General features: G+C 42.8%; 1 protein-coding gene across 2 annotated transcripts; it reads right to left on the reverse strand.

Moving 5' to 3' along the window:
- Positions 1-5,889: 5,889 nt before the first annotated feature.
- On the reverse strand, positions 5,890-34,945 carry CNOT6 (CCR4-NOT transcription complex subunit 6). Of its 2 annotated transcripts, none has more exons than XM_026047426.1 (12): positions 34,932-34,945; positions 22,607-22,720; positions 19,684-19,870; positions 16,984-17,069; positions 15,949-16,053; positions 15,789-15,857; positions 14,664-14,821; positions 14,024-14,178; positions 12,961-13,115; positions 11,754-11,984; positions 10,305-10,507; positions 5,890-9,667 (listed from the first exon to the last, which is right to left on the reverse strand). In XM_026047426.1, exons 2-12 carry the CDS (start codon positions 22,716-22,718, stop codon positions 9,455-9,457), a joined length of 1,674 nt encoding a protein of 557 aa, XP_025903211.1. In that variant the 5' UTR covers positions 22,719-22,720; positions 34,932-34,945; the 3' UTR covers positions 5,890-9,454. The 2 variants fall into 2 exon arrangements, with proteins under 2 accessions (XP_025903211.1, XP_025903209.1); XM_026047424.1 differs by lacking the exon at positions 34,932-34,945 and adding an exon at positions 34,510-34,862.
- Positions 34,946-72,089: the final 37,144 nt, after the last annotated feature.

Genomic DNA, 72,089 nt, shown 5'->3' on the forward strand with positions numbered 1-72,089 from the left:
AATGAAAAGGACTCTGACCAAAACTGTCAAAGAAACAGACCCTCCTCTCCAGATTCTGTTGCACAAAAGGGTCATTTAGGCAATTGCAGCAATTTCATTCCAAAATGAAACCTGTATTTTGCAAAACTGTCCTGTGTTTTCCTTTCTCCTGATTGCCTGGTAATCCAGGAATAAAATCCAGAAGATCTTACTTTACTGTGATCTGTAACAAGCTGAGACACTGCGAAACAGCGAGGCTACAAGGCACCTGGCTGTCAGACAGCAAATTCACATTTGTAGGATATATCAGAGTGATTTTCCTTCCATTCTGCTGAAAGCATTAAAGGCTGCATTTACATGGCCATTTTTGACACACCATTTTCTCCCCTAGAGAAGAGTGTTTCTTGTTTGTATTGTAATAAAACCGTGAGACTGCAAGGCTTTTACCTTTAAAATCAGGGCCTTTGCAGACATATTTCAGGAGCCGCTGTGCTCGGTCCCTCACACAGCAGGTTCCCCGTCACCACAAGGATATTTTAAAAACCCTTCTGAAAACCAAACACTCCGCTGCACACATTTCTCCCCCTGGGGAGAGGGAAGAGAACAAACAGCACATGACAGATTTAAGACGTATTGCTTAATGCACTGTGCAAAGGTACTCAGAATAGAACATGACTGTGTTTCTATACTCGCCTAATACCATCTGATCTAATTAAAAGCAGAGCAATTGCACCCTCATTATGCTCTCTCCAAGCGCTCTTTTTCGTGACATCTTAAGTTTCTGCTATTTGCCTACAGAAAAAAAGAGCAGAAAATGATACAGGAGTCTGAGCTGAGGAGCATGGGCGCAATCTGCCACCCCTGACCGTCTGCAAGTGACTGTCTTTCTGAATTAGTTTTGTTTTCTGCACAATGGAAATAATTTTTACTTCAGGGAAGAATTAGGATATGCAAGATTGGCAAATAAAAAAATATTTGCATAGGAACAGATTACAGGCAACGTCTGTAATTTTGCAGCTGGTAAAGAGGGGGGCTAGGAAAACAGGAGCACTAGGTAGGTCTTTCTCTTAACTCATTTTAATAATTCCTTTCACAGATGAATAATACAGCAACAAACGTAATGACAAGGCTGCCTTTCCCCTGGAGATGATGCAACTAGATGTAACCACAGTTTTCACACTGTCAGATGTGAAAGATTCAGGTCTAGTTCTCCAAAGTGGTGTAAACTCCAGAAGTGGCATTTCACTGGGATCTGAACTCCTGATTTTACACACAGGCTTCTCCTCACCAATCTTGCCTTGGGACCCACGTAAACTCTGAGCATTTTTTCTTAGAGCACTTCAGAAATGCACTGACTGGATTAAGATACCAATGCATGAAGTGGGTGGCTGCTATTTTATCCTCAGGATAAAGCATAAAAACAATGAAAATGCTCCCAGTTATACAACAGGTGGGTGTTATCAGTGAGTCCAAGAAATGGGAATCCACTGAACTTGCCCAGAACATCCTCAGTATGATCCACCGAGATTTTAACTCGTCTGCATACAGATCATCTCTCTTCTTTCTCAGATCAGGCCTCCAAAATAAAATAAATAAATAAATAAGGCTGTAATTTGTTTCAGGCAGCAGAAAGACAAGAAATTGTTAGTCTTCTCTGGAAAAACACCTGTCTCCAGGCCATACACATGGAAACCTCACTTTTTTTAGGCTCCTGGAATACCCCTTTTCCCAGTGCTCGCTGGATTTAATGGATTTAATGCTCACTGTTGATTGCCTTTGACCAGGACCCAAATTTTTAGCTTTTCGTCTCTTTCTTCCCTTACTGGTCTCCGGATGACGATTCCACCTAAGGACGAAATGATTAATATCAACCCTACCTGGATTTTGTTACCTAAACTGACACCAGAAATACTTACAGATTAATACTTACAGATGTTTGCAGGAATACTCCACACGGATACAGAGATACAGAGAGAATGGCCAAGCAAGTATCAGCTTTTGGTTGTTTCACACGCTGTGAAAGGGAATGAACACACACAAATTTCTGAACTGAGAAATGGGAGATGAAAATGCAGTTTGAAAGCCCAGCATGTTTGACTAACTTTTCTCTCCCTGGGCACTGCACGTAGACTTCTCGTTAAAACAGCTGATATTATTTATGGGAAAGCTCGTGACCATGTTGTGACACGGGAAACTCACAGGTGTTAACCGAGACTGGTGCTAAAATGAAGATGATTTCCTCTACCAAAAAATGAAACTCTAAAAAACCTCCACTCACGGCCAAAATCTCTGGTCATCATCTTGGCATAGTAAAATGTAACTTGTATTTCTGAGATTTTTCTGTCTTACTGTCTGTGAGTACTTTACAACACTATGACTTGCCCTTAATTATAAACCAGTATTTTGGTGATCTGAGGCCTTGTTTTGTCATTATAGCTAAGATTTCCACACCTAACCCCATTTTCCCTTATTAGCACACCTCTCCGGGATATTTGCTTTTATCTTTGGAAAAGCTTATCACTTCTTTATATCTACAACGTATGGCCTGTGGCATTGCTGTTTACCTAATTTAGAACAGTGCTCAGAAAGCAAAATCAATTTACATCTTTGGGAAAGTTCTTTCTTTTTCCACAAGTGCTATCTTTTTCTTTAAAGAAGCTTCACAACTGGGGGCAACCAGGAATTTATCCAAAGACCTGAATTTGGAAAACACTTATTAAGTATCTGTGACTATCACCTAATTACACTTGGATTTAAAAACATACGCTTAAACTCTTTCCTTACGTAATTACTGCTTGAAATGCAACATTTTCCATGGTAATATCTTAAAACTTTTCCCATGATGGGGAGGGTTGCAGGGCTTGTTCTAAGGACCCTTTGCAGAACCATCCTTACCATTTTCTGAGGAAAAGCACTGGAGAGCAGGCACTGTGCAGAAGGGGAAAGACACAGCTCTGGGGAACGCTGCAAAAAAATTGAGTGCAACTTTGATGCAATTCCAAACACGTTTCTTCCTCATGCAGCTGTGTATGTAAGAGGTGGGAGGGAAAGCAAACATCATTAAAAGATTTTTATCTTCAGGTATTGGCCCATCAACCTGCATCTTCATAAGGCCCTGCTGTCAGGGTGAGCCAAACCAGCGCATAGGCTGGCTCAGGGCTTTCCAGGGCGAAGTCTTTGTGGCCAAAAAGTGGAGAACTAATTGTTTTCTGCTTTTATTTACTTATTTATTTTTCTTATAAAGAAAGAGAGTAAAACCAATAGAAACAGCCTTTGAAGAGCTATCGAATCGTTAGCCACCTAAGAGAACAAAGCTATCAGAGCGCCCGTTAATTCATTATTGTGACCCAAAGAGAGCACCCTGCACCCTTGGCATCCTTCATCTCGAAACAGGAGGAAAAAAATAGTAGTTCACGCTATGAATGATTAGTTGAGGTTCAAATCTTTGTGGGTATTAAAAAACAGGAGGAGCCCTAATACATTTTTGTTTTCTCTAATATATGTGTGGGGATTTTTTTGCAATAAACATTAAATATTTTTAGAAGATGCTATCCACTCGTACACTGGGAAGATCTAAACTAGAATGTATCTATCTTTTTAAAACATAATTTGGGAGAATACTAGGCGTACTTTGGAATAAGAAAATATCCAAATACACCAAAGGTCTCCATAGCTTAATCACCTCCACTGCTTCCACTGCAAACAGAGCTTGCAAATGTTCAGAGAAAGCTCCATTAGTGCCTCCGGGTTAGGAGGGTAAAAGATGAGAAGACACTAACCAGAACATCTGCCCTCTAATGAAATTAGTCTTTTCCCCAAAGGTCACTCGAGGTACTTCATGTATTCTTGTCCTTTCCAAGGACCTCTGGGTCGGCTGCTTCTCCTCCCTGCTCCCTGGTCATGCTAGATTCCAGGCATCCCAAGGGCTCTCTGCTCTACCTGCGTCAGTACAAAAGAAATATCCAGCAGTTATCTGCACCCATTCAGGAAATTCCCACCCCAGAAGGCGCAAAACCAACTCTGAACCGTTGCTGAAGAGCCAGCGGACACAGAGTGTAACAGAACAGCTAGATCGGCCAGGATGAGCAGGTACTTAACTACATGTTAAAAAGCTCTAATTATGCTCCTGCAAGTTGAGACAAATTCTCTCCCGCCTGGCTTAGGACAGCAAGAGAAGCTCAGGTTTATCAGATTGGGAGATGCCTTTTTCTATGTACTCTAACATCAGGCTCTCTACTGTGTTTTGCAAAGAAATAACCTATTTCCCTACAGATGGATTCCCCACACTTATATCTCAACTTAGCAGATACTGCTTAACAGCTCAGAAACTGCAGTTGGCTATTAACAACTGTATGCACTTGAAAACATAAAGATTAAATACAACAAAGATCCTAGAGTGAACTTAACACTGATCAAGCCTTCGGCATGTTGTCATCACAGCTGGATTTATGAATCCAAAATGGATCTTACCAAACCAGCTGCTGTCAGAGCAAAGTTTAGATCCTGAGCCTGAACTCCAGCAAATACAAGGACAATTCCATGGGTCTCACTCATGTCCCTCTAAAACACACCATTCCCAACTCCCCAGGCACAGAAAGCCTGTGTTTCACACCCCACCTAGTGGCAATATTGCAAATCTGTTGCCAGAATTAAAATTTCACATAAAACTACAGAGAAATTAATTGCTGAAGCCTGTAATGAATCTCGTAACTCCAGTGGGGATTTATAACTGTTTCAAGATAGCAAATTTTAAAAACCACATGCAAACTAAATGTGCTGGTCCATGTGGTATTCATTAAAATGCAAAACTAGATCAGTTATTTCAAAAGAAAAAGAGTGTCAGTATATTGCAAACTCGTTCTGAAAAGGCACAGAAGAGGCAGGAAGGTTTGGCTTCCTTTTATGCCTCAATCCCTTGCACAGCAAGGATACTCAAGTATTTGATGTTTTCTGTTTTTGGCAATGAGAATATTATATAAGATGAAAATCTCGAATGCTATGCATACACTAATACAGAGTAAAAAAGCTTAATTTGTAATGTCATATTTTTCCTAAGAAGGGTTAGCTGAATCTTATTCCTAAAAATAAATAAAAATAATTTAAAAAGGCAAGATATCTTCATTTTGTTCCCCCCTCCCCTATAGTAAATTAATGGAAGAGGAATCTTCAAAGAAAACTATTCCCATCCCCTGCCCTTGCCAGACCCCACATGTCCTTTGGGCTCTGCAGACTGGGGATGAGGGAAAAAGGAAGGAGAGGGAAGCAGCCAAAACCTGACGGTCATGTGTGGAGTAACTCACTGTGCTCATTTACAAAAGCCAGAAGTTTGAGAAACACAAAGCTCAGGAGTCCAGGTCTTTAGTTCAGCAACAGGGAGGGTTGGATTTGGGCTTTCCTCAAATTCTGGGCACACTACTAGACCTTGCTCGGTTCTGCAATCCAAACTCGAGTGATTCAGGTATTTTTCTCAACTGCAGATCCAGAAAATGACAGAGTTCAGGATTACCTGGCACGGCAAAGTTTCTTACATACTTCCATTTTCCCTTAGCATGCGCCATCCACTTCTTGGAGTTGCTCTTCTCTACGAGCAACCTGAGAAGAGCTTTAGAAGGAGTTAAAATATGAATTAGACTTCAAGAAGGTTTGAAACAGATATTGGATTTATTGGTCAGCTATGAGTAGGAAAATACATTGGTAAAGAAAAAGAAGACCCTGTATATAAATATAATACTAACTAGTTAAAATTTGACCAAGAAGAAAATTCCACTGAAGAGAACAGTAAAAGCCCTTGTTTACCATCAGACCATATTCAATTTCCCATTTATCTTATTGAAGAGCTGCCTATAGACAATTGCAACATTCTTTGAGCTTAGTGCAGATAATGTGCTGGTTTTTGTTACATGAATGGTAAACAAGAGTTAGTCCAGTGCATTACACATTATACAGAAGTACTGTGAATAAAGACTAAGATATTCTATTTTAGACACTACTTAAACATACCAAGACACTTAAGTGTTACAAATTTATGCAACCAAAAGAATAGCAGTTACACACTAAAAAAAAAAAAAAAAAAGAAAGAAAATACTGTGTCCGGCTGGATGAAAAAGGCTTGCTACTTAAGCAGTTAACTGAAATTTTAAGTTTTACGGTGTAATTAGTTTCTGACAATAATGTTGTAATTATTTTGCCTTTAGTATAGGTTTTATTGTGTGGCTGAAAAGCAAACCAGAAGCTATTTTCTAAATCAGCACACTAAAACTTGAGATTTGCCTAAAGTTTTATCAAAGGTTCATAGGGACAATATTCCAAGCTAAGTCAGTTCTGTCAAAACACTTGCCAGATTGACCTTTTTTGAAGCTGCTAAAAAGACAAAATAATTACAAAACACACTGCCTTGTATTTTTCCCCCCTACTTGTGTTATGTTAAAAGTAGCAACTTGTGTATTAACATTTGTACTCTAATCAATTCTTTTACTTGACGGTATATTTCAATTTACATTTTGATATCCAGAATTTCTTGTTAATGTAAATAAAGCCAAACAAGAGATGACCGACTGCACTTGAAGTGGAAAATAGCCTGGTCTAACCTAACTAAAACCTTCCAACCTCACTGATTTTCTGTGACTTTTGCTGTATGTGCTTTTATAACAAGAACACTGAAGGTACATTATGGCAACACCCCAAACCACCTCAAATAAAAATATGGAAAAATAATCCTTTTATGTTAAAGACTCTATAAAGCAAACACTTCGATTTTGTGAAGACATGGTTTATTGCCTTATTCTATATTATAGCTGGAAATGGAGACTTTTGAGTTAGACTTGTTTGACACAAGAATCTTTCAGAGAGTATTTGACAAAGTTTTATCTCAGCTCTGTTTTGGCAGATCTCGTCTTTCCCTATATTTGAAGTATTTCTCCTTCCTTCAGCCCCAGAGTCCTGGCTCCAGTCTAGTTCAAACCCAGTGAAGTCAAAGGAGTGTTTTCAATGCACTCAGTGGGTTTCTAGTCAGGACCCAACAGCCTCATATTAAAGCCGGAGGAAACAGTAATTTAAAATGGACCCTTAGACTGTAACCTAACTAAACAAGAACAGTTGTGTCTCCCAAAGCACAAACGGGCCATATTTTAATATGCTGTCATAAATTCAAATATATTTAAGACTAAGAAATACAGGAGAAGATATTGGATAAAGCTCAAACCTTTAGAATCTAACAAGTGCACTCAAGCTCCAGCATCTATTAAAGTAAATTATCCCCCTCTAAGAAATACAAAATGAGTAAGTGCTTCCCTTCCCCTTCTGTAAAGCTTTCTGGACTCCTTACACAATCCAGATAATCGGAAAAGAAAAATAGTTTGCACAGTTTGACAAGCTAGATTGGCTCATCATCACTGGAAATTGTCATGATGTACATTACCAAGACATCATTAAGGAAACATGAGTAAAACACCTTTTATTCACACTTTACAAAAAACAAAAGAAAAAACAAACAAAAAAAATAACACTACGCATTAAGTCTACTACAGCAATACTACCAGCATTTCAATGTACTGATTATAAACTGGACATGTTTGGTGTTTTCACAACTAAAACCAAAACAAAATAACCCCAAGAAATCAGGTCCCAGACAAGGATTCAAGATCAAGATTTCTCCTGTTGAAAATTAAAATATATATCTTACATATCCGATCTGTTTGTCAGTTTTATTTTTAGCTTAAAACAGACCAGCTTGAGCACATTTACGTGCCGACTACTTTTTCATAAAATTTTGAATCATTATTACCAATCCATTCTCTTATATATAAAAAAATTTCACAATATTTAGAAAGTTTTTCTTAATGCTCAGTGTCCTTTTGCTTCTCTGCCTGCAGCCGAAACAAAAGCTGTTTTAAGACCAAGCTCTATCTCAATTCTTTACATTGATTATTGAAATTGCATTAGTTTCAGGAGACCAATTCTCCCCTTTGGATAGGAATACACAAGTTACATTTGTAAGCTGTTAAGTACTTGGCTTCATGACACAAATGGCACTGAGGGTACACTATAACTTTCTTGCTTGACACTTTAAAAATAAGACTTGGTCACTTTAAAAATGATCTGAAGAATTGTCTGTGGGACCTGTATTGAAAAATGCATTTATTTTACACTGCTTCATCAATAGAAAAATGCAGGGTTGTTTTTTTCTTCAAGGAATGATACTTTCTGAAACTGAGGAACACACTTAAACTAAAGAGAATTCACATGATAGTAATTCTTAGTGGGAAAAACAGCACTGTGCAATGACACCGAAAGAAGCAGTGCGTGGGTATTAGAAGCTAGAAACTGTGTACCCCAAACCTGAACATGTTCAAAAAGTGTGATATTCAATGCTTCACAAAGGAAAAAAGGATGCCACAGCTTATACAAAAGTATCTTCATAAAATTTTCACAAGTGTTAACATTATTTAAAAAAATAAAAGAGGATGCACAGGATCTCTCTGCATGCACAGGCAGTGCTAGTTGAGAACAAATTTAAGCAGGCACAGCGGAGATAGGACAAGTATTTAAAACAGAAATGAAGAAGCTATACACAAGTATCCCTAATTTTACGTCCAAAATTAGAGATGAAAATAGTATCTGAGTGTATAAACATCAGCAATAACTTTCAATCCATGCAGGTCTACTTATATTCACTGCTTAGCTTATCTGCTCTGCGAGAACCCTATGCTTGACTTTAACTGGAAAAAGATAGGATGTATTTAGTTACCTTTGTAAGATTGCTTACTAGGATTGTAACCGATTTGGATTTAAAAAGCGATGTTCTCAGTTGAACATAAGAAGTAGTACAAAAGGGCTAACAAAACCCTAACAGTGCAAATCGTTAGCAGAGAAAACCTGTGACAACCTCTTTTATAAGCTGGCCTTTATAACACATGAAAACAGATAAAAATTTAGCCTTAGTTTACAATACAATCATTTTCCAAATCTGATTTTTTTTTTTTAAGTACAAAATCTCATAAATCAGTTTTTCTGTTGTTCATATACAATCAATAAAGGCTAAATTCAAATTCTATATTTTACAAACAAGTCTGAAAAAGGAGGGAGTGAAGTACGGAAGAATGTTCTCCGGATGTTCCTACTGGCCTCAAAAAAGTAGTGCTACAGATAACTGTGCAAAGAGAATATACTGTATATAACAATTCCGTATTTCAAGGCATGAAAATGTCACGTTGGATAGAAGGAACAGGAAGTTTAATTGTAACATATTAAAGAAAGGCGCAAATGCACCAATCACTGTCTATCAGTATACAAATATATTGGGCTCAGAATTGTGTCTGTTGATAGCACCTGGCTTTTACTATGTCTTTAGCAAATAATTAGATTTAAGATTAAGATCATTAAGAAAAGAATCCCTGTTGGCCATACCTCACTCCTCTATATTCAGATTTTACAATTGTACAAGTTAGATTGAGGTTGCCCTCCAAAATGTACTTGACTACCTCCTGCCAGGGAGATGGATTCCATTTACAGGAGGCAGGAAAGGCAGCAAAAGCTCCAGTTGTGCAAAAAGTGAGAAGTGGTCAGAAGGGATGAGTGGATGTGGACAACCACTTATATTGTTCTCTATTAACCAATGATGATCCAAAGGTCCAAGAATACCAAGTATGTTTAGCTGAGGTTTAGAGTAGAAGATGTAGTCTATAATACCCTGAAAAAAAAAGAGGAAATAAACACTGATTATGAGTATACAATTCTTTATCCATATTATCTGTGAAACAACAGGTATGCTCAACATGAGAAATAACTTTAATGCTACCATCCCTTCTCCAGGACAAAAGGATTTAGGAGACTTGTACTTCCCATCCCAAGGGTTGTCAATATAGATTTGGAAAACAAAACCCTGTACCACTTCTGTCCTGCTTTGGCAGGGTGCAACTTCAAACCTCCTGCCAAGATTCAACTCACATTTCTCTAATCTTGAAAAACAAGTATCTTCTGTCTTCCCTAGGCAAGGAAGCACCAATAGCTTTCCAGAAGTAACATGGATTACAATTCCCTTAGAGCTTAGTTAACACTGTCCTACTTCCTTTAGCTTGCAGTCTTCCTATTTACAAGGAGTAACAACACCCCAAATCTTTCGAGTCTAGTACAAGATACAAAAGATTGAAGCTTGACTCCTAGGAAAATAAATCAAGCTTTAGATATTCCTATTTGCTACGTTTAAAATACAAATTACTATTATCTACCCGAAGAGATCAACTTCTTTAGCACTTCAGTACAGCAAATCATTTTAGCTCTAGCTTTAAGTGGGGAAAACTTTTTCAAAATAATGGCCAACTCTTTACCTTGAAGTCAAATGTATAATTGGTATAAGGCATTAGGCCATTCTCATAGGCACTCTTCAACTTGAAGCCATGTGTAATTCTCCCATTTGTTGTTCCATTTTTTCCATTACAGCTGAAGTTGGTAAGACTTTCATTGTATCTCAGTTCCTTAAAATCTTTGTGGTTTGTTTCCACTCCGCCAGTGCTCAAGTACTCAACAACACCTGATAGGAGAGAAGTGAACACACAAGATGGTACTAAAACATTTGGCAAGTAACTGTGTTTGCTTTAAGTTATGTATGCAATCTTGTGCTTTACAAGGACAAAACCTTAACAGATACACAACATTCAGCAGTAATTCTTAAACACTCCAAGACAGTACAGATGAATGTAAAAAAATGCCACCTAGACTAAAAAGACCTTTTTGAATTAAAAAACCACCCAGACACTTAGTTGGGTACAAGCTCTTGAGTGGGAAGGGGATAAAATAATCAGAAATAAAATTCTTTAGATGCTTGGTAGCAGCTTCCTTTGTCTCATCTCCATGTCCAAGTCCTGGGTTTCAAAATTCCTATGTTACAAACTTGCAAGAAAGTCAAGTTCTGTAACAATACTTCACATAAGGTTAGTGTCAAAGAGACCATAAAGCCAAGTTCACAGACTTATGACTTGGAAAACCACAGTCATGTCTCAATTTCAGAACAATTTTGCTATGGATTCTGAAAGTAAAGTTGCTACAAAGATAAAAATCATTAAAAATCATTAAAAACATTTGCTTTCTCAGCATCACAGTGAATCAGATTTCCAGCAGTACTAAGAAAAACCACTCCAATCAAATCCCACAAACAGTAAGGGCTGACCAGAACAGGTCAAAAAACGTAGGGACAGATGGGAAACATTATTATATCGACAAAGTAATGATAGGATAAAAAGACAGTTCTGTTTCAGTTCTGTACTTAAGGACTCAAAAAGTGGCTTGTGCAATCTGTTCTTTTCTATCACTTATAAAACTCAAAGGAAGTCCTACATTAGGAAAGCACTCTGAAGAATCCCTTTCTGAGAGCATGTAACATGTATCAAATTTTATGAGCCCTAGAATATCTTAAGCTACAGAAAATGATTGCAACTTGAGAAGAACTCATATTTTCACATTTAAAAATAAAAACAAAAGCCACCACGTATCAGTAACATTAGTACTTCCAGGTATTTTGGAAGGTATTTTCTTCCTTTCCATTCCTTCACAGGCAAATAACAAACAAGATTCCTGCAAAACAAGTTAAATCTATAGATATAGCTTAGATATATAGATAAGGTCACTCATGAAAGAAGCTCTTCTACTTTCTTAGTACCTTTAAAGGTTATTACAACAAATCATTATGCTTTATGTTGAAAGAACCCTTTAAAAGAAACCTTACAATTTAAATTATTACACACTTTAAACATCATAAATAAAATAAACAGAACTCTTACCAGAGTCTGGCAGAGAATTGAGATCTGCACACAGTACAAGTGGAATGCTCCCAAGTTCTCCCGAAACACCAGGTTTGAGACTACGAGAAGCTTTATCAATAATGTTCTTGACCTCAGACAGGAACATCATAGTCTGAACCAGCTTCACATCAGAATAATCTGGGTCCCAATGCATATGTGCATTAGCTACAAGAACTAGCTGCTTTTCCATCCCAAGATGTGGCTTTCCAGCTAAAATGCAAAATTCATTTACATGGTCAACAACAGAGAACACTCATGTTTTATACTGTTGAATTTTGAACAAGATGTTTCAGTGGAGAACAAATACCCACTTGATTAGAGAAGCTTAAGCTAAATGATGCACAGGATGTTTTACATGAAGATGGCATATAATTCCTAATACAATGTCCATATAATGTCTAGCAAGCATTTTAATTGATATTAAAAAAGATGCTGAAGGAGCAACGTTTCACCCTGAAAATCATTAAGAAGCAAGATCAGCCCGACACAAGTAACACCTATGTATTTAAGAATACCATTAATTACCGTAAATACTTGATAAATGAAACAAACTGCCTATTTTAATAAATTACAACCATTCTCCACAAGTTATTTGTGATGGTAAATAAACCCTGCCCATATCCTCTTAGGAAACAAGTACCCTCTCTTGCTAAAAGAGCTTTTAAAAGGCTTGCTTGTTAGAATCTGAATTAATAAAGTCTTACTTGGATAAGCACAACAAAGGTTGAATAGGAGCCCAGTGAGGTACTTATAAAGCCAACTTACATTTCTTAAACTAATAGTGACAAGGCAGAACAAGCAGGCTTTATAAGCAAGGTGGTTAAGAAAATAAAGTCATGAAGATATGATTCCAAAGCATGAAACCAATACTCACTGATTCTCCCATACCTGTGCATACCTCCAAGCAGAGTAAGCCAACCTGTTTCTTCCCTCTCCCCCAAAACTGTTGCTCTTTGTATTTTTTTTAAACAAAAATGTACAAGTGGAAAAATTAAAAAAAAGTCCTCATTTTAATAATATGACTTTTTCCAAATTCTCTTTGGATATAAAATTCCTTTAGCATACCATGTCCAAAGTTATATTCACCTGTAGAATCTAGCTGGCTTACTGCAACAAAAATCCATCTTGTTTTTTTTCAATTAAGGGATACAGAAAACCTCCTCAAATTGAACGAGGTGGTACTTACATGACATTTCTATCAATTCCTTCCGCAGTTCTAGTAAAACAGCAACTCCAATGTTATCTTTTGTCATAACTCTGTTGAGCATAGCTTCTGAACCTTCTGAGTTTGCCATAGCTAGTTGATTGAACTCAACAGTATGTTTTTGAACCAAAGTAAATCTGGAAGAGAAACATCATACAGCTTCATTAAGAGACAGATGCCAAAGGACATGTTACAGATAATTCCCCTCCTAATTAAAGTTCAAATACATTTACAATGTTAAAAAAAATCAAGGGGGTCATATAATTTCATAAAAGTCTTGATCTGAAAGGGTATAATTTTGCTAGCACTTTCCAAATATTTTATGTTAAGCTGATTTCAATTAACAGATTTTCTTTAATAAAAGAAAATGGAGACTATAGAAAATGAATCCTTGTTTCTAATATTGCACCACATTCCAGCTGAAACTTGCAAGTTCAATAGAGTGACTAAATCATGCGTTTCTAAGCCCAAACGTATCAAACTGGGCACCTGCATTTACTTGTGGACACAGAGGCTAGGAAGCAAGCGGAAGGGAAATTATTGCCCTCACACACAGCAAGAATACACAGACAATACGAGAAAATAGTAAGTGTTGCAACCCTTAAGTGAGGTACAATGATCAGAAGCGTTCAGTGATTTTAAGCGTCTTTGCTTTGGCTTCTTTAGAAGGCTAATTATCAAAAAGAAACATCATCTCAGGTCTCATTTCAGCATTCCTTTCCTTATTTCCCCCCCCCCCCCCCCATTATTGACATACAGTAACATGTTTAACTAATTAAAAGTACATCTTGGTGAACTCCCAACCTGTTTTGCTGCAGAAGATCTATATTTAGACAAAAACTCAGGGTAGAATTCCCTATTGCTAGTCAGACAGAGAATAATTACTATTGTACAGACTATTCTTAGACAGGAATGCTCTATTAGAAGCTGAATGACTACCAAAAAGGGTGACTAATGCCAAGTTGTCCAGGCTGCAGACTGACACAAGAAATTGTGGGGAAGAGAACAAGACACAATAGTAGCCTTCATAAAATACAGCACTTACTTTTCTGTTTTGAAAAATATTGCACAACCATCAACATGTTTCCTTTCCTGTTCCGACATTGTCCTAGCTCTAGATTTTGGACTGAAGAATCCATTATAGCCACGTTCTTTCAGTTCTACCAGGAAAAAACTGTAGTACTGTTCGGTTTCAACCTCCTATAAAGTTGTAAGACAGCACAGACCATGAATGTACTATTACCAAAACACAGAAGACTGATATTAGCCTCTTCAGAGGCATAAATCATTTTCCAACTAGATTTAGAGAAAACATAAGAATACCGAGAATGCAAATGAGTAATACTCCTATTTTAAGAAGGAAACAGAAATGAATTTCTATAATCCCCAGAGTTATGATCATCTTGAGCCTTTTATTGCAAAATGTGTCAATTATACCCCCACGTACACATACACACACAAAGACTCCCCCACATACATTTCTTTGATCAGCAGCTGCTGATTCACATTCCAACTGAGTGGGCTGAAAAGCATTCTTTTGATGTCAAGCAACAAATAATGTTCTAAACACCACTTCTTTTCCTGGTTTCTTTTCAGCTGGTTTTGAAAACAGACTACTTACTGTAAACACATTTAATACAGAGAAGCCAGCACACAGAAATACAAAACAGAAATATATCTTTTACCTGAAGGCTTATGATGTCAGCATTGCAGCTCAGGATTTCCTGCATAATGGCTTTTTTTCTGTATTCCCAGTTCAGTGCCCAAGATGGACAATAGCCATACAGCTGCCGGGTAGCATATTTATCACAAAGTACGTTGTAACACATGACAGAGAACAAGGCTGCAGAACAACAATTGGACATTTACACTTTATTTTAAGCAAAAGCACCATTTTTTTCATTTCCAGTTATTTTATTAATTCTCATGACTTCAACCAAAACACAGCACCTGCACTTGGGCTAAAAAAAGCAATTAGTCCTCCTAGAATGACAAGACACCCTCCAAGTTTGGATTTACAGCAACCTTATGCTAACATCAATTACAGGAGAGAAAGAAATGAAGGAAGAGTGAGCTCTTTTAATGCTTGGTACAGTAAATAGCAGGCAAGAATCCTTTAAGTGACATATTTCTGTGAAAAGCGAAACAAGATGAGTCTACTGTACATTTAAATTTGTCAACGACATTAAGGTTTGCAAATTCTTTAAATAGCTTATTTAAAACCTATTCAATTATTACCACCATGAACGGTAGCAAATCTACCACCAGGGTTAGGATACCTTTGCAGAGGACACTATGCAGGCTAAATGGAACCTGAACATTACTACCACAAAAAGCTGAGAATTTAAGTGTAAGGATAACAAACAATTCAGAACACAAGGGGACACAACAAGACAGTATGAAGCCATTTGCAGTGCTATAAAGAGACATTTTTCTTGGAAGTTTATTGGGAGCTCTCCCGAGAGAACAGGGAAGACACTTTAAGATTTTGCAAACTGAGGGAGTAATCCCAGGTCAACAGGGTACTAAAACCCAGCATTTTGAGAGCAAACAGAAGACAGAAAATGACAAGTCGCGTAGTATTTTCCAAGTGAGAACATGCAAAATTTGCTTTGAACAACAGCAGAACAGTTTAAAAATGACATACTTGAAAATGGCAAGAGAGGAAAGTACCTATTCGAAGCAAATTTCTCATTAAAAATAGGAGAAAGAAAATATATATGTCAGTCTTGAAGTACAGGGCATTGCTATTATTGAGAAATAAGAGTTGGGGTTGTCAGACAAATAAAAGCTATTAAGCGTTAAAGTACCTGTTGGTCTTGTTCGGTCTGGTTCTTGCAACATAATCCAAGACCTTGGAGGTGGTTGTTCTGTTGAAACTATTGGAATAATTTAAAAAAAAAGAGACAGAAATGATAATCACATTTATTTTAGGCAGCAGAAGCAACCATTTTAAGAATGATCACTTACTTCTTTTTGCAGTACCTGCCAAATTATCAAGCAAATAGTTCAGTAGCCTTCGCGTGCCATCCGGTTCCTGATAGAGGTTCAGAATATCCTGCGTAAGTGGATTTCCTGCAAATACGTTTACAGAAATATCAGAACTAGTATGAATGTACACATCTGAGTTTAGAGTCAGCATCTCTGAGACAAGGTATTAGGACTGCAGACTACTTATGGGTTTCGAATCACACGTCTTCAATTCCTCAAAACCTTACACGTGTGAATAGCTCTAGTGAACTTAATGCAACCTCTCAGAGAACTAATGCAGGGGAGACTGCAGTCAAGTTGGATATACCAGCAGCAAAGATCTGGCATAGCAGGATGTGCTACCTCACGTGCAGGCACAGAGCTGAGGAGGCAAAAGGCACAAAAACCTCTGTGTGCTTTGCTCAGTGTTAATGTCCACTAGCAGTTTGTGTGTGGCTTATACCAGAATCTACTATCGGGTAAACGTAAGAGGAGATTCAAAGAGTTTTCAGACAATATAATGCACCAGTTAAGAAAAAGGGAAGAAAAAAATATTTGAAACTTAACCTTGTTGAGAGGTATAGGATCCCCAGTGCTCCTGGGCATGGAGGCCTTCCAAGCCAAAACAGAATTAATTGTTTCTAGGGCTAGAACCCACACAGTACTGAGGGAAAAACTGGGAAATCAATTTTAAATTGCTACTTGAACACATAACATTCCATTTTGGGGGGAGTACAGTACCAGGAGCTGCATATTATTTCTTACTTGAACACTGTATCCAGAGCCAATGCAAGCAACAAAAAGCCTCCTGCAACACCCCAGAAAGAGAGGCAAACCTCTTCTCAGACCAAGAATGTTTCCCAAGGAGTTCCTGCTCTTTAAGCAATCACTAGATGACAATATTTATACAACTGGAGTAAGTAGATACATCTGGGACTGCTATTCCGTAACACTGTACGAGTCTGCAGTCTACAAGTATGACAGCTCCTGAGTGATATCATCAAACATAGCACGGAAAGAAAAAGTAAGTAATACCTTTCAGCCCCAAAGTCTGCAACTGGAACAGTTTTCCCAGCTCAAAAGGTAAAACTCGTAACAGGTTGTTATTTAAATGTAGTTCCCTGTAGACAGAGTAAGAATCATATAAGGCTGAAAACAGAGCAAGGTTTGTCTTCAGCAGCCTCTAGTACAAGAAATTTAACTAAATGTACTAGCAAACCACAATAGTGAAAAACTGGAAGACTAAAGAATCAGCAAGAGTTTGGGAAATCTTGCTGTACTCACACACACACACACTCACAGAAAATACATGTTAAGTTGAAGAGGAAAGTAGCTACTTGGCAAGTTCATCTTAAATAGTCAGAAATTTTGTAAACATTAACAATAATTAAAGCATTTAATAACTACTAGTGATGAAGCAGTAACACTCCTGACATAGCAGACCACGAAACAGTTTTGCTATGATTAAAGGCCAAATAAAGGAAAATCATGTCTTAGAAAACAAATAAGCAAAAAACTCCAGGACCACAGAAGTAATTTAATAGAGGTAGGAGATTACCAGGTTAGTGTGCAGCTGAAATACTTCTTGATTAAGATATCTTGTGAACACTGGTTTACACTGCAAACCAGTCCAGAAAGACTGCATGCGTCTTAAAAGAATTCTTTTTTCAGTTAAATTTCTTTCCTTTGTCACATACAGCAACTCAGAGGTAATTCTGATCTGCTGTGTTATAAGTTTTCAAGCACAGAAAGGTTGAACTGTGCCTCTGGTTAAAAACAGGAATCTTCAGCTTTTTGTTTGTATAGTTTTGCTGTTAAGACAGAATTCATGCTTTTTAACTTACAAAAATAAAACAGACAGGAAGAGAATATGTACTCTGAAATTCTGGTATCTCAATGAAGTAGGCAGAAAAAAATGTACTGCTGACATCTAAAAATTAAAGTAGGTAGCAATTAATACATATATATTTAGTATTAAATTCTTCTATAATTTTTCTTGACTTTCACCCCAGTGAAAAGCAATGATGGTTCAGCTGCAATTACTGAGGACAGAGAGCGTGCAGTGGATTAATGCACTAGCTTTTCACATTTAGAGATCAGGATTCAAATGCTAGGTTTACGTCACAAATAGAAAACTACCTTAATCCTTGACTTTTGCTACACATTTCACATTCAAAGATACGGCACGTTCTACCTAGAAGAGGCTAAAGATCTGGATGTGCTGAAACTTCAGTCATGGCCAAAATTAAATAGGAAATGCACTGGGAAAAATGGCATAGTATATTTTGACAATATGGATGGCTACAGAGAGTTCAACTAACTCAGTGTCATGAATATTGAGTTTACAGCACTGCTTTAGAATAAAAGGAAAGGAATGATGGAAAGAAAAGGATGTTGATGAAGTATAAAGATGAATTTGAGAATATTCCAGTAAATTTTGGATTGCCAACTCAGAATATCTGAAAAACGGAGGGGAAAAAAAGAGAGCTATTACTAGGAATTGCTTTAAAATGATAGTCACATTTTTTTTTCCACATACACTTTTACAGCTGAAAACAAACATACAAACACACTACAAAGAGCCATGAGGTTCACACTGATTAAAAGATTTTAGACTTTAACTGCTTTGCAATTTATTGTGCTTTTAATACTAATTTTAACCAGCTAGCTTAATACTCCCTAAGTTGGACTCTTCTCAAAGAGAAAGAAAACACATTGGCTAATATTCCACCATTAACTTGCTTTGGTGGCCATTTCATTAAAACTGTACTGGCAGTTCACTTCCCTGCATTTTTTTCCCCTCCCACCATCCCCTCTAATTAAATTTTACTTAGATTTAGACTTGGTATTTTCTGGATTTGACAAAGTTGACCAAAAATGTCTTCAAAATTAAAAGCAATGAAGTCAATTACTGGTAAATGTCTAATAAACCTAAAATAACGCTCTTCCTTTGGGTCAAGGGCAAAGGAATGTTGCCTGTAAATATTTACTCTTACATAAATCATTTATATGTTTACATAACATTGTTCTGCAAACAGAGTGAAACGCTGCAGCCCTAATTATAATCTAAATAAGCATGAATAGTCATGCTTCTCTTCCAAAAGAAGGTAATCCATGCTAGCTTTGCATTATCTTGACACTGTAAAACTAAGAAAACGGTGCCCTTAAAACACAGGAGTCTTTGTCTCCAGTTCACAGGAATAGAATTGCATGATAGCAGAGGTGGAAGTAGATAACGTTAGAAAGACTGCAGTTGTTATGAAACCAACGGAAAAAAAACTCATATTAAGAAAAATACTAAAGATGAATAAATAGGAAAACAAGTAGTAGTTAGTATGACTGTGTTTAATGGGATCTTTTCGCTATCTTAGTAAGATTTAAAAGCAGTTTGTATGTGTTAATATTTCTTAAGAACTCCACGTAAAGATGAGTTAAAACAGCTTGCGAAGAGATGCCTAAGAGCTGAAAATTGATTTGGAAAGACAAAGAATTGGTGGCAGAGCACTTCTAGAAATCATTCTGTACCATCATACATGGAAATGGGAGACAAGACAGACAGCACTGCAGGGCAGCAGGCAGAAGTGAGGAGAAGAAAGATTCATTACGTTTTATTTTATTAACTCAAATATCATCATTTTGTGATTGTGTGTGTGACAAAACTCACACCTTACAAAACTTAAAGTTCAATCTGGCTCTACAAAGACCCTAAGTAAACAGGATTTAACACCTACATACCTGAGTGACACCATGTTTCCGAGCTCTGCTGGTAAACTGCGGATTTTATTAGAGGAAAGGTCCAGATATACCAGATTGTGAAGCTTGGCAATGTCTGAAGGAATACGGGACAAGGAATTGTCACTGAGATGCAAAGCTGTCAAGTGGGTCAGCGTCCACAATGACGAACTTAAGCTTCTCACTTTCCCTGCAGAAGGCAAATACAAAAGAAAATACAACATTTAAACCAGGTACAGCAATAGTTACAACATTTTATAAGCTCTTTTTCTTGTTATTTTTGTTGGTAGAAATTTCATTCCATTCTACGTATCTGAGAAATTTGGCAATACAACTATGAACATGAAGTGTTGCCAGGATCACTGAGATTTTTCTTCCTCATCCATGCTGATATTTCAGAAAATTCTCTCTCAAGGTTCTATACAAAAGCAACAGGTATATTCACTTACTGACCACAGTTTCAGGTGTAAGAAACAGTTTTTTCAACTACAATTTAGGTTTGGCATCTAAGATGCTTCTTTAATTTGTGTAACACCCCTCAAATCAAGAATCTTTATTCTACATCATTAATCTATCCAAGAACAGACAGTAGTACCAGATTTGGGGTGACTAAAATGCTGGGTTCAGAACCTAGATTTCCATCTGACATATACCTAAAAGCTGAAAGGCTTTTCTTCATAATAAAGTAACTCATTGTTTATCGCCTGGAGAAAGCTACACTGAGGTCAACTGACTTTTCTTCCTGCCTGCCAGTTAACCTTACCAAAATTTTACCTTTAATATATTATGTCTAATTTTGAAGGGAACATGGGGTAAGGAATTATTTCTATTTCAGCTGAATCTTTAAGACAGGAATAACAACACTGCTGAAAATGTACAAACAATTTAAAAAAAATTAACAAGTGTTTTTAAAAGGGATAAATAAGGCTCAATTAATAAAGCATCGGAGGATTTTGACAGAAGTAATTAACACATTTATGGCTTTCTGCAGCAGACTTTTTCAAGGGAAAAAAAACTGTGAGCATTAATTGCAAAAAGCATGGTTGCATTTTGCAAGGTAAATTACTATAGTTCCTAAGGGACTCATTCTACTGTAATGCTCATTCAGAAATCTCTTATTTTCTGCAAGAGTTCCTTATATTTTTATTTTTAAAATGAGTTAACACCTCCCCCACCATAATGGAAAAAGGTGACCGTGATCAGACAAAGCTCTGGAGCTGAGAGCAGTGACAATCTACATCCTGATCCGTCCTCTTTGCCACCTGCAGCTCACCCAGCTGGAATGGGTCTCCAGCAGGATTAAGAGGCAGAAAGGAAAGAGCTCTCCCTTAATGCATTTCCTGTGCCTAGGCAGCAGATGTCCACGTGGATATCCAAGCCTAAGTTAAAGCTTCTTGAAGCTGCATTTAACTGTGTTTCTGCAACCTCGAGCAGGGAATGCTGTTCACATGTAAAGGCACGTGGCATTCTCAGCAAGACCCAGATTCAATGACCTGGAGGGGAAGAATCTTCACAATCCAACGAGCTCCATTTGTGCTCCCCCTTCCACATGTTTCTCTACTACACAGTCATTTAGAAGCAGCACAGACATTTTTTCGCAGCCCTTCAAAGCAGTTCTATATTTAAGCAAAACTTCAGCCTAAATTTACACCAACGCAAAACACCTTTTTATCCCCGTTAAGATATCTGTGTAAGTTTCTGTGATGCAAGCACAATTGATGTAGCAAAATTAGTTACACTACAAATCAAGAACTACTAGTCTCTAGTTGGAAAAAGAAAGCCTTAGTTGATTTTGATTATGAACTGATTTTCAAGAACAGATCCAAACTCAAGTAGCATCTCAGGTTTCATTGTTCGTTGATTTTTTTTTGCAATCCTTAAAAATAAAACAAGAATGCTTTAAGAGCAAATATTCACAGCCACTCTTAAACCAAAAACCTCCTGCTTCAACAGAAACTACACTGCCATGCACTAGCATAATATGTTGTTATATTACTTTAAGAGCAGCCTGTGCCTATATAGTAATCTTTCAAAGGAGGGGGAGGGGAGGAATCTTTGCAGCTCTAAACATACATGACAGATTGCCAAAAATATTTGGATATACTGGCATCACACAATACAGATGGGCAGCTTTCATGGTTGTGCCAAGTCACAAATTCTCCTCCTGCATTTGTAGACTTATTTTCCTTCCCCATGCTGTCTTTACCTCCACCCTTCATCTCTTTGAGGAAGTAGATGCTAAATCCACACTCTCACCTACCCCATCCTCTTAAAACACAAGAGTTGCTCTTTACCCAGAGCTCACATCCATGTCCTCATCTTCTCCAAATTTTCCAAAAACTACGGTTTCCATATGCACCTCCCCTACCTCTCCTATGCTCATCCGAACCCAACCTATTCCCTTCAAAGACCAAAGGTCCAGCTGTGGCTCCCTGTTCACGTGCAGGCTCACCTCAAAGGAGTCAACTTAGGCACCTATAACCTTGCAGTAACTACACTTAGTATTCTAGCGTTAACTCAACATACAATCAGGGTAGGAAGATCTTTAATACGTGTCATAGAAATGGACTCTGGGGCACCAGAATTGCTTTTCTGAACACCGCCACCTGAAACAACCAACCCTTCTGAAATGCAGCAGCCATGCCCTATCAAGTACCAGCATCACAGACTGGTTTGGGGATATAAAACAATAATTCTTCTGCCACAAATACAGCAGAAATTCAAAAAGTCAGCCTACAATTTCTTCTTCTATCTCCCACCATTGTGCTGGGCACCAGTTTGCCAGACAGAAGTTACAGAGAATTACACTGAATGAGTAACAGCCTCTGCCCTCACATTCCTTGCATTTCTTATTGAAGTGCTGTGATTGTGCAGGTCACCCTTGGCTTAGATGATAATAACTCCAGATGATGCCCCAGCTTCTTACCACTTATTTCCAACTCCGCCCAGTGCGATTTCTTCCCATTGGCTGCTTCCTCCGAGGACATAATTGTGTACATCCTCCGCGGATCAGGCGGATCGTACTTCTCCTTGGGCATTCCTGGGGGGACCAAGAGAAAGAAAAGGTCATTATATCTATGAGATATCCCTGGGTGTAAAGAGTAACTGCCATTTAACTGTTAAATCTGGCATTGGCTATTTGCACCAAGTGCTTTCCAAACATCAAACCAAGACAACCTTTCTACATCCACAAACTTCACAAAGCAAGAAAGAGTGCTTGGAACAGGCTGCCCAGGGAGGTTGTGGAGTCTCCTACTCTGGAGGTCTTCAAAACCCGCCTGGATGCCACCCTGTGCCACATGCTGTAGGTGTGCCTGCTTGAGCAGGAAGGTTGGACTAGATGATCTGTAGAGGTCCCTTCCAACCTTAAATATTCTGTGAATCTGTGCTATAAAAATAACAGATTCCTGATGCTTAGAATGACAGATTACAGCTGAACTTGCCCACGTTGAATTAAATCTGCTTGTAAACCAATATAAGCCCTCTGTCCTGCCATCTTTCATGGCTGCATCACTGTATCTTCCTAAAATATCTTAATCCAGCAATCTACAGTCTCCTTTGCTATTGACTTCTAGAAATAAAAGCACTAGCAACTGTTCCAAAACATAAACCAAATTTTGGATTTCCCATTTTCCCAACATGCAAGAAGGCTGTTTAGCATAAAATGCATTTTTTGAATTCTTTAATACATCTTTAAAACTGATGAACACCAACAAAAGACTCTCCTTCATATAAACCCCAAGGAAAACACTTAATGTTAATCTTGTCTATCATTTCCAGCTTTACTGCAGCTCTCAGCTCCTCACAGAATCCAGCATCCAAAAAAAGCAGCAAGATTGCATAAAGATCAGCTCAAGTTTACAAAATAATCACTTTTCCATCCGAATCTCTCCTGCTTTTTTGGAAACACTGCATCTGAGACAGACATTCCTCTCATTCTTGGCAGGTGTTTAACACTGCAGTGTTAACTCCACTGCTCTCTCTTCCCTGTCGTTCCTGCTAACTTTACCAGAAACATCTCCACCTCTCTCACCACATTTTACTACATTCAGCAGTGAACTCAGGGAGGAGTGACAAAAATTCCCCCTGGAAAAGGAAACCTCCTTCCAGCACTCCTAGGCACTGACATACTTGCACTGTCTCACTGCAAAGAGGAGGGAGGAAAAAAAAGCCATTCCTGCCTCAACACCAGACCCCTGCACTGTAACCCTCCTTGTACCACTTTTCCTCCACATCCCAGGAGAAATACACTTGCATTTCAGTTTAAATGAAAAGCAAAATCAGCTTATTCATTTACATATTTGCTTCATGTTTTTAAATTACACAGCTTTTAAAGTTACATTTCTACTTTCAGTTATCACAAATAGCAGCAACGCTCTTCCATGGCTCTACAGGCACCTAAAAGCTTGTATTTCCAGGAGTCAGCCATCTTAAACTGCCACATCCACAAATGTGCAGGCAGCAACGTATAAAATGGTCTATATACAATAGACAAGGCAATTCAATACCACTAGCTCAGACAGGATTTAGAAATAAATCCCTCAGAAGTTTGCTTGGAGTTATACTGTCATACAGCAACATTAAAAACCCTATAAAAAACCCACTCAACACAGAGGAGGCCATGTGGGTCAAAATGACAATTACTCCTAGATAATCTACCCTTTTATTTTTTAGTATTTGCTACCGTGCCTATTTTTTTTTCCATATCCTTGAAAAAGACTACAACAGAAGAAATGTAGTACTTGCATACAAAATAAAGAAGCAATAATCCCTGCTAGATTAGACTATCAACCATATTTATTTTCTGTTTGAGTTTGCTGGAAAATGTTTACTTCACACATTAAAAATTTTTTACAGCCAATTTTGTGTCTTAATTAGAATAAAGTTTTGAGGTGCAAATGCTTACTTTAGTACAACAGCTGCTTTCTTCCACTCATTTACACTCCTTCCCCTTCCCACTCCCACTGTGGTCAAGAACACATTTACACAGCAAAATGAAATTCCCCTTTGAAATGTGAATTAGAGGTCAAATGATGAAATTATAAATACCAGCTGGGTTCAGCTCCTTAAGGAAGCAAGATCTTGAGTGCCTAGAATACCAGCACTATAAAATAACACTTTCTCTTTAAAAGAAACTCATTCAAGCAGATAAGATGCAATTCTCATCAGTAAAAAGGTAACACCTAATTTCTCCCCCTAGCTACTGTGATGCTAGATGGCAAAAATCGATGCAAGAAGCATCACTTCCAAAACTGCTATAAACAAGGAAGCTTTTCCACAAAGACAGTATTACACAGCAGCACCGTAGATTTTCAGGAATTATTCAACCTCCTTGGTGATCAGATGCTTTCTCTTTCTGCGGCTCCCCGCCTCAATAAATCTGTTCCAATTCTACAAGCAGGTAGAGCAGAGACTGAGCTCCTGCTCAGTGCGGAAATACAAATAATCCCTCGAGCACAGTCGATCACACGCACTAATTAACAGAGGCACTGAGCAGTATATCTCACTCCTTGCTACGAGGACAGGCTGACACACTTTTCTAGTGGTTTTGTTAATGTGCACTGTAACACTCGCAGAGATTTAAGAACCCAAGGTTTTCACGTTGGCTCTGTGCCACCCAGTTGATGCTCATCACCACCCTCAACCAGCACCCAGGCTCTGCTCCTTCCCTCCTTGTTCTCAAGGCTGCCTTTTAAAGGGAGCAATTCTCTGATGTTGGGGGATTAGCAAGGGGATAAAAAGCACCAAATGCATGAGGGAATCTCCTTGCTTAAGGACTGCCGCAGCAGCCACACAGGGTGGCATTCAGCTGCTCAGCTGCAGGCACCACTGACACCAGCCCCTCTGGAAAAGCAGGGCAATCGTTCTGCCACATTTTATCATTTTTATCTGTCGTGCACAGTTCAAGACTTCTCAGGACCTGACAAGGCCAAACTTGAGTCATATTTCATAGCTCTTCACAAAACATCAGTCTGGGGACTTGAATCAAACCTCACAACTTCACACAGCATGCAGCAGTTAGAGAAAAGCATCAGGCTCTTTTATGAGCCATCACTGTCTCTCGTCCTGTCTTCAGCCCCTGAATCCTCAATTTAAAACCTGCTGAGTTGCCACAGTATAAACTTAAATGCTGAGGCAAACATCTGACAAGGAAACCATCACATTAACTGATAAAACTGCTTTAGTCTGACAAAACTGTAAGTAAAAGCCATAAAATAGTGTTGAACCAAATTATTTGCATCAATAACTGCATATTTGATAATGTCGCTAATAAGATGACAATTTAGGCCTCTCCAAAAGAGCTTATCAACTGTTATTTTCTGTTATAATATCATCTATTCAGTTACATAGCCTGTGAAAGCGCCACTGATAATCAGACTGTGATTATGTGGAACAAGCTGGTTGTTAAAGGAGAAAATCTTTATAAAAGAGATACAGCAGAGATGCCCAGAACACTTTCCAGACTACAGGAGCTTGACAAAAGAAGATACTTGAACATGTTTAAATGCAAATTAAATTACTATCCTGTATTGAGTTATTGAAATTGTATTTAAACATCTGTGAAAACAGAACAGATTAAGACCTTAAAAGATATCTAGCTGCCCATTCTCACCCACTGTCACCATCTTAACATAGAATTAACCCTGCTTACTCTGTTGCCTGAAAGAGAAGACTTTGGCTGGGTTGCCAGCAGGCCAGCTCTTCAGCCATGTTACTACCCAGACAAATTAAAAAAGCTCAGACTATTGCCTGATAAGACTCTGGAATGGTTAATGGTCTCCTAAGCTGCAGGAAGGCAAAATGTGGAAACTGGACTAGAAGGTATTTAATGCTCCAGGCAACTATATAAGCTGCCAATAAATATTACCTCTGAATGGAGAGGGGATAGTCTGGAAAAGCTGCTTTGACAGCAGGGAAGAGGGTACGACTTCTTCCTGTTCTTATGCTTTTTTAATGAAATTGGGGTTGGTAGAGAAAAGGAATTAATCCAAACAGCCAGGCAGGCAGCACTTCTGGAGGAAGCAGGGAGAGTTTTTATTTTTCAAGAACTGAAAAATATTACAGCAGCTCTCTGTACCTTGAAATGCTTTCTTTGATAATACAGATGAATTAACTCTCTCAAACTTAAATGCATTAAACTACTGTAGATGGCCTATTAGTCCTTTAATTGTTGACTTTATTATAAATACATACTTGTACTTCTTGTTACTTTAATTAACTCCAGTGAATCACATATACAAATATATACATATACAAATCCAGATCTAACAAAGTTAAAAATTGAGTAAGGAAATAAGTAAAAAAAATGCACTCAAATTATGTATGCTCTGCAGTATGATCTACCAAATAATTGACTTCTGCACTGCTAAAGGTAGCAGGATAATCTGAAATATTTGCTATTAATTATAAATGCTTTAGCGGGCCAGAGGCTTGTAAGAAAACGGTAGTAGATGAGAAAATTGTCCTTTCCACACTCTAATACTTCTAAATTCATACTATACTATTCATTTGCAACCATCTCCCAGCCTCTTGCACTGTGGTTCTACCATAGATTAAGCAGAACCAGTGGGGTCCTGCAGCAGTTCCTTCCTACCCAAGACTCTGTGTTTCCACTTTGAACCAGCATTGACTTCTTACCAAAAAGAAAAGGAGCTAAGGAAGAGAAAGGAAGGGTTAAAAAAGGAAAAAATATTTCAGGAGGGTCTAGCTTTGTGCATTCTGTTAGTAAGGTAAAGGTGGATTTGCACAGCTGTTGATTGAGTTGCAAATACAACAGCATTAATTGTCTTTCTGACCACACCTACCCAAATTCCCTTCTTTCGCAGCAGGAAACAAAAAATCTTGCTTCCAACTGCCATCATCCAGGCATTGGTTAAATAGTAACACTGAACAAAGTCTAAAATCCTAACTGAAGGCAAAGTACACAGCCTTTTAGATAATTTAGAACTGTAACAATTTGCAAAATGTACATGTAGCTGAAAAACACTGACCTGTATTTATAGGGTTAAAAAAATCTACTGTTGAATTGTATTTGAAAGTGTAAAAGTTACTGCTTTAAAGACAGTCATTACTTGAAGTTTATCTGGAAGGCATGACAAATGTAAAAAAATAGCTACTACACTATAGGAAAAATAGTTTGATAATGTTGTGTAACATTTAATATATACATAAAAAAGCTTAAGGATTGCTCAAGAAGCTCTTCCTTAAAGGACACTCATTTCTGCTCAAGCAAATACAACCCACTCTTTAAATAAGCGCTTTTTTGAAATGGATCAAGCTTATTTGGCTTTCCTGGTCATCTCATAGTCGAGATTTTACTTAGCATATTACAAATTTCTATGGAAATCTTATAGAGTTCAGCTTTAATAGACAAAAGAAGCAACAAGGACATGCAAAGGGCACTGTCCCCAGCTGGGAGGACAAGGTGCCACAGCTACTTCCTCCTAACAAAGGACAACAAAAGTTGCACGGGCTTATGACAAAGCTCAGGACCCACAGAATTTCATACACTGACGAGTTGAGCCAATGACCATCTTCATTCTATACAGTCTACAAACAATAATTATCTAAAAAAAAGGCAGAAATATCCACAGGCAAGATAATATGAAGAAAACGGAAGGAAAGACCTCAACACAACCCAGCTAAACCTCAAGTGTCACATGAAATAAAGTTTATACACTTCAGTTTAGCTTTCATTTAGGATTATTTAGGAGGACAGCAAAAATAAAACTTAAACTGTACCTAGGACAGAATTAAAAGTTTTTTTTATGTATGTCTGATAGGCTATTACTCCATTTCTTTAAAATTTCATGCTAATCTTATTTCTAGCAATGTGTTACTTAAAAGGCATTAAACTGAAACTTTACATTTTGAAATAAACCTTAACTTGCACCTACGGTTTTGGATTTCCCCTAACTATTGGCAGATATGCTCATAAATAGGAGCAGTACTCACATCCTGCTGTGAAAAACAGCTTGTCGTTCTATTTTGCTACAACATGTAACTGGGCAAGAACATAAACTGAAGCTCAAAAATGCTGGTAGTAAACCAGCATTTAGAAGATAAAATCTGAAAGAATTAAAGCTTTCTCAAATCCAAGGAACCCTTACTAAAGCCTACTAAAATGGAAGTTATACGTACTTTGATGTTCAGTAGAAAGAAATTTGAGGACTTGCCAATGTATCAGCACACAATCTTACATTTAACATGTTACGAGCTAATAGAATCACTCTACTGAAACACAAAGAAAACATCAAGCATTGCAAGAAAACACAGACTTTTCCCCCTCCCATTAGCATGCTACTCTTAGGTAAATATCAAGCCCATTATAAAAACACCTATTTATTTGCTGAATAGTGTAAACACTGTTGGCATTGTTTAAAATACTGGTATTGAAGCAATTTTCCTGACGCTAAGTACACAGCACTGAGAATACAAAATTAGGCAATATGAGAGTGGACTATTAGCTAAAGAGTAACACCCTCCTCTTTCCTCAGATTGCACACTCTGAATTAAAAATTTACTTTGACCTAGAGCGGGAAGGCAAAGCACATTGCAGCTGCTTGCACAGGCGAAACCCGAGCAGCTCGAGGGCGATTCCTGAAACACTCCCCCGGCCCCAGGGGATCCAACTAGGATGCGTGAGAAAAAAGCCTGGATTCCTTCAACCCAATTTACAGTCTAATGACGGAGTAACATAAATAAATGCTGTTGAGTGCCCAGCACTAAATCAATTGATTCATTGCAAGTGCCCTTCTCCCTGGCAGGCCCACATTTTAGTGGCTGTTAGTATAACATAATGACTTCATCGGGGAAGTAATGCTTCTTCATCGAATTTTGAGGAGTTCTAAAACTAGAATTTCACATGACTGCCAATACAAAACCACAGCTTACCCTTCCTCTTTTGCTGACTTAGATAATACAGTTAAATATGAATATACATTATGGCTCTGCAATATGTGAATACAAGATCTTGGTCAAATCAATTTACACAAGCTCATGCAAATCTGCCTGAGCTATAATTAATCAAATAAAATCAAGTTACCTGCTTTCGCATATCAGTAAATTCTACCACAGCAACTTTAAAAGGTTAACAAAACCATTTTAACAGTCTTTTAAAAACAGTGGAGTCCTGAAAAGTCCTTAGCCTAACTCAAGCTGACTAAAACTAGACATAGCCCTTCTACGAGAAAAACAAACCATCTGCCTAAGACTGCCTGCGTCATAAAAATTAGAGGATACTTTTGCCATTTTCCACGGAAGACGATGTGATTAGACAACAGAACTGCATGGCATCTTCCAGACCTGGTTCCAAGTTGCATTAAAATCAGAATCAGTCAATTCTTATTTTTAACATAACTCTATTATTAGCTTTTAACCTCTGGGCATTTCAAATGCAATTCAAGTTCGCTTGTCTTCCTACTTGATAGGAACACAAGCTCCGTAGTTATGAGGTGTGCGGTGGGGGAATTGCCATTTTCTAAACCTCCTGTAGGCAGCACCACCACCCTCTAACTCCACCAACCACCATCATCTGCTCACACATGAGCATCTTACAAGTCACTATTTTAACAAAGAGGAGAGGAATCCACCTCTGAACTCTGAAAAGGGCAGAAAAACCTCATCTCTCAGTTTCACAAGTGCCAAAAGTGGCAGAGAAGCAATTTTCACTTCCACATGTGGTTGGTGTAAGGCCCGTCTGGGCTCAGAAGAGCCCTTCGCTGTTCAAGGAAGCACCAAAAGGCTGTTTGAACACACAGGCCCTTGACTGCTCCATCTTTACATCAGATCTGAAAGACAACATCCTAATTACGTCAAAACCATCCTGCCTCTTATCCTGCGCATCTAATCATTAGAAATAGCATCCACATGTTCTCAGCATAACACATAGTCCAGATGACTAGACGAGTTGTCTTAATAGCAATTATACATAATCATGCCTATAGTAAAAGGCTGCCACACACAAAACAAACACAAAACCAAACTGAAAGCTAGAATTGACCTTTATATGGTATCTCTAGAAATACTTAGGCTGCAATATTAGAAACGTACATTAATGCGAGTACTAGAAAACAGGAAACTCTGAATGTTGAATATTTTACCATATTCTGTAGTATCGATACATTTAAAGACCAGGTTAACTAATCACATTAAGAACTTGCTTACGTTACATAATTATATACTGTATAAATAAGATGGAACCTAAAAGATCAGCTTTGAATTGAGGCGTTACATTAAAATAGAGCCTCAAGTTTTAAAAAAGCAAATAGGTGCTCAGAGCAAGGCTCAACAGCTTCACTAACAAATATCCTCAGAAAGCCATTGGAAATGGCCTTATGCTCTGGGACACTGATGCAACACTAGCTTTTATTCGAGATGTTATGCCCAGGATATCATATTTGATAATGCAGTTATGATTATTCATAAAACTAATTAACTTTTTTCATTTAGAATAGAAAGAACACTCCATAATGCATCATCTTGGTCCGAATCACATTGTAAGCCACTTGGAATACCGACATTTATACTCTTAAGTTTTCTTATCACGTTTGTCCTTACGCATAAACAGAATGATTTTCATCTTTCGGTGTTTCGGGGTGAAAACACAAATTACCACACACCACACCAAAGTGTTATTCTGCTCTCTCAGTCTTGCAATGGAACGAGCTTTGAGGGCAAGACAAAACCCAATTATTTTGGGTGAAATTCACTCATTAGTTCACTGTCAGTATTCCTGCCATAGACCTGAACGAAAGCTTGACAAAAAGACCCGAGTATCCAACTTGAAAACACTTCCCCTTCCCAAAAAGGAACTATCAGCTATTTAAATGCTAGTAAATATTAGAGGTGCTAAGCTAAGCGCAGCTCAGCTTATTGCAGAACTAGTTCACACAGCTCACGCTGTACCCATCTAGCCACATCCTGATATGAGCAGCAAGACTATTCATAGATTGTTTTCACTTCCAATTCAGTCAAGGCTGTTGATGCTGCTCCACGACCACCCTCTGGAGCAGCAAAACCAAACTGAGAGGGTTTTTCCCCCCCCTCCTATGCTGTGTCCTGCTTCACCATGCCCTCAATTGTATCAGTGCACAGCTGAGCATGCTGTTTGAGAGACAATGCTGTAAACCAGAACAATGACATCATCCAGGTACGGAAATGAGTTGTGGTGGTGTTGGGGTTTTGTTTGTTTCTTTAGGAAAAATAATGCTAAAAAAAAAAAAAAAGCTGTCATCTCACTGGCTGGCTGTAAATAGTAATGCAAAGATGGCTGCATTGACAGCTTGCATGCAGGTAATGAGCAAACAGCAAAATAGCAAAGCAACTTCCCCATCTTAAACACAGGAAAAAAGCCCTCATATACCACTTAATGTATGTACTTAGTGTATCTTAGTATCTTACTCCCCACTGGCATATCAGTAGTAACAAAAAAACAAAAGCGTGTGTGTATATCCAGCCCATTCCCATACACCATGACTGATGATTATTGCAAAAATCAGTCTCCAGAAAGGGTTCTTTCCTGACTTTCCTCAGCAAAGCAGAGCCTAAACAAAACCCCCAAAAAGATTAGCTTTGTCTTTACTACTGCAGGTAATCTAACTGCAGGTGACTCTGAAACTTAAGAAATTATTAAAAGTATTAACGGTATTAAGAGTCCATCATAAAATGTCTTAATATGTTTTAGTATTTAGCCATCTACTATGCAGCCTCCTTGTTCTGACAGGTGATAGAGATCAGACTGTATACCCACAAACACAGTTTTGTTTGTTTAGTTTCAAGCCTTCCTGTCTTTGTAGGTGTCCTTTCAATGTGTTCCAAAATACATACAAAAAAAAAAAAAAAAACTGTCTGTGAACTGCAGCCAGTTCTGAAAGGGCTGCATCTGATCCCTGACCCAGCACGCTGATCCATGCCGAGGGGTGCTCTTGTACAGCTCCACTTAAAGTCAGATGAAACTACAGGATAAGTACTGTGCTCATTAATATAGATTTCCAAAATATCTAAGGCAGTAAAGCTACATAGATTATTTGCAGTGTGCAGTACATTATGGTATGCATCATGGTCTAGCTATGGTGAGATGAAGTATCCTAACAGCATGAACCATCAGATTGGCTCAGCAGCTCCAGAAACCCCTGGTCTTTGAGTTGACACTGAGCTTCTCTCCCCTCCATAACAAGAGCTGGGGGAGGCCTTGGAGATGCTGATATTGGAAAACAGTATAAAATATTTAGAACAGGCTTAACAGAAGAAGCTGCTTAACTTGCCAAGTTAAGCTTGCACATCAGGAACACAATTAAGATGCAGGGGAGAAGAACCACAACATCAGAGCTCTGTCCACCTACACCCAGGTGACAGCCTCCAGAAAATAGCTACAGGGGTTCCCATCTAAAACAAAACAAACAAACCAAAAAAAATTCCTTCTGCGGATCTCTATTATAGCATCAACTGCAATCCTAAGAGCAAGTATTTCATTTCCAAGATAAACAACAATGTATACATTTTCTGTTCCTCATCTCTCCTTGATTCTTTCACTAAATAAAGGCCTCTGAGGTATTTTAAAAAAAAAGCTGCAGTGTTAGAAAAAAAGAAAATAGCATTGTTGCCTTTTTTTTTAAGCAAGCACCATCTTGGAAGCACTATTAATGCTCAAAAGTGCACATTAAGCATTTAAACAGCTTTTTCTAAGGGATCTGCCTAAGTATTTGTAAATGCTACAAGGTTTTAATTGCACAAATCCCTCCATGTAGCAACTGTGAAGGCAGGAACCAAAGTTAATGCCAAACTTTCCTGTTCAGCAGACTTCTACAACCTAATTTCAATGTGGGAACATATTTTATGTGACTTTATACAATGCTAGTAACGTAAAAACAAGTTATTTATACACCCATCACTTCTAATTGAGCAGCACCGATATCAAAGAGGAAACATAGAACATGGCAAATCCTACGGTCAGTTTGAGAATTAAAGTACAAAACTTTTTTAAAAAACAAACAAAGAGCAATTCATAAGACCTATAAGACAATTTATAATACACAGATCAAAAAGAAAAAAACACAAAAAGATATACTTTGCCACACGACAATGGTGAAGCTTGCTCTCAGACAATTAGGACTAAAACCAGGGTCTGCAGAGATTATTCTCGTGGAGTTTAATGTTCCAACTCATACCTAATTATTACCTTAAGGTACTGCACATTTCTCCTAACAAGAAGAATATGGGACTAATTCTTGTAAAACAATATGCGCTTAGATTCCTTAGACTGAAAGCAGCTTTCATGCATAGATATATGGCCTGGGCATAATAGTCACTTAAAAGAGGCCATCTCTGAACAAGGGATGGTATGGTACAAGTGGCCTATGCACACATGTATAGCCCAAAATATACAACATAACAAGGGGCTAGCAAACAGAAGGGGGCCTACAGCCTCTGCAGCAGGCCTGCTGGCTGCAGCATAGCAGGTGCTGTACAGGCACAGGAATACAGAGTTTGGGTTCACCGCCTGGCCTCCTGGGCACGGTGGCTATCCAAATAAGACACACTGCACTACAAACAAAAATACTTGACATTTTGGTGTTCCTAGTGATAGATTCCAGCCTATTTTTGTTTCTACTACCATGCTTTATAAAATGGATGCTTTTTGCATTGAGTTGGAAAACAGCGTTTAGCTGGCTCATTCATTTTTGGGTCACTCACTTGAAATGTCTCACTAGAAACATCGCACTTCTAAAGAAGAATAAGTCCTCCTAATATTTACTCTAAGAGTACCATGCTCCACTTTTGACCCTTTGTGACATACTTTTATATATAGAAAATGTCAAAAGTATTTACCTGTCCATGCAAAATTACAGTCTCATCTATATATTTCACTTCTTCCTCTAACATTCAGAGGAAGCAAGCAGTCTGAATACATCAAAACCGTACTCAGAGTTCAAGCTGAATATGCAAACAGAGAAGAGATGCATGGTAGAATCCTTTTTACAAATGGACTGCTCCAAGCAATTCAGATGCAAAGCGAATAAAGAGTTAATCCAAACATGAAGGGCTCCATTTCAGTAATAACATGAATAAACCCTCACAGAAGGCTTCATTGCTAGCAGCAAACTCCACAGAGTCCAGATGAACCAGCAGGAAGAACAGAGGGTGGATAATCCTGTAAAATTACCCCAGTGGAAATGTTGATAAATTCCCAATTACGAGACCCGCTCTAGAACAGTGAAAGGGGAAAGAAAAAAAAAATACAATGCAATTACCAGTCAACGCTTGCATATCTTCATATTTAAGCCAAATAAATACCACAGGTATTTCTTAAACCCCCAAATTTTGCATTACTGCTACCTGTGATGGCACAACCTAGCTTAGGAAAGTAACCCTCCAAAAAAAAAAAAAAAAAAAAAAAAATCCAAAAAGAACACCAAAAAACCTACTAGTCACAAAGAAAATGTCAGCCTACAAGCTTGTATTTTCAGCAATGCATTCTTTTTATGTGCATCTGAACTAGAGGTCCAGCTGTAACAGAGGTTTAGTAATAAAAATATTAGGCCACCTTTACTACTACTTCATTCCAATGATATTTTTCCATATTGCAAAAAGCCAAATAAGTCAGCACACATTTTTAACATTCTTTTTTAAAAAAAAAGTTGCTGACAAAACACACTGGCAGTACAGAGGTGTAAGAAATGGGGCTAAGGCCTCAGGGAGCGCCCGAGCTGGGGGCTCTGAGGGCTTTCTAGGAGAGGAGGCAGCCAGGCCCGCACAACTCCTACCGCACCTCCGCGCAGGCCGCACCAGACGCCTCCCATCCAAACTCAGCTTTCGGGCAAGTGCGGGGGCGCAGCTAATGAGCGCCATTAAAAACAAAAGCCAAATGCCCCCTAATTAGCGCAATTGGGGCCCAGCGGCCCCTTCCGGCGCGCGCCCGCCGTCCCAATTCCCCTCTGTTTACCCCTGCATGTGTGCGCGCCCCGCCCTCACGTGGCCGCGCAAGGCCCGCCCCCTGCCCGCCGCCATTGGCTGCCCGCGCCGTCCGTCACGCCCCCCCCCCCCCCCCGCTCGGCTGGCAGGGCCGCTCCGGCCTCGGCCTAGGCCGCTGCCGCCGCCGGCCCCCGCCGCCCCGCCGAGGGGGCGCCGCGCGACGGCCCGCGGGGAGCGGCGCTGCGGCCGCGCGCCCGTCAGCTCCATGCCATCCCCCTCCCCCCCCCCCCCCTTCCTGCCCCCGTCTTTGTTTATTTGAAACTCGATCGCACCGTTGTAAATAACATAAAAATAATAATAATAATAAAAAAAAACACTCGGGGCTCCCCGCTGCCTGCGGGAGGGTTTTTTTTCCTTCCTCCGCGCCCCTCGCGCCGCCCCAGGCCAAGCAGCCCCCGCCGCGCCGCTGTTTACCTGCCCGTCGGCGGGACGCGCCGCCCCCCCCGGCCCCAACGCGGCCCCCCAGCGGCGGCGGCGGCACCGAGCGGCCTCCAGCGCCGCCCGCGGCCGGGCCCGCACCCCCTGCCCTGCCCTCCGCCGGGAGGGGCTCGGCGGCCGCCGCCACAACAGCCCCTTCGGCCCCCCCAGCCGCAGGGGGTGCAGGGGAGCCGAAGGGGGCAGCCCCTCCATTAACTCCCGCCGCCCCCTCCAAACTCTGAGTGGATCCAGGAGCTCCCTCCGCCATAACAGCGCCGCTCCCCTCCCCCAGAGCGCTGTCCCCCCCGCGCCGGGCATTAATCCCCCCCAAATAGCGACATTAACGGGCAGCAGGAGCCCCGCGGCGGGCCGGGGGCGGCGGCGGGCCCTACCTGTGGCTGCCGCATCCCCGCGCCCCCGGCGCCGCGTCTCCGCCGCCTGGCCGGCTCTTTGTGTGGCGCGGCGGGCCGGACGGCAGCGCGGCCCCCCCACGCCTCCTCCTCACACTCATTGAAAGCAAACAAGCATCATGGCGCTGGCGGCGGCGGCAGCGATGGCGGTGTTGGCGGCGGAGGCAGCGGCCGTGGCGGCGGGCGGGCCGGGCCTGCCTCCCGCGGCCCTGCCTCCCGCGCCCCGCCCGCCGCGGCCGCCCACACCCCGCGCCCCGGGGGGGCCCCGGCGCTTTGGGGAGGAGGGGGAACGGCGGCGGGACGGGTGGGTTTGGGGAGAAAACGGGCAGGATCGGGGCGCTGCGGGAAGCGGCGGTTGGGGCCGCCCTGGGGGGGGCGGTGAGGCGGCTTCGGCCCGGCCTGGAGAAGCCGCGGGATGGAGCGAGCCCAACACTCCATCCAAATACGGAGCATTTCATCCGTATTTCAGATATTAACCCAGGGACATATGAGCATTTCATCCGTATCTCAGATATTAACCCAGGAATATGTCAACCCATGCCAGCAAAACAGCTCCCAGCACAAGCCCAGGAGGCCTGCTTGAAACAACCACTTCTTTTATCAACTTTAAATCTCCTCCATCCATAAGGACCCAGACTTGGAGCACGATGTACTCAGACGAAACATAAATCGCGTGTTGAATGATGTTTATGAGGGGAGCTTTTCTTCTACATGGGCATCTTTAACAATAAAGCAATGTCCAGTGTCCCTTGCCGCTGACATCTGTATGGACAGCAAACAACAACCAGAAATGTCACCATCAGCGTGCGTGGGATGGGGGTCAGGCTGCTCATTGGGTCATTTGAACCGGTTAATGATTGTACACCAAGATCTTTTAAAAATAAAGGGTGTTGTTACAACCACCACGGTGCCTGAAGTGTTTACAGCGAGAGTGGAGATGTGGGGAACAAAGAATCAGTGGAGCAGCATGAGTCGAAATTGTAAATAGTGGTCTCAAGATGGAGCGGGTGTCCTGTGATTGTCACAAATCTAAATGTCAAAATATTGCTGATATTTTTGGCACACACACACACACCAGGTTGCTGGTGCATTTGTTCCACACCACCTAGTCAGGAGGGATGGTAAGTGGAAAATGTTGACACAGAAATATGACCCTTTACCGAAAAGGGAAATCTAGGAAGAATTGAGGCTTCACCTGTTTAGGTGTAACTGCGTAGGTGAATGAAAGAAAAAGTGGGGACTGCACCTCATCTTGCTCCAACAAGCCACAAAAGAAGCACTTGGCAAGGAATGACCTTCATGGTACTAGGCCTGGTGACAAAATGGACGCGGTTGAGAAGCCTACCCACTTGGCACTTCAAATAATCCTGCCATGCCTCACATTTCTGCTCGGCCTGTTCGGATTGCGTGTCTGCAATGCTCTCAGAAGCTGAGGTGTCCTCGTGCTGCATGATGCAGTAGGGTTTCCAAGACATCCGAGCTGGCTCCGTTACTGGATGCAACGCCGGCTCTGGCAGAAGAGACGGATCTGCTTCCAGGGCTGAAACCGGCTCCTGTAGAGCTGACCATCATTTAGAGTTAGCTCAAGTAGCTCTTTGTGTCATTCTCTTGCACTATATATGCTTTATTTCTGATAACCAGCTGTCCCAAACATTCTTCAGTTAATACTTTCTAGGTCAGATACAGCCTCAATTGACTGTATCGTTTTGCCTGGAGCTAATTCCCCAAAAGCTGTAGTAAAGTCTTTGAATGCATTGCAGGATTTTCCAAGAATTGCTTCTCAACAAAGAAAATTCAGCTGATCATGAGTCTTTCAAAAAGACTTGCAGGGAAAATTCATTCCTTGGAGATGGGTACTGGAGTAATATTACGGTAGACTTGGAAAGGTTCACAGGCCTTCATGGTTGCAAATGGAGACCAAAGAGCAGGAAACACTTCTAATCTCAAAAACTGAGATAAGCAAAAAAGAGTATAAGAGAAAATAATCTAAGAACACTCACAAAATAATCCTGTATTATTGTCCATTGTATAAATTAGCAGGTATTCACAGCAATTGGGCAAATTAACTTACTGGTAACCTTATAGGCTGTTTATATATATTAAAAAAAAAGAACATTTGAAGAGTCTACAGTTATGACCTTTTATGTCAATATGTTTTGTTTGACTAGTCAGTTTGATTGTGTGGTTTGAAAAAAGAAAAACAGAATGAAGTAAAAACATGTATGTGGGTTTTTTTTTTTAGAAACTGTTATGCTGCCCTGAATTTCCTGTGCAAAAGCACTGTTGCTCATCTGTGCACACGATTAACTTTTGCTTCATGCAAGTGTCATCAGAATGGTAACCAGGCAAACCCTGGAGCAGATGGCTAGTGCCAGTATTAGTGTTTCTGGTTTGGGCGCTTAATGAGATCTGAGAGAGTAATATGAGCCTCTTTCATTTTGTCTGTCTCACATGGCAGATATACTTTGTGCAAGTGCTCTTGTTGCTCAAGGTCACAGATTCATCAATCAAAAGAGAGCCATTCCCATTAATCTTTTACCTGCCCGCGAGAGCTTCCGTATGTCTCAGGAGCCACCACGTCACACATGGTGGCTCGGCCACTGTTGTTGTTAAATAAAGTCGAACGCAGAATAAGTTTAATATCAAATTCTCTGAGCATACGTTTTCTTTCCTAAGTGAAACAATAAAAAATTCGTATTTCTGTGTTGAGGAATGGGTGTCTTGAGGAAAGTGGCTGCCTTTGGCCAAACCTGGCCTGTCACACACAAGCAAATGTCCAACCACACGAAGATGAAGGTCCTTTAACTCTTCTGATCTACAGCTAGAAGTATTTACTGTGACTGGCTTAAAAACTCTTAGCAGCCCACTATCTCTGTCATCTTCCCTTCCCAAGCATTTACCCATGGTCAGAGCTGGGGTGCATGGGCGAGAGGGGGTGTGGAAGGTTATTTTGTCTGCTTTGCAAATAATTACAGCTCTTTTGAGAACCTGTTGCCTCTGCATTCACGGAGGGATGTGAAACTTGTGGTAGAGTTGTCTTTGTGGCAGAGTTATGGTGCTTTTTACTTTTCTCCCTTGTTTAAATGGCCAAGTTTGGTAAAGTTACAGTTGTTTGAAACTCCCATATGGAGTTGTACAGTAGAGACTTGCTTGCCTTTAAATTCTTTGAAGTAAAAGACAGAGTCCTTCATCCTTCATGACTCATGTGTGATGAGCAAAGGGAGGAGGTACCAGCCCTCCTGCAAGAGAGCAAGCACAGAGCTGTCCCGGCTCGTTTATGGGAGAGGTGAACAAGGAGGCTTTCCATGTGCTCTGTGCTCCCACGTTTTGTGCCCAGGAAATGTACATGTCACTGCAACGAACAGAGTGCGAAATGGAGCAGAGAAGGAGAGCAGAACTGCAGCAAAGCAGGGGAGATAATGAGGAGGAGGGAAGGGAGTGAGTGAATAGAAAAAGGATCCCAGGTAGGATGGCAGAGCTCATTTAAAGCCTGATCTTCTGCATTTTCAGTATAGCCAGGCAGAAGGATAGGGATCTGCCTTGCAGAAAAGCTTCCAAGGCAGTGGAGATCAGTGGCATCACTGCTCTGAATGTGGGACATTGCTGCAATGACAGATACTCTGAAAAAATAGGTCTTGGGGCACTCAGATCCGGCATCTGAAATGACTGCATGCCTCATGATTTCAGCCTTTAGTTTTATGGCCTGTTCTCCGTTTATCAAATGAACATAATAGCATCTCCTGTCACAGCTGGATAGTAAAGATAAATCTTTGATGTTTATAGAGCATTAAAACTATAGTGAAAGCCCCATGCTAAAAGCCTTGAGGAGATTAATGTTCCTGGTTTCCTCTGGATGGAATGGAGTGAGGCAGCTTCCAGAAGACTTGGATGTGAGAAGACAATTGAAAAGTTCCCTTATGTGTATTCACAGTAGAGCTGAAAAGAATTCTAATGCGGGATGCCACAATTTGGGGGTACTTAGCTTTGCAACCCTAGCACTACTTTAACTATATTAATACTTAATACTTAAGAAGAAATTGAATGTGATGAAAAACTTTCAGTTATTTCTTTCTTGAAATACTTGCTTCTAGTAAGAAGATTTCCATGGTAAGAGCGGGAATTCTAATTCTTGCTTGTCAGCTAGGGATCCTAATGCTGAACTCTGCCAGCACCCAAGATGCTCATGTGCTGTCTTTAAATGCCTGTTATAATTACTTTGGTATTTGCTTCATTATTGGGTCTGTAGCAGTTTAAAATTCATATTGAGTATTATTATCTGCCTTAAACTTGCAGGACTAGGGAAGCATTTAGCCATTAGTATTATCGAATGTGTCCTTTTGGGCTATATTGGGATAGTAAAGCAACAGATCTCAGGAACCCATGATTCTTACTCATCCCAGTCAACTATTAACATCTGAACACAATTACAAAGCTGACTTGGAATTATTAGCCATGCTATTGATTTTTCTGATTATCATTTTTTATATATACCTTGATTCTCACTTATTTTGTCTCCAAGATCTTCTCCCCACTTCTAGGTTAACTTTCTCCTATCATATGACACTTAAACCTAAGTTAATGATATGACAACAATAGTTAAAGGCCCAAATCACATGTGTTCATAGAATCACAGAATCCATAGGGTTGGAAGGGACCTTTAGAGATCATCTAGTGCAACCTCCCTGCACACACAGTGTCACCTAGAGCACATGGCACAGGGCTGTGTGTTCATTACACAGGGAGAAATCCCTGGATCTTGTTCAAAGCACCACAAAGGGAGAAAAAAAGACTTGACTTCTCAAATCAAGAGATTTTATGTATGTGAGCTCAGGGAGTGAGCAGTAAGGATGGTCATGAAATATTTGAATGACCGATTACGGTGTCACAACTGAGAAGCTGAAAGCCAAATAAAGGCATTACTGAGGCGAGATGGAAGGATTTCCAGTAGTGAAGCCAGCTTTTCAAACTATAAATCCACCTTTTTGGCTCTTTCTACCATATTCTCTTGTCTTTGCATCCATATCCATTTTTTCCTTTCCCTGCCTTCTGCCAGCCTTTTATTTTCCATCTTTATTCGCTGTTGCCTTGTCCCCTTCCCTCTAGCAGCAGAAACATATTTATGTGCAAGCTGCTCCCATCTGTGCTCCGCGCTGCCGCCTTCCCTGCGGCTCCGCTGCCCTTTCATCAAGCTCCGACAGGCACAAGGGCCAGGATCTCCCATGGCTCCGTGGCCGCGGTCCCTGCGGGGACCCTTCCCTGCGCAAGACCACGCAGGGCGGCTTTTCCTCTGCGAGAAGGTGCCAGTGTTTTTGCTCGCAACCCTTGACAGCTCCCTGAAATGGAAAAGTTCTCAGCATTTAACTGAAATGGGCTCCTCACGCTTGTACTGTTTCCTGTTGATAAGCTGGAGTCTTTTTTGGGGAAAAAAAAGCCATTTCTGCTGCAGTCTCCGACCTCGCAAAGCCAGGAGGGTCAGGGCCTGAGTGAGAACTAAGGAAGCCTATATCCTGGAGGAAATTACGGTGGAGTAAAAAATGATTAAATATTTTCTTAATAAAAATTGAACTAATGCTCCAGTGTGACACTACAGAACTCTTCAGCTTATAAAGGCACTGTCTTTGAGGAAATATATATGTTAATCCAGCTGTCCATGCATAAATTCTCCTGCGGGGCCCAATCTAATTCCCATTGAAGTAGAGATGGACTCCATCTACTTAAGTTTCTCCGTGCAGTTTCACGGCTTTCCCCTATCTTCATCTGTTGTATCGCGTTACGGCGCGTGGGTAGAGTTGCCACATTCCACCCATGGCACAACTGTTTCAGCAGCAAGCAAAGTGAGCCGTGCATATGGTATATGCAGGCCATACACAAACCATATGCTCTTAGGCAACTACCTACCTATGTAATTAGGGGACGTTATAGAGGTTTCCTGAATATAAAGCCCCATTTGCTACCTTAGTAGAAGACTGGGTGAACTTCGCTTATCATGGGCCTGACTCGAGTTTTGATGTTTCAGATACAGAGCAAGTGATATTTTCTGTTTACTCTTTATAAATTATTAACTCAGTTTAATTACTTTGAATAACAACGCAATCGATTTGCCTGGGGCTTTTATAATAATTCTCCAGAATATTCTTGTACCCTGCACAAAACTATGTACAAGTTTGTATCTACATTATAAAATATTTTCTTTCATTGGTGGTTACCAAAAAATACAAGGTGACTGAATAACTAACTAGTAGTTACGGTTGAATGTTTGTGTATGATCTCTTTCCCTCCTCTGAATCAATAAAATGTCCTTAAGAAATCTGAGTGAAGGGAAACAACGCAGTGTTGGGTGAAACTCATTCCACAGGTGGGATGATTAAATGTTAGAACTCCCAAACTTGCGCTTTTCTTGGAGATTCACATTAAAATCACGATCACCTCTCTGCCGTAGAGCTGGTCTGTCACTCTGGGACACCCAAGGCCTGGATTCACCTATATAACAGCAGCTGTATATTCTGTGCGTGTGTATCAGAGCTGGTGGCCAGAGGTTCCTTTTGCCGTCCGTGGAGCTCAAGGATTAATTCCCGGTAAAGCAGATGTCTCAACAGGGTCGGACGAGTAGCCGTCCCGCCCGTGCTTGTTCCTCCATGGTGTTGAGCATGGGGATGGCTTCTTGGGAACCTCGGCATTGTATGCGCCAACAACCATCAAAGAGGAATTCCAGTCCCAGAGCTCTCTGCCTGGCTTTCTCATTCCCTTCTTCCTGGAATTAGGTCTTCCCATCCTTGTTACTGTGATTGTCTCTTCTCGTTCTTTGCCCTGGCTCTGTGAGATACCCTGAAATCTTTGCATCTTCTTGGCCTTGCAGTCCCTGCAAGGGAGTCAATGGCCAGAACCCTCCAAGGTTTTTTCCCAAGCCCCGGGAGACTCCAGGAAGCGGAGCAAAGGCTGGATATTCGCTGCTGCAAAAGGGAAATCGGTGAATCGTGTTCTAGCCTTGCGTTCTGCAAGGCTGTCCAACTAAGCTGTGTTTGCTCAGGAAAGGATAAAAATAGTTGCCTGCTTCTCAGGTGGTCGCTGTAGGTGATGGGAAGAAACGGTGTGTGACATTTACAGCTTGCAAATGGTTTTGTGCATTAAGGTTTCTCCACCCCTTCCAAAATACCAGGCACTTCCAATGAACACCTCCAGTGAGGGCAAAATGCCAGGCTGAGGAGGCACCAATCTAATCTAATCTGCTGTTCTTTCCATTGTGCCCAGAGCGGTTGGGCAGCAAGAGGAAGAAAAAGGACTAAAAGTGGTAAGGCAAAAATAACTCAAAGTGCTTGAGCCTGATGCAGCCCGAATCATGATTCCAAAGCGTGTCCTGCGGTACCAAGGCTGCTCCCGAGGACCTGGCAGGCGCTCAGCCCGCGCGGCACGGACACAGCCGGCGCGGTGAGCCCGGGCCTGCCGAGCGCGGCGGCTCACGGCAGCGACGAGGAGCACGAGGAGGAGGAGGAGGAGGAGGAGGAGGAGCGCGCACCATGGCGCAGGGACGAAGAGCGCCCGCCACCGCAGTCATGGCCAAACGGCCTCAAGGTACCACCTCTGCTCTCCTTCCTCGTGTTTTCTTTCATCTTATGTCATCCTGCTTGTCTTTATGGTGAAGAGAAGCCCCTTGGAACATTTGCACACCCCGAATTGCTGTTGTCGCCCCTTTTGGCTTTTCTCTGAGCCAAAGAGACCATGGCACGATCACCATCATGCCTTCTTCATGCTGATGTTGGCTCGGCCCTTTTGGTTCCTTGCAGGTTACTGCTCTGCATGTTGCATAAACACAGAAGGCTTCAGAAAAACAAGGGCAGACCTGCTTGTCCCATCGATCCCTTCAAAGCAGTGGGATGGAAGTTTGTTTCGATGCAAACCGGGAACAGGCTTGGGGAGACCAGGGAGGTTACTGATGACATCTGGTGCTGCCATCAAACCTTCTGAGGCAGCTGATCAAAATATGACTGATTTGTTAATTAAATTTAGCCACGCTCTATTTTCATACGTGTCCTTGGAAAAGATAGTATCTCTCCCAGTTCCTTGCTCAAAAACGTTTGACATGAGAGCTTTGTGAGGGCAATTGCATGTGTAGGTTGCCTGAGAAAAATCTGCACCCTCTCTGCCCGGAGTTGGGATTTGAAGTTTGCTGCTCTGGTTAGGTGATGGGAAGCACTCGCTGGCTCATCTTCTGTCAAACAATGCGCTTGAATAATGAGTTGTGGAGCTATATGGTGCTGGGAGGAGGAGAGGCACCGTGGACCAGTGGCACCAGTAGCTTATTGTGAACGAAACACACGTGGACTCTTTGAGATGTCTCCTTTTTGCACAGGGCTCCTGCATGCATCAAACCTGTGGGCTGGCGGAGGAGGAGAAAGGTGTAGTTCTGATGCATCCAGAAGCTTTTCCCATTCTTTTCCTCCTGTGATATCTTACTTCTAATTATGAGCTCGCGACATATGTTGTGCTGGTTGCAATGACTGGAACTCGATCTGTTTTTCTCCTTTAGTTACCTATTTTTCAGGTTTGGGGATGGTAACGATTCCTCGGAGCCCTTCACGTGCAGTGAGTGCTGAGTACCCAGACCAAGTCCTGTGGCCTCCCTTTGATTTTACACTAGTTATGGCTATTGTGTTAACCCAAGAGGGGCCAGCACCTCTGCTGCCTCGGACTGCGCTCGCTCACCGCTGCAACAGGAAGGGATTGAGCCCCTTCCTCCTATTGTGAGCACCAGGCCCCTTTAGCCCTGTCAGCCACACGTGATTTAGTTGTTTTTTCCCCATCTCAGTTGCTGGTTTGGAGCTGACGAGCTGGTGGAAATGGATGGAAGCAAGAGCGGCCCGGATGGCGGTTTATGTCTCCAAACGCTCGTTTATCGGTGCACCCGCGGCTGCCGCGCGCCGTCGCGGCTCTCGGCGTGCACGAGTCCTGCCCGCCGGCCCCATGCCCTGGACACACGGGCACCGCGCCCACGGTGCGTGAGAAGCCGTCTCGAAGCGAGGCCCGTCCAGAACTTCCCTTGGACCTTGTCTCTTCCTCTCCTTGGTGCTGTTCCTTGTGGAAGGCACCTGCAAATGTCAACAACCTCCGGCTTTGTCTCTTGGCCGTTGGGATTTCCTGGCTTTTGACGGTGTCCCTGCCCAGCCTGAGCCCCCTCTCCACGTGCTGGGACATTCCCTGTTTCGGGAAGGGCTGGAGCTGTGGCCTGGGCTGCCGGAGGCTCGGGCAGAGTGTGGAGCCGGGCGGCTGCTCTTGCGGGGCGCAGGCAGCAGGTGGTAGCACACGTTCACTGCTTCCCTGCATCAATCCTAGACAATCACTCTTTGCAAAGCCTCGCCTCACTTTGGAAAATGGGGATGAGAGGAGACCTTGCTTCCAGAGGGGAGGAGAGCCCAGCTTGCCCCCAGCCTCCCGATTCCCGGGAAAGGGGGAGTCACAGCCGGTGTCTCCTGTGGCACTTCCCCAGCCCTGGGCATCTTCCTTCCCGCTGTGCCTGGAAGAGCGAGTCCCTGCTCTTCCCTGCAGAAAATCCACTGGAGCAATAGAGACAGGTTTTAGATGTGTGCCTGCAAATTTTAGTGCTTCGTTTTGGCCCCGCGAGAAAGTCTAAAATGGAATGGAAAGATGCATTTTCTTTGCATCTTTGTGGATGTTTTGCAGCATTCAGCCCCGTTAATTACTACGTCAGTAATATGTTCTTCCTGTGATTTATTCAGTACAGACACTGTTTACTACTGGCTTTGGAAATATTTCATCTCGGCAAGGCTGTGTGCTTGTCTTTCTTTTTAATAACCGGAGAGGTATAATTAGCTTACGAGTCATGACATTCTCCTGGATATCAGATCCTGAAAAGCACTGCTTCAATGAAATGTTCTTAAATGCAATTAAAGCAGCATAATCACAGGTTTCTCCCTTTTCTGGGTTTATAATTGCTTTCATACTGCCCTCAAAGGTGCTTAAATCTGGACAACAATATCTGCAGCTTGGCCGCTGTGATACCAGACCCGGGAAGACCTTTTCTATGCTCCAGAACATAGCTGAAGTATCGTGGAAATCTTCGCCCTCCACTGTGGTGTTATCTTCAGGTCTGTCTGGCTACATGAAAACACTTGCATTTCGTCTCTTTTATTTGTATATATTTATTTACAATTATGACTGCAGAAATGCCATTCATGCTATAGGAAATGGAGGGTCTCCAGGGTGTGTGACCCGCTTTGGCTCTGCTTACTGTGAGTCCTGTAAGGTCTGTGCGGGATTGAAGCAGAAGCTGCCTGCAGTTAAGCTGAGCTTGCGGTCGGCGGTCTGGATTGTGACAAGCCAGAACTTCTCTTCTGCAGCAGCCTGCTGGGATCCTCCTCCTGACCACAGCGAGGGAGAAGCCCCAGGTCTTGGAAGAATTGACCCATCTTCCAAATGTGCAAAAAAAAAAGTGCAGTTTAAGTGCTCAATACGCTGAAATCACCAGTTTTTCAGTACAGACCTGTCTCAGGCAGATGCTTATTACAGTATGTGGCAATATTAGCTTTTCTTTCATTAAAGTTTTACCACTAAAACCTTGTTAGTCCTTATGTGGGTAACCCAGCCCATGGATTCTTCTTTCCCAGAGTAGCAGTGACACCATTCCCTGGCTTTTCCTAAAGACTGGATATTCATTCTGTGTCCCAGCCACGCTGTCAATCCTGCTTAGCTGAACGATAATAGCAGGAATGTGTCTTTAGCAAGAGTTAATGTAGGAATGAATGTCAGAGGTGGTTTTTATGGCTGGTGACAGAGGGACCAGAGCTGCGAGCAGCCCTTCAGAGCTGGGACAATCTTTCTGGGTTTGTTACTGGTGTAAGAAAAGAAAAAAAAGAGAAGTTCTCGTTGCTGGGAGGTCACCAAACTTCTCCCACGAACGGCTCCCAGGTCGGAGCTGCCTTCATATGGGAAGCCACAAGGTGATGGGACACTCGGGATGTCCCAGGGTCCCTTAGCCACCCTTGGGTGTTGCTTCTAATCCTCCCAATGCGGCGCTGAGCCAGGAGCTTCCAATGAAAAATTACAGGGAAGTGATGGGGATCCAGGGCCACAGGGACCATTGGCCTGCAGTGGGGCAGAGAGGACCCCAACTCCAGCCCCACGCTGTGTAGAAACCAAGCTGCAAAACCAGCCTGTTTACGGGGGAAATTTCCAGATTTCAGGCAGTGGTTGCTGGGAAGCAGCGGCAGCCTCCACCCCGCGTTCTCCAGCTTCCAAGACGCATGGATTCAGCTCAAAGGTGTCCTTGGGGCTGATTTGGCCTTGCTCATCCTGAGCTTACGCTGTGTATTGGTGGGGGGCGGAATTTCACTGGTAAAACTATCTGTGTATTTAAAATTAAGGGCTGGAGGGGTCTGCTTGGTTACAAAGGCCTCTAAGAAAGAGAAAAAATGACCTCCTGGAAACATTCAAGTGCTTCTCAGAGAAGAACTCCTCCCGTAGTGTTAGGTCAGAAGAAAAAGGCAGGTAATGCAGGGCAGAGAAGAGCATTTCCAAAATAAATGTCTGCTTTCAGAGTGGGTTCCCGCAGCGGTGCTGGTGGCGCAGCGCCGCGGGGTGCGTCCCGCGCGGGCCGGACCGCAGGACGCCCCGTTATGTCACCCCAAACTGTTCACATTTGGCGGCCGCGAAGCTGGGCGGCGTTTGGAAGGGCCTGCAGCTTGTCCATAAAAGAGCTTTGTTTTCCTGCTGCTGCTCTGCTGTGTGCAGGGAAACGATGTTCTGTAGGAGCAAGTTGTAAAAAAGCCGAGTTTGTTTTAACTTTTAAGTGATTATCATATGCATCCATAAAAGCTCACTTTTTTTCTTTCTAATTAATGTTTAAAAGGATTGCTTTGTATTCCCAAATGTGCACAGAGTTACAGAGGGGGCCTGTTTCCAACCAGCCCCAATCTGAAGGGCAGCTCGAAAGCTTCGCTGGCTTCAGCTTTGCTGGATTAACCCCGTTTCTCCCCTCCGATGGGGGCCGGTACTGGTACCATTGCTCACTAATGGTGCTGCCACTGCTCCTCGGGCACTTAGCAGCGCTAGAAGGGGCGTTATAATGTGCTGGCTTTGGCACAGGGTCCCCAAGTGCTGCCACAGTCCCACGTGCCTTGTCCTGTGCTCGGGGTGGAGGGAAAGGGATCTCAGGCTCTCCGGATCTCTGCAAGGCTGCTCAGAAGCAGAGAACAAGCAATTTAAAAACAGTGTAAAACTGCATGTCCTGGTGCATTTTGCAACTCACGCCGCCCGCAGCTGCCGTGCGCAGCACAGGGCACGAGCCTGGGGTGACACTCGGTGCAGGGAAATCTTGCAATTCCTTGGAAATCTCTAAGTCTCGTTCGCAGTGAGGAGCCCCGGGGCGAGTGGGAGCAGCAGCACACGCGGCCGTTCCGCTCGCTGGCACGCGCGGTGCTGCCGAGACCGTCACCCTCCGCACCCGGCTGGGCTCCCAGGGGCCAGGCCTGGCTGCAGCTGCCACGGGGCACCCGGCGCAGGCAGCAGCTTTTGTCCAAGGCACGGGAAAAACCGCGCTGCTATCGCTGCTGCTTTTGTGCAGAAACCCCACGGGGGTTATGCCCCTACTGCAAGCTGCTTCACACTTAACAGCAATTCCCAGATTTTTTGGTTTGTTTGTTTCTGTTTCCTGTGAAATCAAGGTGATTTGGGGGTGAATTCCTGGACATGAGGTTGGAAAATGTCTTCATTCGTGGCCGTGCCTCCCCACTGGCCAGGGCCTCGGCCAAAGCAGCCCCTCTCCCTCCTGCTGCTCGGTGCTTGTGGCTCGTGGGGTCCCTTCTGTGGCTCCTTGCTGCCCTCCTTGTGTTTGTGTCTTCATCGCTTGCCCTGATTTAGCTCGGAGACCAGAAGGTTTCGCTCGCAGATCCCATCTTGATTTTCATTATTGCTGCAGCTTTGCTTAATTGCCCAGCTAATGGAAAGGTCGAAGCAGAGCTAATGTTTATTTGGAAAAAAACCCAAAACCCTAAGCCTACAAATGTTACAAGTTTTAAAAACATTATTGTGTTTCATGCTGTCCGCTCTCTTGGCACTCCCATGGGCAAAGCGAAAGCTCTTTGGAAAACTGCGCTCCTTAGCACAGCGCAATCCGGATTTGTTCCCAGTCACGATGTCTGGGCACCAATGCTGGGTTAGCAGCAAACTCTGCACAAAGCCCCAGCACTGAATGTGCATCAGCCCAAAATGAGGAACCAGGTCGCCCTGCGGCTCTCCCTCCCTTACCCCTGTTGACATGAAACGCGTTTAAAACGAGGGCACTCAGGGCAGGATTTGCCAGCGCCCAACCCGGTGCATATGAAAAACCTTGAAAGCCCCAAAGGCCAAGTTTTGCTCCCTTAAACTCAGACCTAAAGCGAGCAGGGTCTTGCAAGGCCTGAGTGATGCCACTAGAGGCTGCCAGGAAGCCACTGTCATCCCAGCTCCCTCTGCATAGCGGGTAATATCCAAGTCCTGCTTCCCTCGCAGTGGGGACCTGCAGACAGTTTTCAACCCTTTCAACCTGGTCATGCCCTAGGTTTTTTCTAGGGGAGATCCAGACCCTTACACCAACGTCACATGTGTAGCCTGCAGAAGAGAACACAGAGATTTACATCTGTATCTTGCAGCCCACACTCTATAAAACCTGGAGATTAGTGAGGCAGAGGCTGAACACGACTAGGACACACTACATGGCGTGCTGGCAGCCCTCTGAAACCTTCCTGCGCTTCTTCCCAGAGGAACAGACCAGTTATCTCGCAGACTTTCGCAATTCCCCATCCCTGCTGCAGCTGAGCACCGCGGGGAGCTCAGTTGGCAGCCCTGCGGCTGCGCCCGCCAGAAAGGGCCCGCCGTGTAATCCAGTCGCAATGAGACAGATCATTTTCGTTTCTTATCAGCAGGAATGCCGGAAATGCGTGGTTTTATCCTCACAATATTATCTGTTTGCTTAGCTGTCCCAGAAGCGCAAAGGGACACGAGGCCACAGAGCCCTCTCGCTCCCCACCACTTAAGGGAATGCCAAAGCACAGCCCGGGAATGCCGACACTTTCCCAGATTCTGCAGGAAAATAACCCAGAACACAAAGGGATCGGAAGGTATTTATTAAAATAACACCTGGGATGAATAATCATAAGGGCTTCTAGTGTTTTTTCCTTAAAAAAAGTCACTTGCTCTGGAGTGCTGCGTTGTGTGGGCCACACTGCTGCTGATGCCAGCAGTGTCGCTGCTCACGGACCTGCTCCGGTGGCTACGTGAGCGATGGATGGACAGGAAGCCAATGTCACCTCCTCAGAGACAGGCTCCCTTCTCCAGTGAATCTAACGGGGTGGCAAAGGGCAGGACTTCCACAAGTCTCTAAGGAAAATTGCATTTGTTGGTGTTGTGGTTTGTATCTGAATAGGAAGGCGGCATCGGATTGATGAGAAAAGTTGACTGACAGACTGTTGTAACCATAAAATCTGGGAAAGAGCTGCAGGATGAAATATCAAACTGGGATTCTGTCACTAAAGCTTTGTAGTTGCAAGAACCGAGAACTCCGAATTAATCCCTGCTAGAGCTGGGTTTGAATTAGCCGAACAGATGGAGGGACCCGGCCACGGTGCCTGCTCCTCCGCAGCTGGCAAAGCCCGCGCTGGCCTCTCCTAAACAGGCTCCTGTGAATGCTGCGGCCCCAGCCAGCACTGTGGTGCCTCTGGCAGGGGACCTGGGGCCTCAGTGACATGCTAAGTCAAGCTGGGGTTGCTTTTGAGCCTTTTTTAATTTAAAAAATTGGACATCAACTTCTAAAGTTGGACATCAAGTTCTTTAGGTAACGCATGTAGGAGGACATGGCTTGTTCTGAGATAACAGAGTGGAGGATGTGAAAAAAAGAGAAAAATGAGGTTTCTGCAGAGTAGCTTTCAGATTTTAGCCTTTTTTTCCCCATGTCTTTTGAATGAACTCCATTCCCCAAAGGATGATGCCAGGAATCTGCTATCTGCTCAGTGCTGAGTGTCTCATTTTCCTTTTTCATCTCTCTTGTTCCCGTACATCGAAAGTGCAGAGGTGCAGAAGTGCACTCCTATCAGCGGGATTTTCAGGGTTATTTATGCTGGGGGCTCTCGTGTGGGGCTCAGGTGAACTGAGGAAGGAAAATGCAAAGAAGATTTGTGGATGGACAGATGGAAAAAGAGAGGAAAAACAGCAGCTCCCGACCCTCGGGAAAGGGTAGCTGCAGATTGCAACTTTGGGGCTAAAACTCCCCCGTTTTGCGGTGTTTGCAGCACATGGGGAGCGTCTGTGAGAGCAGCAGAGCTGCCTTGGTGACGTTCTCGGGGACGGCCACGTCCCCATCGAGCACGGGGTTATCGCCGGCCTTCCTTTGCATTGCACAGGGTGGGGTGTTCTGCGCCACGGGTGGAGCGGGGATTTTAGGGTGTTTTCCTGATTTATGATTGGAAATACTTGAAGAGCAATTTGTGTTTTGCAGAAGAATAGCTATGTCATCTTCCTGTGAATAATGCAGGGTATTCACATCTCCATGGCAATTGGACATGATAAAGCAAACAGATGTGCGGAGGTCCCCTGCGAGAGCAGCCCCGGGAAGGCTCCAGGGTTATAAAACACATATATCCACTGCCCTTGTGTTCCTTAAAACCAACAAGGTCTGCCCTGGGGCACGCTGCAAACCACAGGAGAAACAAACACAGGTCTGAAGGGAATTAAGTCTGGAAAGATTTTTATTAACTTTGTTTTAAAAATATTGGAGGTTTTAGGAGTAAGGCGCTCAACTCGGCACGCTTACCCGTTATTTCCATCTACCTTAATCCCGTCTTCAGCTTTCATTTCATACCCTAATTCCTCTCCTCTCGCAGCAATGAGCAGAGGCATCTCTTACATTCCTCCCTTCCCCGGCTCATTCTTTGGCCAGGAATCTCCTCCGTGGGCTGCGAGGGAGAAATACCTCCGCGGGACGCCCGTTTCTGCCCAGGCCAAATGGGCTCTCCACGTTTTTCCTAGGGTTTTTTTTGTGGATGTGGATGCCTGTGCGCACACGCACAAACCTGGCTTCCCACCAGGGCGGCACTCGCAGGAATTTGGCTGAGGCTGGAGCGGTCCCGAGGCCTCGGGGTCCCCGGACGGCATCTCGCCCACATCATTTCTTATCTTTCTGCGCCTTTTTGAGCGCATCTGATGGGCTGCAGCTGCTGAGAGAGCCCAGCGCAGCGCAAGGCTGGAGAGCGAAGTGTGCATGAAATGGTGATGTAAATAAAATACATGTAAATAAATATGGTCCTAGCTGGAAAAAGGCAGCAGAATAGATGTCATTTTAGCAGCTATCCCTAGGCCAGCTCCTGCCATGCACCAAAGTCACCTGCTCCAGCCTTACGCTAACCATCCATCTCTGTTAAAGCTCCTAACATACCTAAGGATTTTTTTTCTCTAGGAATCCAATGAAATCAAATGTAATTCATTTCCTCATTTCTAATAAGCTTTTAAATTATTCTTGTTCCACATCAGCTTGTAATAAAGCTCCCAGAATGGAAATATTTTCCTGGCACACTGAGCCAATAATATATTTTGCACTTAAAGCATTGGCATTTGTCTGAAGGTCACAAAGCATTTTGCAAAGGTGGATGAATGCAAGGGCTGGCATGTATATATATATGTACATAAGTGTACATATCTATATGTGTATGTATGGCCATCTGTCACTGGCATTTCCATCGCTATCTGTCACCCATAACCCTAGGAGCAGCTGTTTCCAGCTGGGCTGAAAGCTGACCCTCACCACGGATATTTGGTGACTTCCAGGCCTCGGAATTCTTCCAGGGGGGTTTGGACATTTGAAAACATCCACCCATTCCACCTCTATCCCAATCTCAAAAAAAAAAAGGATAAAGTCTGAGATATTTAATTCTGCTTTTGCTTATCTCCCTGTGGAAAGGCCGGGGTGAAGAGCTCGCTGCGGGGTGGATTCGGGTGGGCCCAGGAAGGGGGTTGCTGATTTGGTTCAGCGGTTTCAATTTCATCCCTGAGCTGAAAGAAAACAAATGTCGAAACCTTCTTTATTTTTTTTTTCCTTATTAAAAGCGATGTGGTTTTCCAGGCAGCCCGAGGTTAAAAACCAACCGACGGAAACGAGCGAGACCCAAGGCGCGTGATAAGGAAGAGGCTCCGGGACACGGGGGCACCAGCAGGACCCGCCGGGACGCTCAGAGGAGCCGGGGGGACCTCGCGGGGGATCGGCCTCCACCCTGCAGCCCCTTCCCTGCATCCCACCCCTAACGCGGAGGCACCAGGAGAAACCTCCTCCCTCCGTCGCCTTCCTCGGATCCCCCCGCAGCTTTGCAGGCAACAGGGATAGATGCCCAGGAAGGCACCGGCTTCAAGGCCGAGATGCACAAAAAGGGGCAAGGAAAAGGGTCTAGGGGCCAAGAGCAGCCTGGCTCCGTTTTCCTCCCCTTTGAGCAATGCTCAAAGGGAGTTTTCCCCTTACAGTGATGTACAAACCTTCTCCACCAACCTTATAAATCCATAAAAATGTTTATGGCATGAATGGCAAGGGCTACGCGGGCTCCAGTGCGATATTCCCGCAGCCTAGTTTCGTTTGCAGCCGTTCAGCACGGAAAGTTGCCCGGCTCTCCCTAATGGGAAATGACAAACCCGCTAATAGGAAATTCTTTCCAGTTGCTTTCCAGCAAGGGAAACGAATCCAAGCCGGACAGGCCCCGGGAGCCCTAGTCGCCCAGCTGTGAGCAGCCCCAGTTGCATAACGGATCATTCAAGGCTGAGCCCAGCCCAGAGTGAGGAGATAACGGGATATATCACATTTAGTTACAAAATCAGCAAAATCACTACAGAGACTGAGACTTAGGAGCGGTTGGGAGTGCGGCAATAAAACAGACCTATTTCAAAATACTCTTTGAGATCCTTTGCCAAACACCTATTCTATTCACCTTTCCACAAGTGCCAACCTTTTTAATTAGAGAGGCAACAAAGTCCATTAATATGAACTGCTGCCTGTCAGTGGGAGAAGAAACAAGTGTCTTGTGTTAGTTTCAGCTGGATTATATCGCCCCAAAATGCTTCATTTTCATAGATTTTAGCTTTATGAATACTATAAATGCAACAAATTATATCAATTTAAATATCCACCACATTTCATTCAAAATGATCAGTACACCTGGCTGTTAATAGCCATGGATATAAGCCACGGAGCGTAATCCTTAAGAAATGCAGCGGCTCTGGGAGCTTTGCCACAGCTTTGCTGGAGGCAGCGCTGCCCTTCTGCTCCCCTCCTGTTGTCATTTCTGCCTCCAGGGCCTCCAGCTCCTTCTTAAGGCAGCTCTAGAGCTAAACCGGGCTGCCCAGCCCATCACTTGTCCGTCCGTGGGTTTATCAGATTCCCCAAAGCCGCATCCCTCATCCTGGTGGTGCTTTGCAGCCTCCCAAAGCTGTCCCTGCGCTACGGCAGGATTTAGTGCAGGCAGGTCCGTTGGGTCTGAGTGCATCTACGCTGGGCAGAAAGCAGCAGAATCATTCTGGGGGCTAATCTCGTTCATGCCAAGGTACCCTGAGTACCCTCAGTGCCAGATGAGCTGGACAGAGCCTCTCTCCTTCTGGGATTCATCCATGACCTCCAGCAAAGCTGAATTCCTCAAACACTGCCCACTGAACAGAGCTCTTTGCTCTCTTGGGCAGCTCAAGTGTCACCACTTTGCAGGACATTTCCCCAAATGGAGAAACGGAGATACGCTAAGAAACGGAGGTCACAAATGTTGCCTGGGTTGGCAGCCATCAGTCCTCTCTATCTAAATCCCATTCCTAGCGCTGACTAAACCAACAAGGCATGGCCAGCATGACTCCCCTTGCCAGGAAAGGCACCCATCACCTAGAGCCTAGGAAAGACTCGACACTTGGTGGGTAACAGCACATTTTTCTACAGACCCACAAAATGCCAGGATTTCTTCAGCAAGCAATGCCTTCGCAGATGGAATTTCTGAAGTAAATGGAGCCACTGCTATGCCTCTTGTCCCAGGGCCCTGATCCAGAGCTGCCGCAGCCAATGGCAGTCCTTCCGTTGACTTAAAAAAGCTTTGGCTCAAATCGGAGGTAAGGAAGCACTAGATTTTCTGAACAGAAAAATAATTAGAAAAATTCTGTTGGCTAAGATTATTATGGTCTTGCATGTTTGCGGATTTCTCTGGCCGGACACATGCTTACAAAGAAAGAATTAGGACTACACACATCCCCCCCTAGAGAATTAACTTCCCTCCTTCCCATCTGACCAAACCACCAACCCCAACAAACATCTTGACACCAGACTCCTATTTAATCTGCAATGGAAATGCGGATAAAAGAGCCAGATTCCATTGTTACTTAAACTGTGCAGGGGGGACAGAGCATAAATCAGGGGCAAAATCTGCTTGGAGAACTCCAGGCGAATCCATGCTGCCCACGGAGGCATTTAAGCTGGGATGCTGTCGGCTGGGCATGGCTTAGGAGCGGATGCGGGGCAGCGTCCGCGCTGCTGACACGCGGCGCCGGCCAGGCTTGCGGATCTTGGCTCCGGCTCCGCCACGGGCCCACCGAGGGCCTCAGTCACGTCCCTTCGGCTGCATCCCCTCTGCAGTTAGGCCTTTCCTGGTGCTTCACAGCTCTTGCTTTTCTGCCCGCCCTGCTCCCGAGCAGCCCGGAGCGGGACGTGGCGCCAAGCCAGCTCTGGAGGCGCTCCGGGCAGAAGCGAGCTCTGCAAACCCGGCGCGTCTCCAAGCCTTCCCTAAAAAATTCCTAGTTTTTAAGTTCTACTCTAGTTTTATTTTTTTCCCTAGTTTTATTTTAACCAAACTAGTTTTAGTTAAGTAAACTTAGCTTTAGTTAAGTTTAGTTTTGGTTAAATTCATTTAGTTAAACTAGTTTTAGTGGGTTTTTTTTCCCTAGTTTTAGTCTGAACCTCCAAATTCCCAACCTACTAACAGATGTTCTGCTCATGCCCAGTTTTACACCCACTTAATCTGCCCTTTTTTTTTTTTCTTGGCACTCTCTGGGATAAAAGTTCTCTCACCAAAAAAAATCTCCATATCTGATGAAATAGTGACCGTGCTGGTAAAGCAGCCGTTAGTCAGAGATCTGAGCTATCGGTGCTTGTTACTCATAGCGAGTCCAACCTTGGCTTTGTCTGTGCACTTCCCTGCTAAGGGTCAAGCTGTGTAAGCAGTGCATCAGCAGTGAGTTTAATGGTGGTTCACCTGCTTGGGTTAGAGCTGGATCCGCCCCAGTGTCCACATGGCTAGTGAAAGCCAGATGTCTTTTTTTTACCCTGGGCTTTAGCAAACGGCAGGTAGTTTCAGGAGAAAGGTTAAACTGAAAGGTATATCCTGAATCTTCAATCACTTTGTGCCACTGAGTAGCTGTGGTTAACTTTAATCCCTTAAATGCTCAAATGCAAATTCAGAAATCTGCATTAGCATTGTTTTGCTGGCATGCCTAAAGGATTGTGAAACAGGAAATTAAGAGCACAATAACTTAAACCAAAGCTTATGAAGACATAATAGCAGTGGGACGGATAATGAATCAGAGTGAAGATTGGACTCTTCAAAGAAGCTTGTGAGAGCTGGGTACAAGTTCAATGCGATTTGGGGACCTGCTGCCCCTCGGGTTTTGTGAAAATCCCGGTCTAAAGCAGTTGCTAACATTTTATTGCAAGTTATATCCACATAGGAAAAGCATATAAAAATTCTTAATGGAATTAGCTTTGCTCTGACCTTGTGCCGAGCCCCAACTCGAGCCCATTGCATGCGATGCCTGTGGGTATTCCTGGGATCCCTTGTCCGCAGCTGAGGCTCTGATTTGTGCTGTAGGGCAGAGCAGAGAGGGGCGTCCCGAGCACGACGGGGAGATGCTACTGCGTGAGGGTTTCTTATCCCTAATACTGAGCTGCCACCTCACAAAATGTGAGATGTGAAACATAGCTGAGCTTTCTAATTCTGTGCGTTTTGATTATGCAATGGCAATCGATCCCTGCTGTCATTCATCACACTGAAATGTGGCATAACTATTACTAATACATGGTGGTTACCTTTCTGATTTACTTACAGAGATGTAGTAAGTGATGGATGTTATCATGAGGAACAGGTAGGAGTACACTCACACCAACGAGAAGTAACAAGTCATAAAGACCATCTCTGCAGCAACAAGTTAGTCATCATTAGCTGCCTCTGAAATATTTATAATTGGAAACAGATCGTTAACTTTCCACCTACAACCAGCAATGGGTTAACCAACCATTTTTATCACTGAATTACTCTTCAGGAGGCCCAAGTCTGATATGATTTGCAATGACACAGGGCAGGCCAGAAGTGGCATCGCTCCAGCCACCGTGAGCAGGGCGCTCCCAGCACAGCGAGCGGGGCTCCTCTGTGCACAGCACAGGCGGAGGATGTGATCCCACTAATATCCCACTAATAAAAATAAATAAAGGTTTTGCTAGCTAGTGAGCTAGCCTGGATCCACGGGGGAATGAGTTCTGGGGTTAGTAATGTCTCCCTCCTCCGTGGTGTCAGTCTCTGCCATCTATAGCAGCCTGTGATTATGTCTGGGCCGGCGGAGCTGAGGAATTTTGGAGCTGTGTGTGTCTGTGTGTGCGTCTGTGCGTGTGTCAGTCACTGCTGGAAATCTGGCATCTGGAATCGATTGTGCCACAGTCATGGGGAGCTGAGCCGCGGCCGAGCAGCGTCAGACGGCACTGGGGAATTTTTCCCCTCCGTGTCTGTGGGATTATTAAAGCACAGAACAGACCCCAAGCCTCAACATCCCTAATCCGCACGAGTTGGCTTTGCATTCTTCCGTTTTAAGGGTCAACCTCTTGCATAGGAGCTGGATAAACATGTTTGGCAGGAAACTTCCCCCCTCCTGCCCTTTCAAAATGCACCTTCCATTCCCAGGTGCACGGCACCCACGAAGAGCGAGCTTGGAAGAGGTTGCATAGCCAGAGCTGCCACGGAGGGAAGCGTGGTTGTGTTTCACCTCCTTGCACTGCTCAGATAGCCAAAAGGACTGCAGGGAAATGGAAAGCGATGCCTCCAGAAGCCCATATATATCTCTGTGATATACATCAGCTCTCTGAAGTCTTCATCGGCACCGCAATACATAGGGGAATAGGATGCAGATTGCACTGGTGAGCCCTTCTCTGCTTGTTGCTGCTGTGGTGACCTCCATCTGGGCAGGATGGAGTTTGCTATGGCTTTACAATACCTTTGAATAGAATAGTGTATAGGAAGCAGTGAAAAAGCTTCCACAGCCTGGAAGCTTGGTTATGTCCCTTATGGGTCATGCAGTTTTGCAGGGCTAAAACCAGCAAGGCGCCTTCGTGGCACATGCTGCAAGGACTTGCGGCAGAATTTTTTGGGTGCTAGTAATTTATCCTACGGCACAGCCCTCTTCCAGTTGGGTAACGCCACAACAGGCAGTATATTGTTAGTTGTTTTCATTCCTCTATTAGAGTATTCCAAAACCGCGTTGCTCAGATGGTTAGAAATCCCCAGATTCCCACCTAGCCTGCTTGGTGGGCAGTTGTTCCTGTGCCAGCACTGCTCTTACACAGCTCTTCTCTCGCACAGGTGTTGTCTTTCCCACGTATCTATAGAAAGCAATGGGCGCCCATTCTCAGTTGTGTAGGCTGAAGACGTCACTTCTCAAAATTTGTCTTGGAGGAAGTCCCCTTGGGACCGGGGGACTTTGTCCCTCTTCTGCGGCTGCTTCAGTATTTCCCTCTTCAACGCAGAACTGGTGTTTTCTCATTAACCAGGGGAAATTATTCAAATAACAATGCCTTGTTAATCACTGTGTTCTCCAATTTATCTGAACTTCCTGGTGATACCTAACCGAAGGCTGTGCTGAAGTCTTGGTAGCTGAGCTTTACCATGTTGGTTTTGTTTAGAAAATCCCACACTGTGTGTTAGGTAGGACTGTCTTCTGCCTCTCTCAAATGCTGCTTTGTGTACCAGTGACTTTGGCTATGCTGTGGGCAGCAGCGAGTCACCTACAGCACAGTGTGCTTGATTCCATGGTTCTATGAAGTCACCTACAGCACGGCGTGCCCGGCTCCGGGAGGAGAGTGGATCCCAGCACCGTGTTCCTCGTCGATCCGAGCCAAGGCCAACTCACACGCATGCCCGTACGCTACTCTGACGTACAGGCTAACATGACTAATAAGCAGAAGGGAACTGCCCAGGTGCCAGCACTGAATTTCACTCTTTTTCGGAAATGTGAGAGGAGGGGAGGCAGTTTTCAAGTCTAGGTTTGAAGGCTCAGTCCAGGTTTGGCTGGCTCATCCACAGCTTTGCCATAGGAGCATATCCAAAGCCACACTTTTTATGGGTAAAACTGTGCTGTAGTTCATCAAGATAAATTAGCCAAAACTGAACATTGCAAATGTCATAAGAAACCGATATAATTTTTCACTTTATTTCCTTCCAAGTTGCAGGGGTAAAATACCCCACACTGATTTAGCAATTCAAATATTCCCGAGTTATAAGTTTCTCTGATCCTGCCACGGAATTTGTGCCAAGTTAAGGCAGTAAGTGATCAGTTAGGGATGTTTAGACTGAAAAAAAACCCAACAAATAAGCCCTGGTGTGTTCTGAGGAGGTGCAGATTTTCACTGCGTATGAATCTTGATGACATACATTCAGCAACAAATCTGTTATCTCCTCGCCTCAAAAACATTCCACAGATGCAAGTCGCGGAAAAACAGCTGCTACAAAAGGGGATGTGCAAGTAGTTACCATCAAAAAATCCACACATGTAAGCAAATGTGAACTAGAATAGTGTCTCACTGCTTACCACAACAGAGAGGGCAAATCTGTTCTAGAAGGGAAATGATGCAAAGCCCCAAATCAGGAACATCCTGGCAAGACCTCCCACAGCAACAAGGGGATTAAAAAAGAGCAGCGAGAAAAGAGGAAGGTAGATGGCATGAGCTGAGCTGCATTCTCAGCTTGAGAGCCCCACACTGTTAGATGTCGACCACATTTACTGAATAAATCAATTTTGGCTCTCAACAACATCACTGCCATGTGCCTTTGTTTACCATGAGGTGCTAGCCCAGTACAAAACGAGGCTCCTGGAAGTGGTCTGCTGTGCACTAGCACGGTTAGTTAGGGAGCTAGATCTGGAATTTAACAGCTTTGGGCTTCCAGTTTGCCCACTGGGAACACTGCCTTGCAGCACTGCAGTGTCTATGGGAGCGACAGTCTGAGGATGCTGCAGACTCAGCTTGGGACTGGCAGGAGTTACTAAGTCACACGAGCTGCCGTATAAACAAGTGGCTAGAAATAAGGAAGCCTGTAGCCTGCAGCTACAGGCCCATTCTTTGTAAAGCTTGACTTGGTGCAGTCAATATTAGCCATATTCATGTCAGCGGGAAAGAAAAGCCAGTGACTGAGCCCTTTGACACTAGTCTTGTTGTAGGGTAGCTCCACAAATTGCGTTAAGCACTGGGCTATAAATAAACTCATTATGAAGCATTATTCAATAGAAAATGTATTCTGAGGCTCGGTCTTAAAGTCTCAAAATACAGTCAGCTATTTGTATTCTTGGCTTTTAGATTTCCTTTATTTACCCTTGCCTTTCCATAGACACTCCTGCTAAAAGGATTCTACAGGGAAGGCCCAGCTCCATTTCTGCTGTGGAAGCAAAGTCTCCAACTATCCATGCTTGGATATTGGAAACTTGGGATTAGGAGCTCTATGGAAAAGTCTCTGGAATGATAATTTTGGCAGCTGCAATGTCCTATTGGACTCTTCAGTCTTGACTTCTTCCTCTTTAGAGAAGGTGGGATTTTGCCTCCCAGCCACCTCACGGTTATATTCCGAGCAGCTTTCTCCACAAGTCTTTGTGGACACAGGAAGTTTACAAACATGCAGAAAGAAGATGCCATATAACATTTTCTCCTGCCTAAATATTTACCACATAGCTCTGTAGTGCTCAGCACTTTGCAATATAAAAGGAAGAGCTCATGACAATTCAGACGAGAAGCTCCCCAATCCCCTGAAGTGAAAATGGGAACAACATCTTTGGAAAGTCCATCCTCAGCAGCCAAACTCTGATGCAACACAGATGTAGCTGAATATTGTCCATGGAGAAGATTATTGTTTTATATATCATTTCTCTTGCTTTATCATTTTCCACATTTTTATGGGCTAGCCACATCTTGCTTCATGTATGAATGTAAACACATATATAAATGAATACTATTGTGCAAAGTCTGGCTTCTTCTGATATCAACCCAGGCTTGGAAGTATGGCATACTAAACTGCACACTTTTGAATGCAGAGTTTTATTCTGAAATATTCTGAAATACTATTTCCTAATAATAAAGGCATGCGGCCCAAGTTTATTGCTCTCCATTTAACAAAGGAAATCAATGTTTATTTTGTAAGTCTGAAAAGCACAAGCTCAATTAAAGAAATGACTGTTGAAATACTGACTCAGGAGCTTGTACACAGACTTAATAGCACAAGAGGGAGAAACTCCTGCCCCTGGAAGATTGATTACACTGCCCATTGAGAATGAGGCCAAAATCTATCAACTTCAACAGGAACAAGAACAGGCCAAACCTCCAAAAGCTCAGCCTGCATCTCCAGACTAAGGGTTGGAGAGAAATTTCCGTCCTCTGTTGCTGTAGGATCCTGTCTTCTGCTGTGTAAACAGAATTGCTCTTCCCACAGTGGCCCATATGCCTGAAGACTTCTTGCCACCAAGGGCAGCCCACTGGATCAGCATGCCTGGTGGTGCATTGCTCAGACCTCTCCAAGAATTCCTCCCTTTTTTGGTATTAATTTTACTCTATTTGAAGAATATTAAGAGTGGAGAGTGGTTGCAATTGAAAACGGCCAGTTTTGCTTTGGTGCTCTGGAAGGTGCAGTATCTCCCATTCAGAAATACTGCAAGTTTCAGAAGTCTCCAATACTGTTTATTAAAGTATGTTTGACAAATTTTAATGGGCCTAGCTCTAGCAGTCCTAAATCTGACTTTTAACATCAAAAAAAAAAAAAAGCCTCTTTTGCTGGGACAGACTGTATAGTCTGCAAACATTATGGGTACAAAGTGTGACAAGTCTTTAGTTGTGAAATTTTCAGTGTGATTTAGGCACTTTCATATGAAAAAGACATTAGGTAGCACTAAAAAAATGGCATTGGACTAGCCCACATTACCATGAGGGCCAGTCCCCTCCCGTGCGACAGCTGACTTGCGTAATTTGTGTAATGTGATGGTAAAGCCTATTAAAAGTACTCAACATACTCTGTTTTTTCAGTTTCATAGAGAGTGATGTCACTCCAAACAGAGTTATGATTAATGGAGTATCATTCGTCCCACCCAATGCAAGAAATGTCACACACGGCTTCGAACTTTGCTTTTAGACCGAAAGCGCCTCTGCAAGAGCCTCACTCAATATCCTCAAGCATTATATGTGCTAGTTTGTTTGTAATAAACAAAAAAACAGTTTTTGAATTCAGTTTTGTCATGCAAAGCCATAGCTATAAAGAAAATTGAGACACCGGAAGAGCAGATCTATGAATTGGGGAATGTCTCGTTTTGTGGAAAGTTGTCTCCGTCATGTCTCATGCATCAAGGACTATCTCATGAGTGATTGCTGTGGGAAGGGTGTATGAACCCTGGACCAGGAATTTTCATGGAAACCTCAAAAGCTCTGATAGACTCGTTCATTGCTCAGCTTCATCATCTATTAATTCTCCCAATCAAGATAAAGGAAAAATATATGAAGCAGAATAACTCTCAGTAAAGCTGCCTTTAAATTAACCCATACTGAAGGAGTGAGAGATGAAAAAGCAAAGGAGAAAGGTGAAAACAATTGTAGAGGAATGCACAAGAAAGGTGTTGTGAGGAGCAGGTGTCCACTTCCAAGGCCACACAAATCAGCAGTGTGTGTTTAAGATAACCTGTTGTGGTTCTAACTTGACCTGTTAAAGTCACTTAAGAGGGTAACAGTAGGTGTTTATGTCACCCAGTGAAATTTGTCCTCCACCATGATGCTAACACGAGTAATCTAAGATAAATCAGCCTCTAAAACCCTGGAGAAGCAGCCCTGAAGGTAGAAATCCCCCAAGAATTGGTATTATTTGGGGATTTATTAAGGCATCCCATGGGGCAAAAGACAGTGCAGGAATGCACAGATCAAAATCTGCATGTTACAGACTTCTTTCCCGGGTAAAATAACTACAAGAACAGTTTGCTGAGGATGCAGCTGGGCTCTAATTCCTTGTGGAGGAGGAATGGGATACGGCTGCAATGGGCACAAGCACCTTGTGAAAGAATGGTCACTTATCAAGTTACTGGTTTGAATATTTTGTCACCAAAAAGTGGTGGTTGTTTCTTTGTCTGCAGGGTCTCTCTCTTCTCTTCCTCCAGACAATTCAGAGAACATTTATAACCCTTCCAACCACGTTACCGTGGCACAACAGAAATAACAGGAATATCCGGGATTTGAGTAAATCTCATACACCGATGGAAAAAAAAAAAAAAGATCACACAGGAAAGTGGAGTCTGAAGGGGAATTTCTTCAATATCTTCATCTTTCCAGAGGCGGTTTATTGGTTTGGTCCTGTGTGGGGTAGCACGGAGGTGCCGAGCTGGCAGGCTTGGTAGGATGTCCCCCCAAAAGCACCACACTGAATAAAGTGGCCTGAACTATGGCAGTAACCAAGGGCAGAGACACGGCGAAGATACAAAGTGAGCCTTGAGCTCCATTGTCAAGAAATCCTTCTTTCATAGAAGCAACGTTGCTCTTTTGAAGATGCACATCAGGTCTCTGCTCACCTTCAGTCTCCATGTGTCTTTAGCACAACCGCACAGGTATGAGTCTAAAAGCACTTTTATTCTCCAATAGGTTTGATCGACTCTTCCCTTAAAAAGGGTGATTTTCCTTCTCCTGCCTGCATAATGAAAAATACTGCAGTAAGGCGAGGAACGCAGCAGCGGCTCCTGCTTATAATTAAAACCACATTGTGGCAGAGCCCTGAGGACTGGCTGGGGGGAGTGGAGGCAAGGGGGGTTCTCTGGCTCTGCTCACAAGTATGATTCAATAAGTCACTTCCAGGGTAAACATATAAATCTGTCCTTCTTGAATAAAATCCAAACAATCAGAAGTATAACTTTGCTTTTTTTCTTTTCTTTTTTTTTTTTTTTTTCTTTTCCAAAATGTCTCTGCTGCTACTGAGGAAAGAAAAGGAGCAGATAAAAACAAACACACTTTGGTGGAAGTCGAAAAAGAAAACATTCAGTGTGGATGTGCAGATATCCACAGAGTAACGCTGCTGAGAGGCTGAGGTCCTGGCTGCTGCTGCTGTTGCTGATAAGGGCCCTACCTCACTGGTGGTGTCATGCATGCACTGGTGTTGTTCAGGGTGTTAGGACCAGATGTTAGAATGGATGCCCTAGAGAAAAGAAAAAACAGATGGGGAAGAAGAAGAAAAATCAACAATTCTCCTACAGCAAATACAGTTTAGCTAATTTGCAAATGTGGATTGGTACAGAAAGCAGAACTTGTATCACATCCTGTTTCCACCAGTGAGTCTTGCTGGGACAGCTGAAGACAGGCTCAGCAGAGTAGTGTGGATCAAGAAGAAAGTTCTTTTTGTGAGGGTTGAAATTACTGTGCAATCTGTGTTATCAGTTTAAAAGAAAAAAAAAAAAAAAAAAAAAACCCAATGCTGATAGCTTTTGCATTGCAAATGAAAGCCGTTGCACAGTCATAACATAGGCTCTCATACCCTAGAAATCTAGCTCTGGATAGAATAGTTCAGTCTTAACCTTTTGCAACTTGTGTTATTCAATGCTTTTCTTGAAAGGACGTTGTTTAAATATAAGGCTGAATCTATGCTGCTAATGTGACACAGTGCTGCTGAGTTGCCATGAGAGGCTCAGGACTAAAAACTCCCAAGTTGTTGAGGCACAAGGCATTACAATACCAAGAAAATCAGCACCTTTAACGGATCTGGATTTATGTGACTTACCTGAGGTTACATAAAAAATCAGTGATGAAGCACGAGATTGAAACAGGATCTGCCAAATCCCACGAACAGCATCTAGACCCTGAACCACTTTCCTCTGGTCTAAATGACATTTTAGAGCTAAAGAAAAATGCCACAAACCTAAACTTATGGAGAACACCTTTGAGGCACCTCTACGTAGAAAGCAGACTCAATAGGTGTTTCGTGTGCTGTAAGAGGTACATTCTGCTTGCTGCACTTTCTGGAGGTCAGGAAATGGGCTGTATAGAGCCCATTCATAACCAACAATTCACAGCCTGGAAGCTTCAGCGCTTTGGCTAGTAGCATCTGTGGATTGTGCTTCAAAGGAAAGTCGGGGCGGTGTAATTGCAAAATTAGATGCCTAGTTTACATCCATGGACACTTATTGTCCATTACTGCAAATTATTGTTTTGTTTCCTTCAAGAGTGACTGCTGAAAAACTGCATCCAGCTGCCAACAGCTGGGGTGATGGGGAATATAATGCATGTGCTAAGCCATTTTCTTGGAAACAGTTTAGATACCTAAACACAGCTAGAGGGGAACCATTTTCAATGAAGACATCTTCTTTTGTTAGATTTTTCTCCCAAAGGTGGTCTTCTGAAGTCCCACTCTGTGTGGCTTTTTGCAAACAGTAAGGATACTGCTTTACCACAAAAAAACTGGCAAAAATATTCTGTGGGCTTAGTTTCATTTTTAGTAATAGAAAATGAAACAGGCTGGCTTCTTTCTTTTCCTGAATTAAACTAAGGAAAACTCAGAGGAATATCACCCTTTCCATACACATAAAGTCCAGAGCTGAATGAACACGACAATATTTGATCAAATGCTGCATCAAATAGATGGGATGAATTCGCTCAGTTGCTATCAGCACAAATAAAACCACTCATTTGCTGAGTATTGGAATGGCTGAGCATTGATTGCTGGAAAAGTTTATGACTCCTCAAAGTACAACAAACGATACCTCATTAGAAAATTTACACAGGACAAGGTATATTGTACTGTTTCTTCATTCTATCATTTCAAAATTTATTCAAAAGGCATTGCACAGAAGCCATTTGCTACAAATACTGTCAGTAAATAGTGGAAATAAACATTCTCAAAGACTCAGAAGCTGAAGTTTCTTTGCATGATAATACGATTTCTCATAACTATGTTCATATAAAAAGCAATCAACTTACAAGCAATGCATCAATAAAAGAAAGAAAATACAACTAGTGTTTATGGATAGTGCATTTTGTATCTAACAATTCTACCAGCATCATTAAAGTTTGGGTAGCTTAGGATAACTAATTTGTTTCTGAAAAAATGTCCATCTGTGTAACATGCTTTGTGAAACCTAAGCCAAATTTGGTAGAAAGGATAGAAAGGATTTGTATTTTTGCATGCAATAAAAAGGATGCATTTCCTGCTAATTTTGCAGACATGCCTTTAAATTTTCTGCTCAGTGAATGGAGCTCACATTTGTTAGAGACATTATTGAAACCTTCCCTGTGTTGTCACTAAAATAAGAAACAAAAACTACTGAAGGTGATCTTTTAATAAAAGGGAGACAGAACCCAAATGTAACTTAATCAGGGAATAGTATTTAGTTCTTTCTAATCAGGAGATTACCAAAGAAGGGAAGTTTTTACTGTATTTTTCTACTGATTCATTAGCAACACAAAACAAAAGACAGTAAGAAAGAGTGAAGAGGACAGAGGTACTGGAATTCTTTATTATTGTTGGCTGCAGTAAAAGCATTCAATATCCTTTCACATACGTTTTCTCATGCTCTGAGTAGCAGAACAATTCAAGGATAAGAATTCTAAGGTAGGACGAGTTAGATTCTTCACAAGCTAAAATCACAAAGGATGGATCTAACTGTCTAGTCATCTGGGAGATCTTTTTTATGGAAAAGTGAAATAGTTCGTTACCTTTTTTTCCCAGTTTTGAGCTACTTGTGGCTGGGACAGAGATACCACTGGGACTTCACACTGAGCATGATGAACTGCCTTGGCTTTTTTTGGTGCCTTTGGAAAGTCCTTTATCCTATAACCAGGGATAAGAACATTCCTTTTACTTTTTATCTCCTCTCCAGATGCTGACCCTGTTAAAACTGCTGATTTTTAGGTGCTCTGAATAATCCCTCCTACACTGAAAACCATGTACACAGATCCAAGATGATAACCTGTAAGATACGGTCCATGTCCCAAACTGCAAAACGTGCACACTGCCTTCCAGCACTAAAGGAAGGTGAGGAATTCCCTGTGAGGAATTTTCCAGGCAACTGATTGTCCATCTAGGGAAGATGGATAGGCAGGAGTCAAACATACACACACATACTGCATGCAAAATACCAGTGGGAAAGAACTCTCTAAAGTCAGAAACTTAGGTTGGGTAAGGTAGGTGACCAGGCCATTAATTAAGCAATAAACCCCAAGAAACCAGTGGTCTGAACAAGAAAGGGAAAAAAAAAACAGCCCCATCTTTGTCCTCACTTGATGATACTGAAAATAACCCTGGGGCCAGGGAAGATAGATGGTTGTTGCAGCAGAGAACACTATAACCCAGCACTGCTCTTGAGCCTTTCCATGAGAGCTGCCCTGTGTTGAGCCAGTTTACAGAGAGATGCAGTTTTCAGAAGAGCCTGATTAATACAGTCTTCACAAATACACCTCACAACCTTAAAAACTTTACGCTCATCCTAAATACTAAGCAATTTGTATGGAAAATCGAATTATTTTTTCCAAAACAGCTGGTGTTTGACTTGTCCTTGAGAAGGTTATTCTCTGTATCTGTAAATTAACCCAGCTGCTCTTGGTGTAGAGGAGGCAAATTCCTCTGCTGTGTAGCTGAACTTTCATTATTAGTAGATGAACCTTAGCTATATTCAAGGGCTCTAGTCTTCATCCCCTCTAATCTGCCCCTGGCTGGATATGCCTGTGGAGGAGTGATTTTTGCAAATTTAAAGTGTAAGGAAGAAGCTTAATTTATTTCAGTATGAGCAGCCAAGTGGGACCTGGAAGGTTGAAGACATCAAATAAAATATGGTTCATGTCATTAACAGAGTAAGGTGAGGAATAGCGAGATTGTTTCTTGGATCTTGATAGTCTGTAAACTAAGTGAAATTTACCTTTCATAGAACTTGATAGGAGTTCTGTCCCTAGGAGGAAAGACATGCTCTGCGCAGTGCTTTTCCCAGCTTATCTGAAAACAAATAGATATGCAGACAGGCTGTAACAATTGAATTACAATCTATTTAGGCATTGCTGGACATTTCTATCTTGAAACATTTCATAGGCTCTGTGTTAAACACAAGTTTTTGAGCTTTTAGATATGTATCTCAAAATCTCTCTGCCTTTTTAAAAGAAAGGATGAAAGAAAAAAAAGTGAGGGAACTGCAATTTAAAAACTTCATAGAGGTTTGCCCAGAGAGAGGAGTAGGTAGATCTGCAGTGTGTCTGCTCTCCTTGTCCCTCTTTTACTAGTACATTGAAATTGCTATAATAACTCAGTTGAAATAGTTTGCATTTCTTAAGGGTTTGCCGATGAATCTAGGGCTTCCTGAGGAAGAAGCTGCACTTAGGGACAGAGTTTTCTAAGACCCTTGTATTACATACAGCTTCATTTGCCTGGGGATGAGCTCTCCCACTGCGCATCTGACTCCCTGCAGTCAGTGTGGATGAGCTGTGTTTACTGGACTGAACACAGAAAATCACTTCATCTGTATGTGTTCAAAGAAAGTTCATGTAGAAGCTGCTTTGCAGCAGCAACAGCAGAGGCAGAAGATAAATGTCATCCCCCCTGCACAAGAGCACCAGGCAGGCATTCCTGTCCCCAAGAGCAGATGATAAAAGCCCTGGTGGTACCTGCTTTGCCATCAGCTGACTCTAATTGGCGATCAGCTTTTGTTGAAAGCAATGAAGATGGAACATGTATCTATACTACCTGTTTGTCCCAAGCAACCAGAATACTACTACTGTCTTCTGCAACATTAAAAGTATAAAGTTCTGCACTGAGCATGATGAGCTCCTCTAATTTATTTCAGTAAACCCACAAATGCTGGGCTGTAGAAATACAAGTACCTGGATAATACTTTGTTGTCCTTCATACAGCTGTGCTTGGTTGTTGACTACATGAATCAGGAGAAAGCAGTTGATTTTGCAGTCCAGAAGTCTGGAATTTATTAGCGGAAATTTTCAGACTCTCCCCATGAGTTGGCTTAGCTGCCAGAAGTCAAAGCAAACAGAGCTGAAAACTCATAGTGAGGGGTGTGAAACAGTTTTTGCTGTTTGACCAAAAAAATGAATCGACAGAAAAGCCAAACAATTTTAATTTTTTTCCCCTGGTTTGCTTTATCTGTAAAAGAAAACCTTTACTGAAATTCTTAAGAGCTTCTCTAAAATACAAATTTATTTAGAGAACATCAGCAGGGTACTTGCTACCAAAGACTGTAGTTGCACTAACCTCTTAAAGGAAAGGGAGGAGGCGGGAGATGCTAATTTATTCACTGAGGAGTTCAAGCTATGTACTTTACCCTACAAGGATCTCTTTCTCCTACCAAAAAACCATACTGGAACCCTGTACAGAAATCAAAACAGCTCAGTGAATGTTAACCTGTGATGCTGTGATTAAAATGGGAGCAAAGTTCTTCATTTATGTGTTCTGGCATGTGGTGCTGTGTCTCAGAAAGGCTGAGTTTTCTGCTTGGCCTTCTTATTGGAGGAGTTTGTTCTCTAGATCCTTAGAAAGAGTAAATTGCAGCGCTTCACTAATGCAGCCACCTAGAAAAAGCTGGAATTACTTGTGGAGAGGAGGGATCCATTACTCCCAGGAGAAAAAGCGCATGAATCCCGCAGGGCACCAGCCAGGGCCTGCCCTGCTCAGGGTCTCGTCTCTATTTCATCCATTCTGTGGATTTTTCCCCCATTCCCACTATTTCCCGACCTGCTCCAGAGTCGTGGTCCCCTCGGCGAGGAGGGGGCAACAGCATTTTCCTCCCTCCTCACCAAATCATTTCTGGACCTTGGCCAAGCTGTTCTCCTTGAGGTCCTGTGCCTCAACCTTCCTCCTGCCCTGTTATTTCTTTGCACAACAAATATCCGTATTCCCCAAAGCGCTTCCCTATCTTGTTACACTCCCGGATCCTTCACCCTGGGAGAGGCTGGGCTCTGGTGCAGAGCCAACAGCTTTCTGACGAGCGCGAGCAGAAGAGCACAAAAGCAAATGACTTGGAGAGCTTCCCGTTCGATAAGTGAAGGGGAGGCAAAGAGGGAAAAAAACCTGTGTGTAAAAACTCTCTTTCAAAAATCCTTAGTCCAGGCTGTGGTTCTGATACAAAGGGTGATTCAACGAGAGCTCCTGAAAGCTGGACTGCTCTGAACACTGAAGTGGTTTATACACACCTACAGTTCTCGAAATCCTTTAAGCCTTATATAAACACAGGCTGACAAAACCACCTTGTCTGGGACTTTAAAGGTGTTAGGTAAACTGCAACTGGGAGACTTGGATGGCTCAAAAAAAATCCCTGTTTCTGCTTCTCGCTCTTCATCCCCTTGAACCAAGGATTTCCAGCCAAGTTAGGGGTTACCCCCCTGCAGAGGCTCGGAGGGGACAGACACAGCGTGTCCCAGCGTCCTGGAGGTGACCTCGTGTCACAGGGAAGCTGAGCCCGCACAGGGACAGGACGGGCCTGTGGCAAACGGGAGCGAGGGACTGTGCCCTTGGCAGCCCTCACGTCTGATCCGCACTGGGCTCCTCTCACGGGGGCAGCCAGCAAGCCACGGGCCTCAAAAAGGCTTTTTTTTGACTTCTTTTTCCTCCTCTTCCTATAAACTGGATCGCGTAACTGTTGCAAATGAAGGCAGCAACTTGCAAGTCCTTTAGTTCTGGGCTCCTGGTGCTCGCCTGCCACAGGAACCAATGACCTCCCCGATGAGCGTTGCCCGTCGCTCCGGCGCTGCAATTGTCACTCCAGCCGCAGCGGCAGGTGCCGGGCAGATTCTGGAGCTGTCGCATCCTCCTTCGGTTACCGCAAGTGGTTCGGAAGATATGTGACATAAAATGGGATGCTTGCTGAAAAGCTGCTTGTGAATGTATGAGATCTTCAGCATTTACCAGGTTAAACCTGCATTCATTCAGGTGGCTTAGAAATAATTTCAGTTTTTCATGCCAAGCTGGTTTATACATACATGTATTTTGGTTAAATATTTGCCATTCATACCTTAATTTAACACCAGTCTGTGTCTGAGTAAGTTTGATCTAGATCATAACGACGTACCAAAGTGTGCATTTCTATGGTGAGATTTTCCTTGACAACATGGGCAGGATTTTGGTAGCCCATGAAGCCAGCGAAGGCTCGTGAGCACCCAGAGTGAGACCTGGTGGCAACTTCCTCCGCGCTGAGCCCGTGTTCTGCAGCACGAGGGTTTATGGGGGGCGGAGGAGTCTGCTGCTCGCAGCTGTACAAATACGGGTTGGAGCTGTTTGGGTTTGAAGTTGGCCAGGGAGCGTGGGTCAACGGAAGTGAAAACTGTCTGGGCTGCTGGCGAAAGGCACTGCTTAACAAAAAGCTTTTGCATTT

This window comes from Nothoprocta perdicaria, unplaced genomic scaffold (genome assembly GCF_003342845.1).
Source record: "Nothoprocta perdicaria isolate Ctin4 unplaced genomic scaffold, notPer1 scaffold_5, whole genome shotgun sequence".
Taxonomy (NCBI): domain Eukaryota; kingdom Metazoa; phylum Chordata; class Aves; order Tinamiformes; family Tinamidae; genus Nothoprocta; species Nothoprocta perdicaria.

Bases quoted from the DNA above. Each gene is read 5' to 3' on its own strand.
- CNOT6 (XM_026047426.1), bottom strand. From the start codon at position 22,718: ATGCCCAAGGAGAAGTACGATCCGCCTGATCCGCGGAGGATGTACACA. The intron at 14,822-15,788 runs GTACTTTAACGC...GTTGTTCTGCAG, and splicing joins AGACCGAACAAGACCAACAG to CCTTGTTCTCTGTCATGTGT. The intron at 10,508-11,753 runs GTAAGAGTTCTG...CTCTCCTATCAG, and splicing joins CAATTCTCTGCCAGACTCTG to GTGTTGTTGAGTACTTGAGC.